General features: G+C 46.7%; 2 protein-coding genes across 4 annotated transcripts; one reads left to right on the top strand and one right to left on the bottom strand.

Annotated features, from left to right (window-relative positions):
• The first annotated feature begins 9,455 nt into the window (after positions 1-9,455).
• GASK1A (golgi associated kinase 1A) lies at positions 9,456-16,998 on the top strand. The gene is made up of 4 exons (XM_058031781.1): positions 9,456-10,039; positions 13,480-13,602; positions 13,880-13,983; positions 14,517-16,998. The coding sequence occupies exons 1-4, from the start codon at positions 9,530-9,532 to the stop codon at positions 14,725-14,727; spliced, it is 948 nt and encodes a 315-aa protein (XP_057887764.1). The 5' UTR covers positions 9,456-9,529; the 3' UTR covers positions 14,728-16,998.
• A 17,371-nt stretch (positions 16,999-34,369) lies between these two features.
• On the bottom strand, positions 34,370-66,097 carry POMGNT2 (protein O-linked mannose N-acetylglucosaminyltransferase 2 (beta 1,4-)). 3 transcript variants are annotated; one of them, XM_058027817.1, is made up of 2 exons: positions 66,037-66,097; positions 34,370-36,684 (listed from the first exon to the last, which is right to left on the bottom strand). In XM_058027817.1, exon 2 carries the CDS (start codon positions 36,590-36,592, stop codon positions 34,856-34,858), a length of 1,737 nt encoding a protein of 578 aa, XP_057883800.1. In that variant the 5' UTR covers positions 36,593-36,684; positions 66,037-66,097; the 3' UTR covers positions 34,370-34,855. The 3 variants fall into 3 exon arrangements, with proteins under 3 accessions (XP_057883800.1, XP_057883811.1, XP_057883789.1); XM_058027828.1 differs by lacking the exon at positions 66,037-66,097 and adding an exon at positions 44,950-45,043; XM_058027806.1 differs by lacking the exon at positions 66,037-66,097 and adding an exon at positions 44,680-44,907.
• Positions 66,098-70,957: the final 4,860 nt, after the last annotated feature.

Raw genomic sequence — 70,957 nt, 5'->3', positions numbered from 1 at the left:
GTTTGTGTACAGGGAACACTAGTGCCGTGCTTTACACTTTCCATCCTACAGTTTGCATAGGCTGCTTTGGGTTTCTTAAATAATGAACTTCAGCAGCAGGAAAAAATAACAAGGCTGGGGCTCACGTCACCTATTTTGGGTTTGGAGATAACTCCTCCCTGTGAAAGGGAAAAGCAAGGCAACTCTCTCCATGCCAGCTTTTTGTCTGTGCTAACATTTTTCCGTACAAGCCTTCACTATGAAGCCTTTCAAAGCCTGCACAGCCTTTCACAAAGCAAGTACCTGGTGTGGTCTCCCATGTCAGAGTGGGGTATTCACTTTTTGCCAGGATTTCCATTTTGCCTTGGCAAAGGAAGGTCTGCTTCTGCAGTCCTTTCCCCTTTGTGAGCCCCTGCGTTGACTGCTGTGATTTTACCTGTAATCTGGGTTTGCTCTGGGCACCTGTAGGTAGGGCAGTGGGGGTCATGAGGAATAAATCCAGGCTATGCCCCCAGCTGATCTTCTCGTTGCTTCATTTGCAGCAAAACCCCAAACAAAATGCTCGAGATGGTTTTTGATTCCTTTCAAAATCGCCAGGAGGGTGCCCCCTTGCAGAAAGCCGGAGGGATGGCAGCTGTGAGCTCTGTGTTGGTATGGAGAGCACGCCTGCTCTTGTTGGATCTCACACCCGACCTGCCGCAGAGAGAGGGCTGGGGGATGACTGCACTACAGAAACATCTTCTTTCTTCTGCCTTCAAAGTCTGCCAGAGAGTAGTTTCCACTTGCTGTCGTTTGCCTAGTATGAGGCACTCTAAATACAAGGCGCTGATTACACTGTGTTAATCCTCTGGCATAGATTCCAAATGCCTCAATTACCCCTTCTTTTCCAATGCTCAGTAACTCCACTCCACCTGCAGCTACTTGCCCTGAAGGAAAAGCCCCTTTTCTGTGAGCCTGGCTGCACCAACACTTCTACTACATTTGCTCTGCTTGCTCAGCCCATGGGTTTTGCTAGAGGAAGAAGCAGGCTGGGGGTGGCTGCCAGCAGCCTTTGCCCAGGATGGGGTCTGCAGGACACAGGAGCATTCAGAGCCAAGTGACAAGCAGTTTTCTTCCCCCCTTTTTTTTTTTTCTCTTTTAACTGTAATGGCTTAACAGGAGGAAAATAGGGTTGCCTTTCTGCAGCTGAGGCCAGGGCTGGTGTGAACAATTCTGTTTTGAAGAAAGCCCACAGGGCTGAAAGGCCCCGCTGTCCTCCTCCTTCTCCCTCCCCTTTGGAATCCCACGAATGCACTCTCCTGCTCTCCAGGAAGGGAAAAACCTGACAGTCAGCTCAGGGAAACCCAACTGTCTGACTTGGGCAACCTCCACTGAAACTCCAACAGGGGAATCCAGTGCTTCTCCTTGCCAACACCCCAAAGAGGGTTTTGTGAGCCCCACTGGGCACCAAGCAGGCATTCCCCGGTACTGGTCCACCAGTTAGAAACGAAAACTGAAAATAAGTGGATCAAAATCCCTCCTCCCCAAAATATAGAAAAAACATGACCCCTGATAAAATAAATAAAACTGAACCAAATGCCAAAATGTGTGAGTTTTAGCAGCATTCCAGGCAGTCACAAGCAGGATTGGCAAGCTCATCATGAGCAGGAGGAAATAAAATGTGATTTTATTGTAATGTATTACTCCCCATATTAAATACAGCCCAGACCACGTTACAAGAGGGACGTGGCTTTCCAGCACCTCTGCTCTTTGCCTCTGTTATGTGTGGAGGAGCTGCAGCAGCACAGCCCCTCTGGGGATGCCAAACCAGAGCTGGTGAGCAGCCCAGAGGTGCAGCAAGAGAAGGTACTGGGGTGAGGGGAGTTGTGAGGAAGGGGGTCCATGGCTCCTAGATTCCAGTTCTTATGTCCCTGGGTTTGGACATGCCAAAGGAGTCAGCTCCTAAGCTGTGGTCTGTGGCTGAACCTGCAGAGGAGCAGGACTGTCAGCTCCAGAATAGGAACAAAGCACATTCTTCCTGTCCAGAAGAAACTCAGGGCTGGAGGCAGTTTGTGCGTGGGACTTGCAGGGAAGGAGTCCAGCCCACGGGCCAGGGGCTGCTGCCCTCCTCCAGAGCATCCCCATGCAAGCCCTCAGAAACAAAGGCAAGACTGTTCGAAATGAGCGGGGCATGAGGCACAGATGTTGCACAAAGGCAAGCCACATCTGTTTCACTGGGGAAGGGGCCCCCTGCTTGCTGCTTCAGCAGGCAGATGGGAAAGCTGCTCTGAAAACTTACAGAGCTGAGTGCAGCAGGCTGTCCGGGAAACTGGGACGAGGGGAGGGGGAAAAGGGAAACCTGGCAGGAGCCTGCTCCACGGCTGTGGTGGAGGGAGGGAGCAACAGCCTCCCAAAACTGCTGCTTTCCCTCCTTGACGTCCCTGCCAGGAATTTCTAGGTTGTGCTGCTCTCATGTAAGTGTGAGGGTTAGAGGAATGAGCAGAGGGAGAGGAGGGAAGATGAGGAGGACCTGCCTTGTCCCCCAAGGATAGTAGGGCAGTCGTGCATGCAGGGCTGCCCAGGCCCTCACTGTCCCCTGTGAACACGGGATGCTGTTTCAGGTCCTCAGTGATCTGCATGACTTGGGTGCAGGTTGATGTCACTTTTAGTGGTGAAAAGGGAGATATTTGCACATGCAAATGACAGCAGACCTGTGCATCTCAGTGACATGTTCTGAAGGACTTCCATCAATCTCCTGGGAGATGTGTCTCCAAGAAGTAGAAGATCCAGCTAGGTGCAAGAGTCTGCAGTAAAAGCCATGACTCTGAACTTCAATAGGAGAAAGATAAGGCATCTGAAATCTTTTAGTTTGCTTACTTTAACCAGAAGTGTGGCATCCTGGAGACTGTTTATTTCTGTGGTGCTTTGTGGTGACTTCTGGGATTAAACCAGAGTGGTCCTGAGCTGCACTGGACATAACACCAGGATGTCAAACTCCCCATCCATCCCACACAGAGCTGAGTATTAACTGTCTGCAAGCTGAGATTTACACAGTGGGAGTGAGGAGAATTATGAATCTTTCCTTTTGCTCAGTGAAAATTACATGATTTGGGGATAAGGACAGTGTCATCACAGGTCAAGCAAGTCCCTGCTGCTACCCTGCAGAGCTTTAGTCCACACTAGGCACAGGACAAGGTGTGTGTCCCCCTGGGGTCCCCCCAAGCAGCAGCCCTGACCTTCAGTGTATCAGCTGCAGCCCATGGCGTGGTGTCCTCCAGCCAGGTGCTGGCCATGTTGCCTTCAAGATGTGTCCTTTGTCTTCTGCTTCAGGTCTTCCTTCTTCAGAGATACTGAGCAGGACATTTGGGATGCTGGGAGTCTTGCCACTCTTGTAAGCTTCTCCTGGAGAGGGCAAGGAGTTTACAAGCCTGTGTTTCTGCTGTACTTTGGTGCTTAACTCAACTGGGAGCAGACAGTGCAATGGGAGCACTGTTAAACAGAGCAGTTTGCAGCTATGACTGAAGATTTTGTTCAAAATGGTGCTTTGGATGATGGATCTGTGAGAGGGGGCTGCTCTTAGCCTATGGCTGTGCAGAGAAAAACCCCCAGGGCAAGAAGCCTCCCAAAAACTGGAGTCACTCTGGGTGGGAGGTTTAGAGCAGGAAACAGGACATTTCATCCTGGGAAGCAAAAAGCTCGAGGAGCTGATGCAGGGCCTGGAGCCAAGGACATACCAGGTTATTACTAGAGAGAGGCTGTGGAGCTTGAAGGTTTCTGGGTTTTTGTAATTTGCTGCTCCAAGCCCATAGTGATAACTGGGAAGAGCTGTGAAGGCAAAATTATTTGAGATGTTAAAGGTGGTGTGTTGGCACCATCCCTTTGAAGTCAGTGCTCAGACTGAACAGGGCCAACACTGTTTGATCCATTTAAGCTGTTGCCATAGCTGCCCTCTGCCAGTGCAAAGCACGCTTGTCTTGCACTTAGGCTATAAATGATCCCAGAAACTTTGCAGGCTGTCCAAAATTTAGCAAAGTACAGCATGCTTTAAGGTTTCATCCCAGGTCATTTAACTCGGTCATTTTCTGGTTTGGTTTTGGACATGTTGGTGGGGAGGTTTGTGTGTCAGCTCTGAGGACTTTGCTGACTCTGCAGGGAGGGAAGGACCCAGCACCATGTGGTGATGTGTCACATTTCCATCTCCCCAGCTTCAGCTGACCCAGTGTTTGCTGTGACAGTTTCACAGGCTTTATGGGAGCAGTTCCCTTTCCCACCCTCTCAGTGCCTAGCTTGAGCTTGCCAAGCCACCTGTGTGGAAGTGGGGCTGGAGGAGCACCTTGAGCAGACAGGCATGGCCCACCTGCCACATCCCTGTTCTGGAGCCAAGCAGGATGGTCTTCAGGGTTTCTGCAGAAATGCAGTGGGGTCATGGTTCTCCCCCCTGGAAGGGCATTTTTGAGGGAAAAAACCTTCATCTCTGGGGGAAAAAACCCCAGACACAAAGCTGGTGTGGATCTGCTAGGAATTGCAGCCACTTTGATGGATCAAGAGGCCAGATGAAGGGCTGTCTTATTTTTCATGCCCCATGGCCATGTGTGTGCAGGCGAGTGTTGGTGGTGGAGCTGTCCCCATGTGCTGGGGGAGCACAGCAGACCTGCCCTCCTGGGGAGCCACTCTGAGCCAGAGCTGCCTTTGGGACTGGCAATCATCATTTAATAGCAGTCTTTAAATTCCCACTCTGCCAGCCATCCATCTTCCCTGAGCAGGATAATATAGGAAGGCATTTATGCACTAGAATGATGGGCCACGTACGCTGCCAAGCATTTCCTTCTGCTCAGACTTGCCTGGAGTCACTCTGGGGATGAAGAGGTTTTGTCTCCTTCCATGTCCTCTGCATGCTTATAGGTCTCCATCCCACATGCCATGCCCCTAACAAACAAACCAAAACCTCCTGCACAATGTGCAGAGGAAGAGGCTGATCCAATCCCAGGTCTGATTGACGTGCCTGCTCTCCCATTGCACCGGGAGCTGCAGCGAGCCCCATGTGTGGGTGCAAGGCTCTGGAGACGTTCCCAGAGGTGGGGGGCAGGCAGAGGAGGTTTCCCACTTGTTTTTCAGGCAGTCTTTGTTAAGGCTGGTCACGGCAGGCTGCACCTCCTGCTGCCCGGGCGGTTTTGCGGTTCATTGGGCGGGCAGCGAGTGGGGCTGGGAGGGCGAGCAGAGCCCTGTGTGCTGCACCCCCTGCGCAGGGTGCACCCCAGAGAAATGCACGGGCCTGCCTTCAACCTGCTCATCAGCAAGGTCCTCTGAGCTTGGGAGTCTAGGGCAGGCAGGTGGCCAAGGGTGACGTGGCCATGGCTGAGCCTCCCTGGCTCCTTTGGGCACCCCTTTGGGACAGTGGGATTTACTGCTGGAGGCGTCTCGCAGTGCCAGTGCAGGGGCAGGAGGACTCTTTTGAATGCCAGAGGAAAGCAGGAATCAATCCAGTTTTCAACAGCCACGTATTTCCGTGTCGTCTTTCTGGTCTCAGGGCTGTTTCTTACATTCTTGGATAATGAAGTTTGGGGTTTGTTTTTCTTTTCTTTCGAGCTCAACAAAGCCAATTTGATGCACTTTGAAAAGAAATTGAAAACAGGCTTCTCTGCTTCAAATTCTGCCAAGGTTCAAGCGTCCTGGGAATACAATGTCAAGGATAACCCTCCCCCACCTCACCCCCAACTAGACTTAGAAAGTTTTATCTCCTAGCATCAAAGCTGCACAGCTCTCCACTGTGCCTTCAGAGCCTGGGCTGTGCTGTGTGTCCCTCTGATGAGTGAGAATATATATTATTTACTTATTGGCATCCTGGAACAAGTAGTACCTCTCTTAAGCCTTTTTATGGATTTTGCCTGCTGGGAAAAGGACCTAATTTCTGGCAAAGACATGCTGTACTGTCAGTATGTCAGCCTGGCAAAGCAGAGCTGTACGTATGGTTTGCATTTCGGGCTGAATCGAAGCCACAGCTTAAACTGCAGCATTTTTTTACAGCATGGGCTCAGAGAAAGACTCTTTGGAAAAGTATTTACCCAGGGCTTGTAAATACAGTATTATTTCTGCAATGTTTTATCACCCAGGTTATTATGAAATTTGCAGTATCAACTACCAGAAATAACAGAGCGACTGTACTTGCACCTTTTTTGTTTCTTTTTGTTGTTGATGTGGCAGGGAAACCCTGAACAGCACTGGGGAAGGGAGCTTGTGCTGGACCTTGCCCAACTTCACAGCCCAGGGTTTTGAGTTCAGGGTGGGAAAACAGTGGGGCTCTAACTTGTGATGCCCAAACCCGAGCTCACTGACAAGGAAGACAAAGTGGGTTTGGACAATAATGATTCCTCAACCACTTGGACTGTAAACTGACTTGACATTAAAAACCCAGCAATTGCTGCCATCCATTTGGCATACTCTGTTCTCTGGCTGTGGGTTAAAAAGGGTTTTTCCTGCAGTGCTTTGAAGGTTCTCCATGTGGCTCCCACATGCATTCCTCCCCCAGGATACTGGAAGTTTTGGCAGACAGGCTTTTTAGATATCCAGAGATGGTATAAGCAACCAGAGGGTTATTATCAGCTGCATAACAAAAACAATCCCCCTGAAATAAATAATCCCCCTGAAAATCCTCTGTGCTGAAGAAAAGGGTTACGGGGGTTTTGGTGAGAGTGGGATGGGCTGTGTCTCTCCAGAAGGGTGGGACAGGGGAGGTGCTGGGAAAACATGCCCAAGAAAGCACAGATTGGGAAAGGACTTGGCTCGATGCAGATGGGAATACTGAGATTTACAGTTAGCCATATCCTTGGGAATGATGCCATAGATATCACTGCTGTTAATTCAGCATACTTTGAGGCCAGAGGAACAGACTGTGAGGCACTTACACTGATGATTAGAAAGGAGTGTGGATATCAGGATACCAGCATCAGCCCTTTATATGCCACAGAGTTATTTTACTATGCTTAAACTAGGATTTAGACATTGCACCTCCCCTAAACTCTTGCTCAGGAGATCAGACATGGATTGCAGGTGTTTGGGAAAGAATGTGTGTCTGCACTCTGCAGAATTTGCTTGAAATCCAGGGCATGAAGGTTTTGAGTAGCTGAGCTTGGGTGTTGCCTGTGTCACTTGGCATTGGCTGTGGTTCCACAGCAAATCATTATCCCATCCAAGTGGGAGAGAGCTGGGATCACAACCAGCCTCTTGACAGAAGTCCTGCTGCCCCTCAGGGTGCTTAGGGGTGCTCACACTCATCCCCTCCCCAGAGAGGCACCTAGGACAATGATTTAGCCATCTAGTTTGATGCCTGGGACAGTTAATGCCAGCCTTGAATAACCCTGCTGGTGATCTAGGACAGGACATCCCTCTCTGGACACTCTCACCCTGGACTAGGTCCTTTCCACTCTGGGAAGAGATAAAGCAGAGGCCCAAGCCTGGCAGGTCCCAAGCCAGGCAGCCCCTGGTTCCTGGCAGAGGCTGCTGTAAACCCTGTCTGAAAAAGAGCATTCAGCCCAGCAGATATATTTTGCTGCACTACATTGTGTTTCTGGGAGAGAAGCAATTAAGTAGGAGCTATAAAGCTGAATCACTCCAAGTGCACCATCAATAGCTCTTATAAACTGCATTAAATCTGCTCAGTCCTTGAAAGGGAGGCATGGAAGGAACTGGGGCTGAAGCCAGGGAGTCGGTGGCTCCTCTTACCCACCTCAGCTGATGCAGTGTCTTTGCAAGGGATGTGGCTCCTCACCAGGGGCTGCCTGAAGCACTCTCCCCAAGCTGAGGACATGAAACCTGATGGATTTTAGGACACTGCTGTGTCAGCTCATAAGCTCATGCAATGGGGTTGCCTGGGGCAGCTGCTCATGGGGCAGGAGCTGTGCAGGTGGTGGGTCCCTGTGGTCAGTGGGAGCCTGTGGTCCTAAAAGCCCCGCAGCTGGAAATGCTGTTGCTTGCCCAGCTGCTTTCTGGAAGTAATTCTGGCTGCTGGCTCTCACCTCCCCAGCTTTTTAGCTCTTTTTTTCAAGCTTTTCCTCTTATAAACAGTCTCTTATCCCTTCTTTGGCAATACATTGTCCTGCTGTGTCTGCCATGGATATGCTTGTGCTTCCAAAATAAATAATTGGAAAAAAACGTATCCACTTGACCATTGCCTTTACTTCCAATGTGGGTTTGAGCTGCTTGGAAATGCCTGTTGAAAGCAGAGAAATGGTGCCAAGGTGTTTTTTGTGGCTCCTGCCTCCTGAAGTGTGTGACGCTGCCCAAACCCAAGTGAATGAGGCACGGGTGCAGCGTGGTCCAGGGACTGGATTGGCTTGGAGAATGTCTGCCATCTGCCAGGGATGGGGCCTCCACAGCTTATCTGAGCAACCTGTTCCAATGCCTCAACACTCTCATAGTTAAGAATTTTTTCCTAATATCTAATCTAAACCTCTCTTTCAGTTTAAAGTCCTTTTCCCTTGTCCTGTTACTCACTTGTAAAAAATTCCTCTCCAGCTCTCTTGTAGGCCCCTTTAGGCATAGGAAGGTGCTGTAAATTCTCCCCAGAGCCTTCTCTTCTCTAATCTGAATAATCCCAGTTCTCTCAGCCTGTCTTCATGGAGGGATGTTCCAAACTCCTCCAGGAGTTTGCACCCTTTTGTTTAAAACAAAGCCAGTCACAGGTCCTGACTGACACTTGGAGCTGCCTTGCTTTTGCCAGATACAGTGATAGGCAGAGCTCCAGAGGACTTGTCTCAGCACACATCGAGATATCCAAGTTATGGGTTCAATGTGCAACCAGAATAGGAATCAGTGCCCAGAGTAAGGTCTGAAAAATAAAACCTCTTAGGAACTGGAAAATGTTCACATATAGACAGGAATTTGCTCTAGTCTGGTCTTTTTTTTTTTTTTTTTTTTTTTTTCTTTTCTTTCTTTTAATTTCTTGATTCTTTAAAGCGAAATATTTGACCATGAACAATTCATTGCCCTTAAGGTCATCCTGTACCTCAGAGCTGCAGATATGGCAACCTCTGGGTGAGGAGTGAGCCCTTGCTCTGATTTGCTTCTGAAGGGACTGCAGCTAATTTCTGGCACAAATCACAGCACCAGCCATAACCCTGCTGCACAGCGGAATACCTCTTGCAGGGACCACACAAGCAGAGCGGCTGCTTCCCTAGAGCAAGCCCTGCTGAGGGCTCAGCCTGCAGTGACACTCCAGCATCATTCCGTCCCCTTTGTGTCCCCGCAGGCCCAGCGACCCTGGCGAAGGACGGCGATGAAGCCCCCGGCCCCGGCAGCTGTCGGGGCGCTGCTGGCCCTGGCCCTGCTGGCTCTCACGCACCTGCCGCCGGCCCCGGAGCACTCCCTGCTCCCGCTGCCGGCCTCGGCCCCCCCAGCGCCCCCGAGGGAGGCGGCCGCCCCCATGTCTGCAGGACGGGCCCACAGAAGAGGGCTCCCCGTGCCCCGCACTCGCCGGCAGCAGGAGCAGGCCCCCGGCAGGGGCAGGAGGCGGCGGGGGCTGGAGAGGGACATTCCCCACATTCCCCCTTGGCTCTCTGCCGACGACCTCCAGAAGATGTGGCTGCTGTCCAGCGGGCAGGTGGTCTCCAAATCCCGCGTTCCTGCCCACGGGCAAATCATGCGAGTGAGGCTGCGTGCCGCGGGGGATGATGCCAAGGGAGATGCCGAGGGGGATGTCTCGCCAGCCAGCCCGGAAGGAGACTGCCAGGATGGGCGCTGTGGGCTCATCAAGCGCCCCGGGGACCTGTACGAGGTGCTGGCCTTCCACCTGGACAGGGTGCTGGGGCTGAACCGCAGCCTGCCCGCCGTGGCCCGACGCTTCAGCAGCCGCCTCCTGCCCTACAGCTACACCGACGGCGCCCTGCGGCCCATCATCTGGTGGGCTCCTGACCTGCAGCACCTGCAGGATGCCAACAATGACCAGAACTCCTGTGCCCTGGGATGGCTGCAGTACCAGGAGATGCTGCAGCCCCACAGACCGATGCCGGTGGACAGGGACACTCCCTGCTCCAGCATCCCATGCAGCGAGTGGAGCCGCCTGGCCCTCTTTGACTTTCTTCTCCAGGTAGGGCTGTGGTGGTTGAGGCCACCTGTCCCATCAGCTGTGGCAGCCAGGTTCCCCTGCAGCTGCACCTCTGTTGTCTGACCATGGTCTCCTGCTCTGTGGGGTCACATCAGGTGTGGTTTCTTGGGATGTATTTTCACTCTTGGGGAGCAGCAGAACTTTGTGCAGAAGCACTTTGGCCTGAGTATGGCCCAAGTTTGGCACTTTCCAGGAAGGTTGTGGTGAGTCTGTCCTCGTGTGGGTGAACTTTCTGCTATTCGTTCTGTGCTGGCAGAGGCTTGGAACATGCCTAGAGACATCCCTAGGGCATCCCTAGGGATGAGCTGCACGTCTGTCACCCGCCCCATCACATCCAAACTCAGGGATGTGCTGCTGGCATTGGAAATAAGGAGCCATGCCTTGGACAGCACTCGGAAGCCATGCCTTCCTCCTCCTCGGCATTAATAGCACTTAATCTTCTGTCTGGAAAATCATACCCTGCCGCTACGAGGGATTACAACAGTATCCCAGAGAGTTATCAGGTCTTGGAGGGCAGCTGTGAGGAGGCAAAAGTGATTTCTGTGGAGAAAAAGAAAGCCTGTTTTGACACCTGGGGGCTATTTATCAGACAAGAGAAAACTGCCTGAAAGGACAAGTATTAATACAAATAAAAAAGGGAAGAAAGAAAAAACCCTCAAACTACTAAAATATGTTTTTCTTACTCTCTCTTTTTTTACAACTATGCTGGCAGAGGTGGAGCTGTTCTGGCTGGGCTTGAAAATATTTCAGCTGAAACAACCAGAGAAATGAGAAGATTAACCAACCCTCTTCCCTTCCAAAATACCGCTGAGTGCAGTGGAAAGGCTGAGACTGCAGGAGAAAGTAGCTAGTTCTAAGGAGGGTTCCTCCTCAAGGGCTGAAGCAGTGCAATGATAAATTCAAGGGCAGTCCACAGGTTCTCCTCAATAATTCTAAAGGAATCCTCCCATGCAGAACAAGTCACATAAAAGTAAAGAGGATATTATAGAAGGGGAGTAGCATCTTTCAGAAATGGCATTAGCAACTCCCACCCTTGCTGGGGAAGGAGAAGTTGGGTGAGTTTTGAGTCCCGTTGTACATTGGCATTGAAATCTTGGTAGTTTTCTTCGATTTCTCTTAAATTTTGGCTTCTTCTATGTTAATTTCTCTTGGTATTTGCCATAAGGGAACCGCCCATTTTGTGCAAAGTTTTAGAGGGGTCAAAATGCCAGACCTGGTGGAAAAGGGGCAGCTGCCGATGGCTTTGTCCTGCACTTAAAGATGGCCAAAACCAAATCAACTCTGCAGCCACATCCCTGCCCTGGGACACCCACTTCCCAGCCAGGTGGAGAGCAATAAAATTTTCCCTAGGGGAAGCCATCCCAGGCTGAATCATAACTGGAAAAACCTGTCAGATGCAAGGGGATGCCCCAGGATGGGCATAAGAGGGGCTAAAGGTGAGCTTCTGGTAATGTTTGAGCTTGGATGGGGGAAGGTGTGGCTCCTGTATTTGTGTACTAGCAATAAAACCAAAATTCCCAAGAATTCGAGCTGTTTAGGCTTCAGAAAGAAGAAATTAATACCAGAAAATTAGGGGAGGGCAGGGGAGGGAGGGCTTGTCAGCATGTCAGGGCACTCTCAGCATCTCCACAGCCATCTGATCCCTCTCCTGGGGCTCCACTTGGACACCAGATCTGGCTCCACATCGGACTCCTGCGGGTTCAGCACCCACCCACCCTGGTTTCACAGGTGCTCGTGGGTGGGTGAGGGGAGTGCTGAGCCTATTTAATGTCTAAGTTCTCTCTGGTTGTCTTCACCTTCTGTGCAGCCTGCAAAACAACATAGCAGGTGAGAGAAGCTGGCATGCTGAGCTCTCTAGCAGGCAGACTGAGGAGATGCGAGGAGGAAATGTGATATTTCTTCTGTTTCCATGTGTTTTGTGACAAGAGGCTCGAGCACTTTTTCACTGGAGTGTCTCCCAATGGAGGAATACTGACCTGAGTTCCTCATTAAACCTCAGAAAACAGAGAGGTTTAAGAGGCTCCAGTGTGGGACTAATCCTTCTTCTCAAAGAATTATGAATGGAATGGCCACGGAGATCAAATTTGTGTTTCCCTGCAGCATCTTCTCCAGTGCTTGGTCAGCGTTTGGGTTCAGACTGAGCTCTGTGGCAAAGCACAGCCTGTAACTGGTAACTTGTGCTAATTACCAGGGCAAAGGGAATAGGCAGCCTCTGTGGCTTCTGTCTCGTTGTCACCTGCAGATCCCTTCTGGATCACCTGAGACCTGCTCCAGCCCTCCCCATGGCTCCAGGAGCCTCTCTGCACCCCGAGCCCTGCCTCCTGGGCTGGCACCAGCAATGCCGAGCAAACCAGTGAGTCGGGCATTTCCATGCTGCAACCAGAAAATAGATTTATTTTGTACTTTATACATATTTTCATGTATTTCATATATATTTCATATATATACATGGGGTTTTTTTGTAAACAGGCCTTGAGATCAGGAGGAGGTGAGGCAGCTCCCCTACAGGGTCATGTCAACACACAGCTGTGGGGAGGTCTGTTGACAGCCAAGGTCCTGTCTGCCCCACAAATCACCACAGAGGATTTGTGATTGGAAGCAGCAGAGGAAATACCAGCTGCTCCTGACAAAGCTGAGGAAGCTCCATAAATACTGAGGCCAGGTCTGGCAGAGATTTATGTCTTTTAAAAGCCCTTCGTTCCTCCAAGGGTGTGGTTAAACATTGGAAGTTGTCAAGCAGCTCCACGGTTTCTGCAGGGAACTGGGATGGGAAGCAGGAGGTTTGACAGCCTGGACAACATGGAGCCTTAGCAGCACCTGCAAATGATTAAACACAAGTGTATCTGAAACAAGTCTCTGTGGCCCAACTTAAATGTCAGGTATGCTCTGCATATTCACAGACTGCTTTTTCCCTTGCCAATACTTTTCCATTCATCTTGCCATTGAGAGCTGCTCAGGTTACCGTAGGGATGGATGAAAGGTTGCATATGTGACAGGAACCAGATGAAACCTTCATACAGAGCACCAGTACTGGGAAAAATAAATTATTTTTGAGGTTTCAGACTCTAGGTTTCCTCGGGTGCTTTGTTGTTTTTTTTATTCATTCATCATCATGTGTGTCTTCATTTCAGCTGGAAGCACAACCCCTTCAGTCTGTGCAGTGCAGAATGTGGAGGTAGCAGGTGTCTGCGCTCCATCAGAAAAGCCTGTCACCATCCCTTTTGTCATCCCCTTCTTCATGCCAAAGGGGTTTTGCCTGTGTGCTTCTACTCCTCTCACTCACCACTGTGTGCAGCTTTTGCATTGAACGTCTCCTGAGGATCCCTAGAAATGTTTCATTTTCCTCTCTACAAGAACAGCTCACAACAGGACCTCTCCATCCCAGGCACGTCCCTGTTAAGGTCCCCCAATGTCTCCTGCAGGTCCATGACCGCCTGGACCGCTACTGCTGTGGCTTTCAGCCTGATCCCTCTGAGCCCTGCGTGGAGGAGATGCTCCATGAGAAGTGCCGGAATCCAGCAGAGCTGGTCCTGGTCCACATCCTGGTATGTCTCCCTGTTGTCCAAGGGCTGCTCTGGGGCTAACACCTCTAGGGAAGTGCCTGGGAGGCACTTGCAGGGCTGAGGTGGTAGCAGAGGGAGTGTAGGTCCCATGGTGATGCTGAGTCCCTGTTGGGAGGTATGCAGAGGTATGGAGCGACATAGACATTGGCATTTGCATTCCCCCAAATACTCTCAGGCTTTCTTACTGCATTAAAAAGCAGCCTAAGCCCTCACACTGGTGACTCTGCACTGGGTGAACTCCTTGCCATCCTGCTGGCAGGTCCGGAGGAGCGCGCCATCCCGCCTGGTGTTCATCGACAACGCGGGCAGGCCGCAGCACCCTGAGGAGAAGCTCAACTTCAGGCTCCTGCAAGGCATAGGCAGGTAGGAATGTGCACGAGCTGAGCAAGGGCTGAGCTGGCACACAGGGGATGTCAAGCAGCCCTGTGTGTGCTCACCTCCTTGCTGCTTCTGGCCTCCCTAATGGGGCATCCCTCTGAATGGGGATGGATGTTCTGGTTGTCCCCAGAACAGAGTGGGTGGCTGGGCTCTCAAAAACATCCCACGTGCCCCTGCCCTGAAACTAACTCTTTATTCTGCTCTGGATGGCTGATGGCAGGCTCCAAAGCCTATTTCCCCTCTATAATTGGCAGCTGCACAAAAATAATGAATAATCAGGTATTTCAGCATTTCTTGCGCCATTGCCCATGAGGCATTTTGGCATGCTGGAGGCCTCTTGATTTGGAATTTGTTTGGGTCTGTGTCTGATGGAGCTATCCTGCATGCTCACCAGTTTTAAGCAGAAAGCTCCTCATCCTGTGTAAGCATTTCCTGTTGAAGCATCATTACTCCAGTGCCCCGCTGCTCAGCCTTCCCTGGATAACCCCTTCCCTCTCTGTCTCTGCTCCTCCCTGCAGCTTCCCAGCGGCGGCGGTGGCCAGGCTGCGGTCGGGCAGGTTGCAGAGCCTGCTGCTGCAGTCCCTGCGCCTGGACCGGGAGCTCTGGGAGAGCCAGGGGGGCGCCGAGGGGCTCAGACCCCTGCTCCACACCATCGACAGGCGGGCACAGATCCTGCTGCGCCACATCCAGGAGCACAACCTGACGGTGTTCGAGGACTCGCCGCGCTGAGCCGCCCCCCGGCCGGCTCACGGTGTGCCTGTACATCCCAGCAGCCATGGATGTCCCTCTTGCCCTCGGCATGGACGTTATGAGGCTCCACACTGGTGCTTGGCTCTCCACAAGGTGTTTTCCCTCACCTTATAGGATGACCTGGAGAAGCAGATGGAACTACAGGGAGTAGGAAAGATGCGGAGGAGATGCCTCTTAAGACAAGCCACGACTTGAGAAAGACAACAGTCATCAAGTTATGGTCTCAGCATGGATTTTCAAAGGAAGGGCACATCCATGGGGTTTTTTGGGTGCCTTTACTCACACACAAAGAAACACACAAACAGCAGCTGTGAAAATGGGAGTCTTGGACAGTTGAACAGCTGACAGGGACCCTGGAAAGAGTTAAAGAAGCTGTGGAGGAAGTCACTGGCAGCCTTTCCATGGCTTTTTGATGATGCCTTCGCTATTTCCAAAACATCCTGGACAGAGAGGCAGGGGGAAAGCAGAGGGGAGCTTTCTAAGTGGATTAAACAAAGACAAGACACAAGAGCTGAGCTCTGCCTTTTCTCCTGCACAAGAGGTAATATGTGCCTGGGAAACTGTGAGCCGCTGCCTGGAGCTGAGATTAGGCAGGACCTTGAAGCTCAGCAGCACTGGGCAGCAGCTGCCCTCACACAGCCCATGGTACCATCCCCAGTGAGAGCCACATGCTGTGTGCCATGTGCCACGGTCCATGCACGTGCCCTGGTGGGCCTGGGCTGCTGCCAATGCTCTCAGTGTTGGATTTGAAGATTTAAATCTCTCCTTTACTCTTTGCCTTAATCCCTGTCAGGGGATTAAAGGCAAAACTACCCCACTTCTGAAAAGCACTCCTGGCTGCTCTCCTGGGCACGACTGCATGTAACTCTTCCCCAGGCTTGCAGAAATATGTTTTAACAAAAACGCCAAGCTATTTTAGCACGAGGCAGTCAAGTGCAAAATGGTTTCTGAGCGTGCTGGCACCTCTGGCAGAGCCCATCCTGTTCCTGTCACCCCTCAGGCTCTTTCCCAGCATCCCATTCTGATGAAGCACAGCAGCATCCCAGCTAGGCAGGTCCTCAAGTGTCAGGGCTGAGAGATAATTCAAAACAAAATGAACAGGAGGAAAAGAGATGCAGGGATGGGCTCCACCATTCCCCGCAGTGTGTTTCCCAGCTGAGGCATGCAGTCAGTGTTTGCCTGGAGCAGTCAGTTCCTGGCCTGTGGGTTTATGGTTTGCCACCTGAAGGCTTTTTAAAGGCCTCCATTTCTCCAGTGTAACAAGCAGAGCATCCATTGCTTCAGGCACTCCCAATTCACTTGTGCCTTTGGCAAGTCTCAGTGAGACTGGAATAGGCACCCAGCTGCACCATGGTACAGCTGCCCCATTGCAATAGCTTTGGAGAACATGGCCACCATGCAGTGGGAGAGGAAAAGCTGGCTGTGGATACCTTCCCTGCTCCATCCTTCTCAGCACTATGTCAGTTTTAGAGTTTGCTTTAACACTCATGCTGATAAGCACAGGCAATTGCCTTTTTTCCCCTTTTCCCTCTTGCTGAAGAGAGGGTGAAGCGAGACGTGGGTGATGTGAATCAACAAGCAAGCACAAGTGCTCTCAGGAAGCATCAGCACTCAGCATCACAGGCACAGCAGCATCCAAAGTGCCATCAGCTTGTTCCTGGAGTCCTGCCCTCCAATTAGCCAGGGAGGGCCTTTCCCCCAGCACTCTCTCCACCCCGTGAATTATCACCCTATTTGCTGTGCCATGAGATGGATGACAGTCATGGAAACCCTGCTAAAGCCTGAATCATGAGGATTTATTACTGGGAGGTGAGCTTAGCTTGTGAGCTTGAAAGAGAGCAAAATAACTCATCCTGGGTCCTATGAAAAGCCATGGCATGGCTGTATAGGAATAAAGGATTCTAAATGTAACAAAATTAAATTAAAAAATATGCTGGGAAAAAATGTGAGGTAACAAGAGCATTAGTTATGATGTACAGCATTCATCAGAGTCTTGCTTTATCTCATTGAAGTGAGAAATTTCATCAAAGGAGAGGTTTTCATCCCATGTAAACCAAGTTCTCAGCAAGAATCAAGAGACAGGTGGGGCTCTGTGCAGTGGCCAAAGCTGTGGACATTGCTGAACTGGACCAGCAGCTTTTGCCTTGCCTCTGGTTGCATCTGCTCTACCTTAACATTGCACAAAGTACTGGGGTTTTTTTGCATTTCTTTAGTTGTAATGTGAGTTTGCTAGCTAAACACATGTGAGAACATCTGTAAGCAGTTATACATGTGAATAAAAATCCCTTGTGATTTAACAAAGAGCCATGTATGGATAAATGAGAGAAGCAAAAGCCAAGATCTTGCTGAGACTGATCATTAATCTTCTTTAATTAGTCCATTTTTCCATGGGCTTGCCTATGTAACCAGCACAGGCTCTGAACTGCAGTCATGGCTGTTCAGAGGGATCCTGTGCCCTGCTTGTGCCAGCCTTTACCCTGTGGTGTTGGGTTCTGTTTGCTCCAGCTATCAGTGTGTTGCATTTCCTATGACAAACTTACTGTTATGGTTGTAACTACTTTATAGTTGGAAATATTCCTGTGGGGCCATGCTTGACAAACTAGATTTCATCTGAACAGGGATGCTGTTTTACCAAATGTTACTGCACGCCATCACAGATCGTGTTGGGGTGCAGTCACAAAAACGGTGGTCCAAGCTGGCTGCAGGTTGGCTTTGTCTTTAAGGAGGCAGCAGCAGCTAAGCAAGGGAAAAACCAGTGGAGAGACAAGAGCTCCTTGACAGGGAGTATCCCTGCAGCACCCTCCTGCTCACCCTTGGCACCTTGGAATGTGCTTGGAACAGCATTTGGGAGCATGGGCACGCACCTCCACGGGGCTCCAGTGGGAGGGAACTGCTTCATCCCACAGTGATCCGAGCGACACGAGCCTGTTTCACAGCTCTCTGCTGGGCACAGCCTTTCAGCTGGCAGGAAACAGGGCTGGGGCTGGGAAGGCAGGGCCAGATTGGCTCCAGCCTGCCGAGCACACTCACTCCCATGTGCAAACACCCACTGTGTCACTGCTCCTGTGCAGCCCGATCTTCACCCCCAGAGCTGGTGATCCCTGGCACCCCCAGCAGCCTGATCCAGTGCTTTGCTGGCCTCACCCTCCATAAACGAAACGCCATTTGCTGCACTTAAGGGCCACTTCTTGAGCTGGACACTAAGTAGTCTTTTCTGAGCCCCACGTGGACCTCGCAGAACAGCCCCAGCACTCACTGAGCCCAGCCAGTGGCAGGGGTGACACCAGTGGGGTGGCACTTGGGGGTGAGATGATGAACCACCCTTGTGCTTCCTTCCCCTTGAGGGTGGGTTGTCTCAGGCGACACTCAGAGACCCCACAGGGATGTTCTGCAAAACCCACCCAAGCATCCCCGTGCTGCACAGGGGAAGCGTGGGCTGACTGCTGCCTGAAAGGCACAAGCTAGCAAGTAAATCCAAATTCATGGTTAAATCTCTGTATATAAAAACAATCTGGCGTTTAGAAAGCAATTTATTTATTCTTTCAGTACTTACTTAAATATTTATGCGAAAAAGGAGGAAAAAAGTCTGCTCTGACATAGGATTATTGTTGTAGCCATGGTCTTTGAGATTAATGGAAGTAAATTAGCCTGATGTTTTATTTACATCCAGAAAAGCAATAGATAAACTCTCCTTGTGATGGATTTTCTTCATTAGCTGGGCGAACGCCTAAGGTACAGCTCTTGACATTGTTTCTTCCACACAGTTAGACAAACAGTTTATCAAAAGAGTATAAAATTGTCAGGAAAAGGAGCAGATTAATGGCCAGTAAAGTGAAGATCATTGAATTTATGATATAAGTAACAGTATCACTGGAGCTCAAGAAATGGCTTATTAGATAAGCACCATGTACACACACAGGGAAGTGCTGAGCCCCCTGGATCTGCCACATTGTCGGCAGCTGCTTCCCAAATCCCAGTGGGGTGGTGTCCACACTGAAGCTTCACCTCCCTCCTCCTTCCCTCCCTGCAGGTTTGGGTTTATTCTGTAGCTCTCTCACACAATATCCTCTCAATTAAAACCTAACATTTCAGAAATGATAGCTTTTTCTTCATGTCTGTGCTGATGCAACCATTTCTGCAACTTATTTTGGCAATTTTGGCTGCTTTTTACAGCAGGGATAATCGTGCCAATATCAGCAACAATGATGTACAGGTCTCATGATTATTTGTAAAAAATCCCCCAGCATTAGCAGCTTATGGATCCCATATGGCTCCTGCAGCAATTACCGCTGCAAGGATAATTACCTGCCAGATAAGGCAAATGGAAGAAAGGAGACAGGGAATGTGGGAGAAACTAAACATTCCCAGGGATGGCAGAGGGGCTGTGCTTGTGGGTTCCTGAGGTCTCTCTGCCCTGCCAAACATGGGCTCAGGTTTCCAAGCATCAGAAGAGGGGTTTTGGGTACACTGACGACTAAAAACCATGAATTTAGCTGGTGCCATGAATCTTGGTGTCCGAGTGCTGTCTCCAGCAGGTGGCATTGGCTCGACAGGCTGTCTTTTCCCAGGGCTTGCCAAGAGCGTCTTACAAGTTTCATCTCTGGAATGGCAGATTTCAGGCTGCTAAAGCATCATTAAATCCCTAATTCCTTTGCAGCCTAATCTGCCCAGCTGTACTTTATATCTCTTCACCAGCACCACCTTTTCTCCCCCCATTTCTCTCTTTCCTACAAAAATCTAGATTTAGGGAAGCAGAGTGTTATGTTGCAAGCAAGACAGAGCAAGTGGCTGCTTGAAGAACGAAATGCTACAGCAGCCAGGGCTCTTCCCAGCCTAGTGTGCACCCAAGTGTGGACTCAGGTGCACAGCAGTCACTGGATTTTTGGATTGAAGGTCTCAAATGGCAGTCAAGTCCAGGAGTTTTTCCCTAGAACTATGTTGGATAGCTGCTGCTTTGGTAGGATTGTCTCTGTTCCAGAGAACTTGTAAAGTTCAGGGCATTTTGAATGGGCCCTGCAGCTGCCCCTGGGATGGATTTTAACGGGATACATCTCCTAGAGCTGTGTGCATCCAACTGGCAGACAACACAAATCCAGCCATGCTCTGGGGCTTTGGAATCCACTGGTTTGTAAGCAAGGCAAGCCAAAGATGGGAACAGCCTTTCCCAATAGGAGTAGTTTTCTACCCCCAGACTATCACCATGGCATCCTTGGGAATTTCCCTGAGTTTTTGCTTCACTCCTGACTGAAGGACCTGCCTCACATTTCCTCCTCTTCTGAGCCGAGCCAGTTTTTATTCCCTTGGGCCCCACCCAGCATCCCTAGAGATGCTGACTCCATGGTGCTGCTGGCCAGGCTCTCTGCCTGAGCAGGTGTGGCACCACCTCTTCCAGTCCAGCTTTTTCAGTGAATTTTGCTCCCTTGGATTTAATGTTTGGCTGTCTCTAAGCAGGAATGTTGTTTTTATTGAGGGTGAGGTGAGTGGATAGAGTGGTACAGGCTGCACTGTAAATGTTGCTGTATTTTTGCATGTATTTGTTTTTAATTTCCCATTCTGGGCATCTGGGAAAGCTTGGAGTAAGCAAAGCGTGTTACATCCCAGGGCTCTTTATGTACATAAACAATTGGAGGTTTATTGCCTTGACCTTCCCTGAAACAAGTTCTTGGCTCCTCTGAGTTAAGTCTTGGGCAAAAAAAAGAGATCTAATAAGCTGAGCTGCAGATTTGGGCTTCTAGGAAGCACATCTAGGTGCCAACAAGATACCAGGAGGCTGAGATTTGCCACAAACAGGACAAATCTTTTTAATGGCTTTTGTTCAGTTCACCAGGGTCTGCCAGCTCTGCTCCTTGACAACAGTAAATAGTCTGGAAGCAGGGAATTGGTGATTATATTAAATTTAAGGCAATTCAGCATGGTTTTACTCGATTTGGTGTGGGGGAGAGGTGGCACAACATCTATGCACAGAATGGACAGGTTAGGTCAGACACTTTATTGTCTGAGCATGAAACATTGCATCACATGGAAAGAGCCTTAATTAGGTGTTCAGGAAGAGTTCATCCTGCCCATTTGAGAAAAGGTGTGAGCTAAGAGGGCAGAGATCAAAGGCTTCCACCGAAGGCCAGAGCAATTTGCTGAGGAGCTTAACTGGAGGGCTAAGCGCCTGTGCAGGGGCATCAAATCAGCTGCAGCTCTTCCTTGCCTTTAGTTTTACTCCTCTTCCAGAAACAGGAAACAACCAATGTGTGGGAGGCATCTCTACTTTAGCAGGGCATGGCCTTTTCAAACCTGATCACAGTTCAAGAGGTGTGGGAAAAAAGCTCCAAAAAGGCACAGCCGTGCTTCTGTGGGGACAGCCCCTGGGTGGGCAATGTGGCTTCACATCCTGGGGCTCAGCTCCAGCCTGGCCCCAGGCTGTGCACAGGGAAAACCTGCTCAGTCCTTCCCCGCCTCTCCCTCCTGGTGATGCTTTTGCATCACTCACCCTTCTAAAAGATCTCATCTTCCTGAGGCATTTTGATTGCTCTAGGTAGGCACTGCCTTCTTTGCCTGCAGCGTTATCCCTTCCCTGCCCCTGCCTGCTGGAGCTGCCTCTTGCACGCTCCACAAAGCAGCCAGGCACTGCCCTCTCTTTTAATTGCTTTTGCCCACCTCCTTACAGTAGCTTTAGGGGAGGTGGGGCAGGGGAAGGGCTTGGAAATAAGGAACATTTGGATGCAGAGAGGCAGGGGAAGGAGGGTAAGCAGGTACCTTGCTGACTTGGTGGGAGCAGATGTCAGTGCAGGCACCTGCATGGATATGGACAATAATTTCTCTGTCTTTGCAGAGCTATGGCCTTGAAGTTTGCCTCTTTTATTCTGTAGGGACCACTGACTGCAGAAAACAGATGCCATCTGTCCACCGTGCCTTGTAAATCAGATTTTAATCATCTCAGGGAGAGCTCTGTCTCCAGCTGAGTGCTGCAAACCAGGTCTGCAGGAGTTACTCTGCAAAATTTACATTTCTGAGATAGGTTAGTGATTAGGGCTCCAGCTCCATACCAGGGAGGCAGAAATCCAATTTCTTCCCCTCTCACAGATTTCCTGGCTGTGGGTGGAAAATAGCTTAGGCCATGGCTGAATTGATCAGGAAAGTGCAGGTCTGTTTCTCACCTCCCAGCTGACCTCCCTCCCCAGCACGCTGACTCTGCAGCATATCTGCATCCACAGTGGGCACAGAGGCTCCCACAATGAAGGACACCCCTGAGCCAGGACCAAGAGAGGCACCTCCAAGATCCAGTTTTGCTCCATGAAAACTGAAGGCACAGACTGCAGAGGTGCTGGTGTTGGAGTCACTGTCTCGTCCAGCAGTGCCTGATTCCCAGCTTGTCTTGTGGATAACATGTTTGTTCCAAGGGCTGCTGCCCTAGGTTCCAGTGGGCAGTGGGGGAGAGAGCCAGGGAGGGAAAAGGCACAAGATCTGACTCTGTCTGGTCTTGTACAGCCCTTACACAGGTCTGTAAGGCAAACTGTGTGTTCCTACAACAATAAAAGTGCACTGCTGAGGATGGCCACAAGCACAGGTGAACTGTCCTTGTCCCTTTTTTCAAATCATTATATATTGCAAAATCATTGCAGGTATTACAGGGAGGCTGCAAAGCAACCTCTTTGTGAGTAAAGAATCAATAATTTGTTTTCTTCTTCCTTATATGAAAACAATACCATAAAATCATGTTGGTTTATTAAAAAGGCAATAATCTCTGAGCACAAATGGCAAGGCTGATCACAGCCTGTCCTTGGGGAGATACAGCTCTTTTGTGCACGGCCTCTGGGGACTTATTTTACAAAAAAGAGCTTAGCAAAGCCTCTAAAAACATGGTTATTTATTGGTTGGCATTGCCAAGTTCTGACCCTGAGGAACTCGCAGGGGCAGAGCAAACAGAGCCCATTGTTACCTGCTGGAAGCTTTGAAAGAAATCTCTGCCACTTCTCCTCCATCCTCAAAAAGGAGATTTGCCAGGCAGGATGGCTCCTCACAGCTGTCCCAGGTCACTCACCTCTGCCATTTTACACAGAAGAAGTGCATCCCCCCAGGCTGTGTATCACCACATCACAAGAGGGTGGTTACAGCAGTCCGAGCCTGGGACGAGTCAAGTCCTGTCAGTTCAGCAAACCCCAAATCTAATGGTTATAATGATGCCACTGTTAATTTTTGAATGTGGTGCCATTAGAGTTTAAGCTCTTGCAAGGGTGCAGGAGAAGAAGGGTGCCTCCTGTCAGCATTTTCTGACATGGGGCAGAAGCAAACCTGCATCCTTGCTTCACACGAGTTGGGGCAGCCATCATTCATTTTGCACAAAATCTCTTTTCCCCCCACCTCTGCAGTGCAGTGGAGATTGCAGCTGGGCCACACATTGATGAACTGGATGGGGTGAGGGCACAAAGGCAGCATGGCTTGTGTGGAAGTCATTTAATGGGGAATCAGTAAAGGAAATGCCCCGTTGTCCCCCACCTTCCTGCCCCTTACACACCCTCAGGGACTTGTTCTGTATGAAATCTCCATGGAGGAGCTTTGGCTGGAGCTCTCTAAAGGTTTGGCCATGAGGCTGGTGTGAGGTGTCTGATGAGCAAATTCTGGAACTAAGGGCATCCAAGCTTATTTGTAAAAATGGGCTAATAAGGGGAAGTGTGGTACCCAGCTAATGGGGAGAGCCCAGGCTCCACTCCATAAGCCCCCCCACAGTGCTGGGATTCATTTTAATCAGCACTTAGAGAGGAAGAGAAAATATTCCCCATCTTTTTTCATTAAAGATTAAATAATTCATTCAGCCAACACCCTAATGAGGCACCAACAGACATGTAATGAATAAATATTTTAAAAACAGTTAACTTAAACATTAAAAACCACCCCCATCTCTGTTGTGTAGGTAGTGTTTGGGGAACTAGGCTGGAATGGGAAGGAGGTGGAACAGCCCCTTTCCAGAAGAGCAAAGGAGACTGCAGATTAAACCAATTCTTGAGCTGTTTTCTAATAAGCCTGCTGCAGCTTTTCCAGGTGAATCAAATAAATGAAAATCCTTGGGCAAAACAAATATTTCCATTCAAGTCCTGTCGTCTTCCTATTCCCTAATCTTCCCTCCAGATCCTTATTCCTGACCCAGATGTTCAGCCCAGTCTCAGTTATGAGGATGCTGGGACTGAGGGGTCACACCTATTTCCAGGTGAGACTGTGTTGTCTGGAGCATGTTGGAACCATCACCTTACTGGTGGTTCATCACCTCCCTGGAGCCCAGGGAGCCCTCACCAAGGCTGGCTTTGTGCTACATCCCCCCAAGAGATCCTGCACTTGTGGTCCTTCTCACAAGCACCATGATTTCTGCTTTCTTTCTTCCTCTGCAAAGGAAGAGAATTTAAATATTAAATCCCACTGAGAAATTAAAAAATCATAGGTCCGTTGAGACACAAATACAGCTAAACCCAACTGCACGAGCAGGGAAACAGATTTTCTACATGTTGGGGGAAGCTTGGCAGGTAGGAAAATATTTCTCAGCTGAACACTCTCCCTCTGGTTTGGATTAATAGCTGGGGTCCAACTTCACTACTCCCATAACAAATAAATCTTAAACAGTAACTAGCCCGAGAGAAGAAGTAACTGCTGGATGTCTTTCCAATGCTGTATTTTGTTCCTCTGACTCCTCTTCTAAAAGCTCTCTGGCTCTTCACTGCTTATTTTCCTTGGATTTTATAGAGATGTTGGCACCAAACACATGCACACAACTAAACTTCCAGGTGGCAACATACACAGAATACATGTAGCAAAAAGTCCAAGGCAAGACGTTCCCAGCAAAACAATGTTTGATTTACTGCTTCTGAATTATCCATGAGGAGATCCAGACTTTTTTTTTTAACCTATTCAGCTACCAGCCAAAATTATTTGACACTCTGCAAGATCCCTCCACCAGTGTCCACAGCCCCTCTGCAACGTCTCTGTCACAGGCTTCTCCTGCCCAAGGGGATGGAGGTTTGCATGGTGTTTTCCCCATGGTTTTGGAATCTTCTCCAGCTGCAGAGAGCACCCTGCACTGAGATTAAGTTGCCATTGTGCTGGAGCACTGGGGGAAGTTATTAAACAAGAGCTCAATGTATCATTTGTACTTCTCTTAAACTAATAAACCATAGATGTTCCCTTCATAGGTAAGGGAACAGCTAATAAAACACTCACAAGCTCTGTCTTTCGACCCCAATAAAATCCCAGCCAGATGCCAAAGAAATCCTTAAACCCAAGCATTGAACTCGACGTTGAAATATCAGCCCCAAACGTGAGAGGAATATGTGCATTTCCTCAATGTGCCTGGGAAGAGCCAGGGTTTGAAGGGCTTAACCTTTCACTTTTGCTATCAGGTAGAACAAAACATTTCCCCTAAAACCTGGTAGTCATAAATCAGGTCTTTGAATGCCTGCAGAGAAGTCCTCGAGCAGTTCTCAGCTCCAGGTGTGGAATGAGTTTGGACAGACTTTTATCTCCATTTTAGCAAAACAGAGCAAAACCGGTTATACTCCACAAATTTTTTTTGCAGTCTCCTCAAAGAAAACCCTTAATCAGGTGTCTTTTTTTATTCATTGCACTATCTCTGAGAATGGGAGGAAAGAAGGATAATAAAGGGGAACATAAGTGGCAGCACTGAGACAACCATCTTGTGTGGCAGAGGTCCTCTCTCTGGGTAGAGAGCTTGAAACAACTCTGATAAATGAAGGAAAGCAAGGCCAGGAGACCTGGTTCTCCATGGTCCTTTGACTTGGCCAAGAAACAGTGGAAGAGGACAGGGAAGCTGCCATCAATGCAGAGAGGCTTTAATCCCACTTTTGCAAAGAGTGCAAGAGCAAACTCCTGAGGTGGGAGGTGACACACCAGTCCCATCCAGACCTGGCAAAGCCTGGCCTTGCACCATTGGTGCAAGCCCACTTGGTCCTTTCTCTGGCTTGCTGCTGCTCTGCTGGCACCAGGGGAGTGGCTGATGGGAGCTGGCAGGAGCCTGGGCACGTGTTTGAAAGCCAGAGAGAAACGGGAAAGATGTGGCATTAATTAGGATGGCTTGGGACCAGCTGGAACTGTCAGAGTGAGTTAACTGAGGAGAAAATGGCCCACAGCTCAGGGACGGGGCGACCTGGTGGGCTTGGCAGGGGACACCAGATGAAAACCACCACCATGTGCCAACCCCCTGCTCTTTCCCAGCCTCAGCCCTGGAGCATCGCCCTGGTGTCACCACGGATGCAGCTTGGATATTGGGAAAACAGAGTGAGCCCACTGTCAGCAGCATTCTCTTTTGAAGCCTGCCATCACATGTGGGATCCCACTCTGGCAGAGTTTGAGCTGCCCTGTTAGCTAAACTGGGAAATTATTTACCCCGTGCCACACCTCCAGGTGAACAATGGCAATGCCTGGTCTTAAGTAACTAAATCAAGGTCAGTGAAGTAGTCTGGAGCCTCATTGCTTGGTGTGCTGTAGGACCATGGCTTACAGCAGGCAGCATGTTGAAATTAACACTTTACATTGAGGTCTGAAATATTTGGAGCTCTTGGCAGCTGGAGAGCTGGGCTGAGGTAGCAGCAGGTGCACAGCAAGTGGGTGTAGAGGTACCAGTGTGGTTATTTAGATGCTTTAAATGGAAACAGACAAAACATTTTAAAATAAATTGCACTGGGATTATGCTTACTGTTGCCTCTGCTTCAAGCTGCAGGTTTGCAATCAGTTTGCATTTATGGGTAGTTTACATTTTTAAAGCGTTTCAAAACACTCCAGCCTAAAAACATGCATTTCCAGCCTGTTTGGATTCCGTGCGAGGAACAGGTTTCCCTGTGAGTCAGGCAGCTTCAGAGTTCAACAATAAATGGGTCCCTTTTACAGTGACAGTCAGACTTCCCCTGCTGCTGTATCTCCGTGCAAAGGCAGGCAGGCTCCCAGGGCAGTGCAGGTGGCTGCAGCCCCCACTGGGGCAGAGCCCAGCAAAGGTGGCTGTGCCTGCAGTGCTGCACATGGAGCTCCGTGTTGGTCCCTTTCCTGGGAAGCCGTGACATTCAAGGGCCTGATTTTTGTTTATTCTGCTGCAGCCTGTGTGGTTGTTTACATGAAGGCAAAGGGTATGAAGAAAGCTATCAGAGCAGAACAGGGATAAAAAGGGAAAAGCTCCATGCACTGACGGCACCTGGCTGTGTTCAGGCATGTTTGCTTGCTCCTGAAGCTGTTGATCACCTAATGGTGTCGGGACCCAGGACATTCCTCTGGCTGCCCTGGGTGATTCGAGACCCTGGCAGGGGGCTCAGAGACCTTGGCATGGAGTCAAAGACACCTGTGCCTTCTATCTCAGCCCATGGAAACAATTACCAACTTTGTGAGAAGATTTACAAGCCACAAGAGTTTGAGTAGAATGGTAGTTAATTTGTCACAGGGTGAAAAAGTAGAATTTTGGGGTTTTAGAATGGGGGTTCAAGAAGCAAGATGGAGGAATCTGGGTGTGTCCTGTCCTTCCTCTTGCTTCTTCTTGCCCTCCATCTTCTGCTGTGATGGTGGCACTTTTGGATTGGTTTAGAGCAGAGGCAAACTGTCTAACGTAGGTGATAGGTATTGGAAAATTATTGTAAATAAAGCACACATAGTTTGTAGTATAAAAAGTTAACACCACCCCAAGGGCAGTCACTGTGCCCCAACCCAACCTGCTGGACAGATCTCAGCAGGTCGGAGAATGAATGTAATAGATAAGAAGAAATAAACAACCTTGAAAAGCAGAACCAACGAATCTTGACTTCTTCTCTGGTTGCAGAGCTGGGGAAGAAAAGACTTTCTAATACCTCAGGGATCATCTCAACCACAGAAACCTGAGATAATGGTGTTCTGACCTTCCTACAAATCATGGGGATTTGCTGTAAGATACTCTTTAATTCCACCAAGCAGAGAGGGTTTCCAGGCAAATGGCTTGTCTGGCCTGGATGTGCTGGCTTGTCTGGCCAGCACAAACCAAGGTGCACTACTGCTCCACATGGGTCATCTTGTGGGTCTTGGTTTCCCCTGAAATGTTACTGACTTGAAACAAAACTGAGAAAGCAGAGCCAAAACTCTTGCCTGGAACTGTGCAGCTTATTTGTGTGCAGCTTATCAGGCCCTCACCTGAGCTACTGGTGAGGATGCATCAAACTGGATAAGGTGTACTCTGCTGGTCAGAGTTTTCCCAAACACGGGCTGTAAGAAATACGGGTTGTTTTGGTTTTTTTCCTGAGGAGAACACTCAGATTAGGTCCTTGCTCAGAAAGGTGATGACATCTAAAAGGGAAATGTGTAATGTAGAGAATGAAGCTAATTGCTCTTTGGTAGTTTTCTTCCTGCCTACCAGCTTTCCAGGACAGTTTTTGGGAGGAAATGGCTGCCCTGAGACTTCCACTGCAAATTCTGCACTGCAGAAAGGCACTATCAGGTCAGCCCCACCAATTTCTCAGCCCTTCCTCTAGCCTGAGAAAAGGAAAATGGCATAAATAAACCACTGTCTAATCATAACCTCCTCTCTAGACCCTAATCAATTGTTGAAAATTGTGTCAAAACCAGTTTTGAGTGGAAAGATAGCTCTGGAATTTATGTACTTCATCAAAAATTCTCCCTAATAGAATTTTGTTCTTTTGTTTTGCTTGGTTTGGTTTTGTCTGTTTGGTTTTGGGGTGGTTTTTTTTTTTGTGGGTTTTTTTTTTTGTTTGTTTGTTTGTTTTGTTTTTTTTTTTGTTTTTGTTTGGTTTTTTTGTTTTTTTTTTTTTTTTTTTTTGTGGAGGAAGGAGAAGTTGTCAGAGAAACAAAATGTTTCTCACAAAAGCAGTTGGGACATGCAACTGTGGTGTTTGGCCCTTTGGAGCTGCAGCAGCAATGTGTCTTTGTCCTCTTTCTCCAAGGACAAGCATCTTCCAGGCATCAGCAATAACCAGAGGATGTTCTACAGAGTCACCCCCTGCCCAAAATTTAGCAAGTGACAGGTGGGAAAAGAGCAAGAAGCCAAAGCATCTGAAGCTCTCACTCCCAGACAACTGAATCCCATTCTTCCCCCTAAGCAAACATTTCTAATCGCTCCTCTGAAGCACTATCACCATCCTGAGGAAGGAATTTGGAGGAAGAAGAAAGGAAAGAGATTTTTCACAGCTGTCTGGCTCTGAAACTGACAAGAATTAATGTGTGGAGGAAAGCACCTTTCTCTGTCAGAGGGAAAGAGATGAAAAAGAATGCTTATGAAAGATGGAGGGCAGCACTCATCTTCCATTGTCCTGTGGAAGCACTGCTGCCAGGGGCTTCCTGGCCACAGCTGGAGACACACAGGTGTTTGCTCATGGAGCTCTGCCCCTGCTCCCCTCTGCATAAAGCCCAGCTCAAATTTTTCATCTTCCAATGGCAAAACAGAAGATGGAATCTAGAGAAGAGCAAATAAAAAAGACAAAGTAATGGAGAATTATATAAATCCTTGAAACAGAGGAGCAGGATGAGGATGAGGACTTGTACAAACAGCAAATCTTGGAGTCCCATGCTAAAACAAAAGGCTTTGATCTACAGTCCTCCGCTGATGTCTCACCTATAAAATAGAGGAGATCTTCCAGTAATTCACTCCAGATTGCTCCCCCACATGCCACCCCCCTCACCTCCATGTTTCTTGGTGTGAGAATCCCATGAAAAGCCAGACACATTTCATGAAAACCTCGGCCAGATGGCCACCAGTGCCTGTACCCCTCTGGGCAGCTTGAGCAGCAGCCTGAGGCGGTGTCTCCTCACCCAGGTCTGTCTGTCACACCTTGCCACCCACACAAGCAAACCTGCCCCTGGGGCTGGCAGGCGGGGAAAGGCAGTACCCAGCTCTGGCTGGGGTGAAATCACCCCAAATCAGGAGATCCATGGGAGCCCAGAGAGCAGCTGCTGCCCCAGTACCTACTTGTGGACAGCCACAGGGCCCTGGCAGGTTTTTGTCAGGCAGACTGAAGAAGCAGGAGGAATTGACTCATCACAAAAGCATCACACTGCTAGCAACATCCACAGGATAACACTGCTGGAAACCCACAGTGGGAAAACAGCAATGCTGCTGGGCTTGGAATGCCTGCAGACTGTCCCACCTCCATCCACACGCTGGCTGGCTATTGCCAGAGGCCAGGATAACACTAAAGCAAGGAGAGACAAAGGAGCAGGGAGTCCCTAGGGCAGGGAACAGAGATGTTACCCTGAGTGGATCTGTTGTGGATGCTGCATTATGCATCCAGGGACACCAGAAGGGAAATCAGGCAATTGGAGCGAGCTGTTTGAATGCACACCCAGCAAAGGGAAACTCAATGAAATTTTAAAGGCAGCACGTTTGAAAATGGCAGGACTAAGCAGCATTTAAAGGTGGAGACCGTTGCCAAGTTATTTCGAGCAAACAGGAGGCTATTCCATGCATCTGTCTGAACGTGCCAACAATTAATTTAGTAATCAGCATGTTCTGAAGGGATGACTTGAGAAGGTGACAAGCAGGGCTAGGCCCTCAATCAGAGTAAATTCAGCATGGCTCTCTGTGCTGCAGCTAGCCCCATGCCAGCAGAGGGGTTGGCTGAAAGCCCCTCGGGAGGGACACGCTGGGGGAGGTGACTGCTCTTACATAAGGACGGTGATGTGCCTCACACACGTGCAGATGGTGATGCTTCTCATAACCACCCACAGCACAGATGGACTGTCAGTCATCACACTGAAAGCCATTCCAAGAGTGTGCCTACCCCAAGTCCAGCAGGGGAAAATTAAGTGCTCTTTTATCCACTAAACCAATCCTACCTTACACCAGCATAGACAGCAGAAGCAAAAATATGACAGAAATAAGTCTGCTATTTATACAGCTCAGCAGAGGAGATACAGCAATAAAGATGCTGAAGTCACCGTTTTGTTCAATGCAAATTAAATGATGGTGTGCTTATAGAGCTCCTTTCACCCAGGGGTCCCAGAGAGCAGCAACCTCCTTGCTGTGGAGTTGGACCAATCCCTGCACTGAGGAGGCTAAATCTTGTGTCAGGGCCCTTGCCAGTCCCCCTGCAGCAAATGTGCCTCTGCCTCAGAGCCATCTACACCAACAGCCTAAAGGGTGTTGAAATTAATCATATCCTGAGTGTCTTCACTTAATTTGGGTCCTGTGAGGTGTTGGTGTCTTGGGACAAGAGACATCCACAGATCCCAGAGCGCTGGACATGCAAAGCCCTAAGAGATGGAGGCAAAAAAGTGGCTTAAAATGGAAGAAAGAATAAAAATTTTAAAAATCAACAGACAGCTTTGACAAACAATCCTGTCATACATTTACCTTGAGTAATGTATTTAGCTCTTAGAGATTGAGGTGATAAAGCCAAAAAAGGAACTTTGCAAAGTCCCAAGTTACTCTTAGGAGTTATCATTTCCTTAAGAAAAGGATCTGTCAGAAAGGAATCAGGGGAGGGGAGAGGAAGAAGACAGAAACATCTCAATTTGAACTCTGCAGATCCAAGTATTTTAACTACCTCCAGTCACCTTCTGGAGCTGTAAAACCCACCCTGGGTGACCAACCTGGGCTGCAACCAGCCCATGGAGGCATTACCAGCAACCTGCAGCTCCTGCTGCAACACCTCACGGGTCCAAGCCCTCCATTCAGCTCCTCTCCATGCTCACACATGCCAGTAAGAGCCTCCCACAGCTGCTGGCAGGTGCTTGCACTCGGGCTATTTAGAAGAAGATATGAAAGTGCATCCAGAGGAAACCCTCCTGGATGATCCATCTCTGCAAGCACAGACAAGGCCAGCAGCAGCGAGTTCGAGACCAGCATCCTGCACTGCCCCCAAAGGATTCTGGATTTAATCTCAGCTACAATTTAATTTTAATCTACTATTTAATCCCAGCTCTTCTTCCAGGACAGCATGGACAGACAGCACCGGAGAGCATAATGTATTCCCTTTGGGAGCAGAACCAAATGATGCAGCAGTAGAAGTTCCAAGTCTCTTGCACAAAGCAACTTGTCAAAAGGAGCCCCACAAGCTCACCCAATGAGAAAAACACACTAATCCAGCTTCAGTCCTGCCTTCCTGCACACGAGAGAGATGCAGCCTCAGCCCCTGTGCACAAAGAGCCTGCATTCACCACAGGACAGAACTTTAAATGATGCCAGGCAAACATTCCTTCTGATCCATCAAGAAATGGCATTGACAGAGAGGAGCAAGGGAAACAAAGAGCCCATGGGACAGGGGAGGCCTGGGCCTAAGAAATGGAATGGGCCTGCAAAGCGCTGATGGCAAACTTATTAAAAAGAAAGAAAATTTACTCTGGAAAACTGCCAGCACTCCAGAGCAGTTCTTGAGGTAGTATAAATCAGCATAACATTACAGTGCCCAATTTATGACAGCCACAGGCTGCACCAGGGGCTCTCACTGCTGTGTGCTCTGGCAGAGGAGAAATTCAGGTACAGCAGTGAGGTGCCAGCACAGCCACCTTTACACTGGGCAGGTGGTGGAGGCAAATGGCCACATCACCAGCACAACTTCAGCTATTTGAGAATTTGAAAAGGAAAAAGCCCTTTTTTTTTTCACCTCATAAAGTACTCTCAGCACTGATGAGGAAGACAGAACCTGAATGCACATTTTTGGAAAGCGCATTTAATTATCTTCTGGAAAAAATGAGTCTCTCTCTGAACACGAGAGATTGTTTCATGCCAGAGTAAAGAGCACAGAAACCCACATATATGATACTTCATTGCTCTGTAGCCAATTTTGTTGATTAGTCATTAGGATACGAGAAGAAAATAGTTAATGTGCTGTAACCAATCTGCAAATGTTATAAAATCTGCAATCATATGGAACTAATTTTAAGTGAAATGGGATGATCTACAAATTACAGGCATAGGATTACTACAAAAGGCACAGAGAAAAGCAGGCAGGAAGGCAACAAGCAGATCAATATCCTGCTGAGGATGAACAATGGTTAGGAGAACACACACTCAAGGAAAATTATTTTGAGAGCTGATACAAAATGAATGCTGCCTAAATTTCAGATGTCTGCAGACTCATTCACTACCAAATAGGATACCAACAATACCACCTTTGCAAGAGCCAGCAGGATGGCCACTGGCCACAGTTTGAATGGATGTGGGGATGCAGGACTGCTGCAAAACCCTTTTGTGAGCAGGAGCTCATCTGCCAGCAAGCTCCTGGGGAGCCACAGGTCCTGGAGGCTTCCCTGAACAGCTTGCTTTCACTGCCAGCTTTTAGGAAATTTTTCTCACCTCAGCTCTGACATATATGGTATGGAATGTGCAGCCACATGGAGACTTTGGGGCACAGCTTGAATACTCTCTTCAGCAAGAAGCCCATTTTCTCCCAAGGAAAAAACAATGGGAATATTCCTGTGCCCCTTTAAAATATCAAGGCAAAAACCATTAGTTGGCAAGGTTACAACTGCAAAGCAAATGCAGACTTTGGGACTCATGTTCTGTTTCTTCCCCTCCATTAAATCATAAACATGTTTGAAAACAAAGCAAGACATAATGAAAATGAATTTACAGAAGCAGCACTTGCCCAAAGGTCCAATGTTGTGCTGTGTTTTGCTCATTTTTCAATCCTTCTGTTTCTTGTCCAAATTCATACATCCATTTGTACTCCCCCTCTCCTTAGAACCCATATTTATAATCCTGCCTTGAGACGCTCATCTATCAATCCAGAAAGCAAGACATTTATCCCATTCTTCAAATGTTCATCCAGACCTTGGGAAGAAGGTGTGGACTGGGAGGGAAAGGAGCACTTCTCCTTTTGCTTCAACACTGGTTATAAACTATAGAGGATGCTAATATTTGTCAGGGAAACATCTCACACTCCTGCCCCTTTCCTTTTCCCCTCCTCAAGAACTGCACTTGTGACTCAGAGCCATTTTTCAAAGACAGTGCCATTTAGGGTCTCCAGCTAAAGCAGATGTGAACAGGATCAGGTCCAAAGTAGTCAGTGTGTTACCCTGGCAAAGAAGCCAGATTCTGATCTCAGGGAAAACGAATTTAAATCTAAACTAAACTACTCACCCCCCGGAGTAACAGAGGTGTGTCATCAGCCTGATCCCTGCCACGTTCTGTGGCCAGCCCAATTCCCTGGCACACCTACCTGTTTCCTGCCTGACTCTGCTTCCTTCCACCAACATCCAGGAACACCTGTGCACAGGAAGATTCCCTTTGCCACCACCTGCCTATTCCCCAGCAAAGCATGTACCTACTAGTAGCTATTATCAACTGATTATTCTGATTAAACACACACACACACAAAAAAAAAATTCTTGAGCAGATTGCTGTAAACGCAATCTCTTCCCCATCAGCTCTCCCAAATCACCCCACTCCTTTCTCACACACCTGTATGTAACTTACAAAATGAAAGCTCCTAAAACACAGTAAATTATTTCATCTACTCCATCCCTTCTACCTCTTACCTGTTACTACAACGTTTTGCAATAGGGGTGCATTAAAATCTGATTTTAAGCACGAAGCTTTAGTTTGTAGTCATTCTCTTCAATCAAATATAAACAGAGGAAGCTACAGATACACATTTTATCACAGCAATGGACAAATCTATCACAGTAATGCTTGTGACAAATAATAAAAGGCAAAAAAGCATTGAGGAGGTTTACAGCAGTTTAATGAAGGCTCTCGTACAAAATCTTGAACTCAAAGTTACAGTCAAGAGTTACAGAAAAATAAAACTCACAGTGAAAAAGCAGATGAGAATTGCCCACTTAGCCATGGAATTAACTGCGCTTTAACGCTGTGCTTAAATAGTCACCACACAATAGGAACAAATTTAAATCACGACCAAGGTACACACAATTCACTTCCATTCTGTTTTCAATTACATGTATTCAGCATGTAATTTAACCGCTGGAAGTTACTCTGAAGAACACAGAGGTTTATCTTTTTTTTTTTTTCCCAAACACTCACTGGAAATAAATACCATTGTAAGAATACATGTGGAGTGCAATAAAATGGACACTTAGGCACTGGTACAGTCAGTCCTCTTCAGCCCTCTACAAACTACAAGACGAGAAGTTTTAAACCACAGATGGAGTGGAGAGCAGGTTAGAGCTGTACAGGTAGTGCAGTGGGTTATGTACTACACAAGAGCACATCTGCAAAAGGTCCCAGAAGGTTTTTGTTGAAGATGCAGCGTATCCACACCAGGTATATCGTGAAGGGCTTAATGTTTTCTGAGAAGGTGTGATTCTGATGGGACAATATATAAGGCATGTAAGTGTTTTCCCCTTGCTCTTGTATCCACACTTCGTATTTTACTTCTCTGACCTTGAGATACCTCAGATTCCAGGGGATCTGCCAGGACACAGCAAGTTTAGCTTCACTCGTGCCCTGCACAGAGGCCTGGCACTTGGCATCCCTCACTTTGCCAGGGTAGAGGCTACCAGACCACTTCTGCTTCCTGGGTCCGGGCTTGGACTTCACAGTCTGCCTAATGACGTGTATGAGGGACGGGATGTTGACCTTGGTGTCCTGGTAGGCACGGAACAGCCACTCGGGGTTGCGGCAGCAGAGGTGCCGCGGCACCTCCGTGCTCTTAATGATGCGCTCCTGCTCGGCCTTGTCCAGGTGAGCGATCCCGCCCTGATCCCAGGGCCTGTCCGGGTAGGTCACCGTGTCCTCCCTGGCGGTGTTCTGCCAGGCAATGTAGTGCAGGTCCATGCCAGGAAGGGTTGCCAGGGTTTTGTAGGGGGTGTAGTGCTCGGGGTTGATGGCATATGGGAAGAGCTCCACCACGGTGGCCCCTCTTGGCAGGAAGAGCGACATGACTAATTGGGCCCCGTGCATGCTGACCAGCATGGATGCATTGCTGATCAGCCGCACGATGTCAGAAAACGAATGCTCCTCCAGAGAGACGGAAATGGTTTTCATCTGAAACTCCTGAGCAAGAGCCAGGATTAGTTCTGCCTCATTTAGGATAAGTCTGTTGATTGTCCGACTGAACACTACGATGTACTCCTCACTGGAGCTTTCCTCCAAGCTGATGTTCAGTTTCTGCATCATGAATTTGGTGAACTGCCTGATCTCGTTACCAGAAACCAAGATGTTAGCCTTTGGCCCTTGTGGCTGGACAAATCCGTACTGGTACCAGGTGGTGATTTTGGATAGTCCCACGTAGGATTTGGTAAAGCAGAGGAGCCTGCCCAGAGTTTTAAGCTCCTCTCTGAGGAGCGGCTGCTTGTTACTCAGTAACTTGTAGAGGTCAAAGTGAACACCTTCACTCCACCCCTCCATGAAGAAGAGTCGTGCCTCCAGATCTAAGTCGGAGAACTGCTGCATGGTGTAATAGATGGGGAGGAGGTCGTCATGAAAGACGTGCATCAGGTTGTCCGGGTTGAACCTGTTGGCAATCAGCGCCACGTCAGGCACGAAGACCGGCTTTGGCATAAACTTCAGCGCAGCAGCTGGCAGCTCCACAAAGTTGAAGTACTGGGTGTTGTGATCTTCCACAGAGGAGAGGTCGAGCAGAGCCGGCTGGAACCTCCGGGAGCCCAGGTTGGGCAGCATGACGGAGGAGTTGCTGTGGAAGTAGACGAACTCCTCAGCCTCGGTGGAGTAGCAGAGGGACTCGAAGCGGCAGATGCGGTCGGTGTGCATCCTGCCAGTGCACACCATCCTGGTACCGTTCTCCACCAGGGCCTGCAGAGCTGCATGGTAGTCAACCTGAGCCTCAGAGAGCTCCTGAGACTGGCGCATGAGGAGCAGCTCCTCCTCCACCATGGCGGCATGATCGCACAGTTTGATGTACTTCCACAGCACGGCAGCGAGGATGCACACGAGCAGGGCATTGAACACAGCTGCTATGTTCATTCTGTACTCAGATCCTAGCAGGATGGCAGGTGGGGAATGCAATGGAGAGGGAACACATCATTAACACTCTTGGACATGGTGAGGGCAAAGACCTGTGGAAAATAAAACAAGAGAGGAACCTTTAAACATCAGGTTTACAGCTCCACCATAAATCATATTTTATGGACTATTCAAGAGAGTTTAAGCTTCTTTCAGTAATTTCTCCCTTTCCAGGGAATGAGGGAAAAAAAAAAGTGACAAAGCTCTCCCCAAAACTGTAAAAAAATATAACGCAAACAGAACTGTGAGCTGCTCTACAGGAAGGCTCCTCTCTCATTTTCATTTCTATGCTTTTGAAGAAGAAAATGTACAAGACTTTAAGGATGAGCTCTATGAAGATCTACTAGAAAGAAAAGTACGTTCTCTGTGACTCTGGATCACTCTGCCTTTTGCAGACCACTCCCACAGTGAGAGGAAACAGAGCAGTGCAATCACCTGCAGAGGACTCAGCCCCAGCTCCTCCTCCCGCTCTGCGTGGCTGAGAGCACTCCGGGTGCCCTCACCTGCACTGCAGCAGTAGCTCAAGGGGTATTGCCAGCACAGATTTCGCTACACTCCAGTGTGCAATGTGAACTAGTGAACATCACATTCAATTTCATTTTATATAGGGCTGGGGGAAGGACTTGCAGCTCTATGGACTGCCCTGAGGGAGAATCCCAAGTCACTGGGGTGTTGCTCTGGCTGCAGTCCAGGATCAAAGGCTAGGAACTGCCATCGTCTTCCAAAAGAAATATTGGCATGGAAGAGAGGAGAGCTCTGCTCTTTATGAGAGGAACTGATGTGTCATTAAAGCAATCAGACCTTCATTTAGTGAGAGTCTGGCTTGCACAGCACAGTCAGCCCTTATACAAATGATAAGCTAATGCATTTGAAGGGTTTCACTGTTGGCATTTCCCCATTCCAACCTGAGAACCTTTTCTGTGCTGCTCCAAAGCCTCCCTGATTCTTTTTCTGTTAGAGCTTGCCACTGTTTTCCTTCTATGCAGAAACACTACTGGCTTATACCAGAGTATTGATTATAACTTCAACTGTGAACTTCAATTGAGGTATTGATTCACCTACAGAATTTATGGGCTTCAATTTTCATTATGCATCAAGATTCACTGCTAGTCAGGCTGTAAATAATTGCATCCATGACTCATGGGGAACTTCAGGAAGGGAAATTTCTGATTAGTATTTACCTCACTAGATTGTTTCTAGCTGCCATTTTTAAAGGTAGCAATTTTAAATTTCCTTTGGTGCAAGATTGCTGTGGGGGAAAAAAAGAAATGTCTTAAGCACATGTTCTGATATCCCAAGCATCCTTTAGCATTTTAACTAAGAGAGACTTCTTACATGGCAATGTGGAGGAAGGTAGTCAGGCATACTTGGGACCAAAGCAAACACCTCCTCTACTGCCAAAGGAGTCCCTTTGAAAAGAGCTTGATCCTGCAACTTGGAATTGAATGGAGAATCATGGAACTCAATGAAGTCAGAAGGGATTCCTATATCTCATGAGATCCCAACAGCCTGGAGGATCCATCTTAGGAAGAACTGAAGGTACTGAGAGTCTGAATAATGCCAAAGAAACGAGTGCTAGCTGTAAGCCACACAAACTCAAGAGGTCATCTCTGGGGATCTGAGCAACAAATTCACTTCCATTTCCAGCTACTCAAATGGAAGTGAAATGAAGTCCACCTCCTTTGGCAAGTGATCTGAAAACCCACTTCATTCAGAAACTCCCTAAAAGCAAGCAGCAAATTAAAGATGTGTTGTTTTGATTTCAAACATGGAAAAAAAGGGACCTAGAGTGATCATCTGATTATCAGGGCAGGATCAATTCTCCATAAACCATGCCCCAAAGACACTTCTCTATCTCATTCTTAGTACTCATCTCTTCAGCCAGCCTCTGTTGAGAGAGGCATGAAGGACTGTGATAAACTCTTTTCTAACACTTAGCCTTTGTTTCCACCACAGCAATTTTATCTGGGTCTCGTCCCAGGTGCCACAGATAGCCTGCACAGAAAAATGATGGCTGTCACATCACATCTCAATCTGTCCACCCCATCAGGGGTGACTGCTGCTCCTCATGGCTGTGCAACTCTCAATCATGGCTATTCCATGGACAGCCTGGAATAGAAACCCACTGGGGACAGCAGTACATCACTCAGGTTCTGCTAATGCAATCAAATCAGTTTTCAGGAAGAGAAAATTTTGATGCGGACAGATTCTGATGTATTTTATTGGTACTAACTTTCAAAGCTTTATTTTGTTTCTTCACTGTCTTTGAAAAATGTCTAATGGTATCACCCAATTCTGTACATAACCTCTCCAGTACAAACCTCTCATTTTGTGAGCACAGTTTGATAATCAGTTCATGGAGGAGACCTTTAACAAGCAAGCACTCTCCTGTAAGGACACCCTTAAAGGAAGGCCAGCCTGCAGGCATTATGAAATTTAACTTCTGTGGGTCAGAAGAACAAAGCACATACAAAGCTCAAGGGAGTCAATGCAAGTTGCAACAACTTGGCAGAGGAGGGAAAACCACATGGCTTCTTTATTACTCCATTATGGCAAGATGAGTGTGTACGTGTTGATGTTTCAGAGCCATGAGAAGCCCACAGTCCACAAAAACACCACTGATGCCACCTGCATTTTATGGGCATTTTGCTGGTGGGGAGCTCTGCTGACCATTACAAACCCTTGAGCCAAACAGGTCTCCTTGAAAACAGCCTTGAAAACAGTTCAAAATTCACCCCTCACTGATTTGTTCGCTCCCCTCCAGCCCCAAAGGAAGGGCATAAGAGGCACTTCATAGATGTGGCCTAATGGATGCAGCCAGTGTTCAGAGGTTAGCAATTTTCATTTCAGACTCTGCCACAGCCATACCTGCTAAATGGCTAGGAATGAACAACTCAGATTTTTAGCAAAAAATCACCTGCAAGGATCTCTTCTACCTCTTCCCTCTTGCAGCTCTTTCACTCCCCTGCACTTAGCTAAAGAGAGTGTATGTGCTTTAGCTAACCAGGTGTCAGGAATATATGTTAAATGTTAGCAGTGCTAAAGTAATCCATCTTCATTTCTGGTCCTCGTTGCCAGTTCCTAAATCCTGGTTCATGCTGTTTGGGAGAAAGCTGCTTTTGATGGAAGTGAACAACGGGACGTGGACACGAAGGGGTGTTGCAGGCAGAAATGAAAGGAGAATTTCACAGGTACTCAGAGAACTGTCTTAATTCTTTGCCTGTTTTCCCACATTTTATCATGCACTTTTTTTTCAATCTGACACCTTCAGTGAAAACAGACCCTCAGGAACTATAATTTTGGTCCCTCAGGGAACGATAGAGCATAAATAGTAACAAACACTGCTTGCTTTTACATACCCAAGAGAGGCTGCACCGAGGGAGTAAAGGCAAGCAACCACTCTGCATGTCCTCTGGTTCCCCAGACCCCCAAGCTGAGATCAGTCATAAAGTGCTGTCAGCAGCAATAGACCTGGGCTAAGAAACTTTCCCAGGAGGCAGAAGGTAACACTGAAAAAGGTGAAAGCATTTAGTTTTCCACCTGAAGAGAGCTGCTTCACAATAAAATAAACTTCCATTACTAAATCTCCCTCACTAAATGGGTCTAGAGCTGCCACTCCCACGGTGTCATCGGAGAACATCCTAAGAACTGAAAGGCACTTGCAGAAGTGGCAGGCCAGACACACTGCTACTTTTCTTAAGAGCAGAGTGCTCTGTGCTGCTTCTTTGTACATAAAGGGCAGCTCATAGGCCAGTCACCCCCCAAGCTGCCCACAGACTCCCTCCTCCCCATCCCTCTCACATTCATCCACCCTCTTGCTTCCCAGTGACACTGGGATACCAGGGCTCTGCTCCACGTGAGGAATATGCCCCAGTTACCAAAGAAACAGATTGGACTGACATTTTTTCACTCTCTGCTTTGAAATGCTGAAGCACCATCCTTCAGCACCAGGAGACACAGCAAGTGACAGAGCAGAGCCAAGGCACAAGAGACGTGCATGTAAAAGCTGCACAGAGCTTCTCACTGCCAAGCTGCCACAGGGCAACGGTGTCCCACAGGAGGGCATGGGACGTGCCACTGAGGATGCTGAGAGGAGTGGGCTGCAGGGGGGCAGCAGGAGTGAGACAGGAGGTAGAAGAGGCAGATTTCCCTGGCAGTGATGCTCACAGGGCAGGAGGCAGCAGTCTTAGAGCCAGACAAGGAAAGTTCAACAAAAGCACCCTTGTGGGGGCAGCTCCAGACTGTGGAATTAAGAGCATATCCTGAGGCCTGCAGCTCAGCCACAATGGATGCTGCTCCAGCAGCTAAGAGCCTGTGGGAGGCACTCTATTTTTGGTCAGATCATCTTTACTCTTTTCCCAAGAGTTCACAGGCATGAAGAGCTTACCCCATTTTCTTCCTCCACCCCCATTCACTTAGCAAAAGCATCACAGTTTCATTCTCACAGCTCAGCTACTTCTCCTCTAACTAGCACTGGCTGCTGGTGAGCAGGTAAAGTCTTCAGGAATATTCATCTGGTTTGTTCAGCAGGCACTTTTGGCAGAGCCCTCCAGTGTCTTGCAGATCCATAACAGTCTCATGCAAGTTTGGACACAGCAGCACCTTCTGCCTGTTAGCTACAGGTTCTCTGATGTATTAAACATCCTCAGGAAGTGGTAAGGACACAGGAAGCATAGATGGAGACACTGTTCTCCATCTCCTGTGAACATGCCTAGGAGATCAGAGTGGGTGGGATGAGAGAGGAATTTCCACTAATAGGCAGTTGGCATGAAGAACTGTTTGGATTCATTTAGGAGATGAGCTCTGTTGTTCTTTTTTTAATTGTGAAGCTACAGTAGGATGAATCACTAAAGCTATTAATATGATGGACAGTGTTCCAAATCTGCTCTCCATTTTAAAAACTGCAATCTAGGTAAGAAATAGGGAGAAAAGCTACAAAATCCATATAAAAAAATCCCAGCTACAAAAAAGACAAGCATACCCTACTAAGACTCCCAAAGAGAAAAAACCAAGAGCTTGATTGGGAGAACAAGGGTGAATAGGGTGACCAGCACACCTAAGGAGGGGTCACCAATTCCTGCAGGTGTTAACAAAATGAGAAGCGCTAGGTTTGTCTGTTTAGGCCTTGATGAACTTTTGTTACCAACTGCCCAACATTTTCCAGGCCAATGTTGAGCTTCCCATAGCTACAGCAGGCTAAAAAGCCTCATCAAATGGAAAACCAAAAAGCATGAAGGAGAGACATTTCCAGAGAGCACCACCCCTCTGTGCACAGAGGAAATGCCTCCTCATGGAGGCCAACTTGGCTTTGGCCCAGCTCCTGTGCACAGCCTGCCAGTGGTGGCAGGGTGTCCAAACAGAACCATCTCCATGGTTCCCAGAAATGCAGCATAACTGGAAGTGGAGACAGGGGCTGCTCTTGCCACAGGACAGCAAAGGAGTCAGGGCAGAGTTGCAGGAAATGGGCTTCTTGTCAGGGGGGAAGACCATGGGAGGGATAGGAGCAGATATTCCCTCCCCAAGGACATTTTCCCCATCAGCACTCCCGACCCCTGGATCCATCTCTTGCTAGACTGGCTTTCCAGGACCAGTACAGGAAAAGAAAAGCATGCAAACATGGCATTTTGCACTCGCCCTACAAAATGTCTTCTGTCCTTTCTCCCATCCCTGATGCAAGAGGCTTAGCTAAGGATTCAGTGTATGCAACACATGCAGTTTTAAATACCTACTTCATTCATCCTCAGAGCAGAAGTTGCTAGAAGGCAACTTTCCCAATTGGAAAGAGGGGGAGTTGGGATTTGGCAGCCAAGAATTTGCCTTTATTCTCATCTCTGTCACAGATTCCCACAGAACTACAAGCAAGTCAATCCCCACAGCCCAAAAAGCTGTTATCATCTTATTCACTCTATTTATTTAATGAGATACATATATCTTTCACAGTACATAGCACATTAGAGAAAGGATGGTACACTGAATGATTGATATACTGGAACATTTTCTTTGTAAAAAGCAGCCAACTGTAGAAGTGCTGACTTTTTAAACAGGAAAAGAGCAGATTCTTGTAGAGGGAGTAAGCCCAGCAGTTAAAGATAAAAATATCATTATTGAAGCCTGATACAAAGAGGGGACATGAAAAACAAGAATATCTTGACTATGTAGTCTCAAGAAGAATTTTAAAAATAGAGCTTTATTTAGGGGAAAAAAATCAAAATATAACAATATATTTTAAAAACCTTATCTATAGATAGTCTTGATCAAAATTAGGTCCATCTTCAGTTTTTATGGTTCAGCATAAGTGAAGAATAGAAAGCAAAACTGTATATCTTTCATACAAGACTACAACCAAGGAGACAGGCTCTATGCAATGGTCCCTACAGCAAAAGTACCTTCCATATGAACAGCCTGGTGGCTACAGGACACCTCCCAGCTGCACTTATGGGTAGAAAACCTAAGTTTTCTTCCCTTTAAATTCCAAGTCTGTGAGAGCTGGGACAGGAAGAGATCCAACCTGACTTTCACAATGATTAGCAGCCATTGATTTAATATTTGTTGATACTCCTGTCTTGATCTACAAAATAACAGGTTAAAAAAAATTCCAACACTAAGCAGTCAATGCATAGAAGCAAGCCACAAAGCTGAGCTAAAAGTATTAATCTAAAAAAAATACTTCTCGGGCTTTTAAGATCTGCATTTCCAAGTTCTCCATCCATAATGGACTATGAAATTCTTTCCCCATACAAATACCCAGATCTCAAGAAAATTCCCTTAAAAAAGATGCACTTTTGATAAGCAAGCTGGAGGCGAGAGATGTAAGGAAAATGAGCTAAAAAGGTGAAGAAAAAGGAAAAAGAAAAAGGTATTTCTCTCAGTCCTTCAAGTCTTGTTCACCTTCTGAGAGCCCCAAGCCCAAGTTACTCAGAATAACCATGGCTAGACAGAGGTGAAAGCTTAACAGGCAGAGTTCACTCCAGTTGATCTCTGTTGACCCGAGTATCCCACTGAAACCTATCTGGTTACACTGTCATTAACAGCCAGGTCACTTGAGTAAAAACATCTCTCCTTTGGCCTGGTCTCTTGCTTTTAGTCTGTAAACAAGATACCTGTGTCAGAACAAAAAGTGCCAAGAGAGCAGCAGGTTTATCTTACTTCAGTGGTCTGCTAAAGCAAAGACGGAGCGGGGGTGGCTGAAGGGAAAATTTACTAATGCTGCAAAACTGAATGAGAAAGAATATGATGTGAAATCCCAAAGTACCGAACAAGACGATCTTCAGGCGCTCCAGCTGTGCCTCTGGGCTTTAGCTGCCATTTGTAACTCTCTGTATTTTATGTGTCCTTTCCTTCTGTGCTCTCCAGCAGGCAGAGTACCTGTGTTATTCGGGTACTGGGACTGTGCTTAGCAGCACCCAGAGTCTGAGCTCTCCCTGCTCTCCATCAGCACGGTGCCCAGGACTGCTCCTGGAGGCTGCAAATCCTAAGCGGGAGCCAAAATTGTTCGGGGCACAACACAGCCAATAAGAACAGTGGCAACCCCTCCTTGGTTACCACAAGCTCCACATTAGCATGTTTTAGGGGAAGGTAAAAAAAAAAAGTAATCCCATAGCAGCACGTGTCAGGCAAGAAATACATTTCTGCAAACCTACAGGATTTAGTCCATATCAGATGTTTTCCCCATGAGACTTTTGTTTAAAATGATAAAGCAAACCACTAGTCAAACAAAGAGGGACTACAAAGACGTGGGATTACAAATGAACTACTGACTGCCTTCCCACATGTGCACAGACACAGAGGAGGGATTCAGTGTGAACTTGCATGGAAGGGGGGAGCGAGGAGATGCCATGGAAAACACGCCAACCTCCCCCCTCCTCAGCACACTGCAACAGGACTGCCAACAAAACTGAATTCAGAGCCGTATGTGATCAGCACAGCAAACACAGCACAGTTACAATGACACCCAGCAAAGAAATACAGGAATTCAGAGCATCTGCAGCCTTTTTAGTCTTGGAAGTACTGTCACTGGTAGATCAGTGTTTCAGCACATGCACGCATACCTGGTGATGCTAAATAACAGGAAATGCTATCCGGTGCCTCTCTTTCACAGGAGAAAGAAAAAAGAAGACACCTTAAAGCTATGCTTTGCAGGGGAACGAGCACTCTCCAGTCCTCTTCTTTGCTCACCACCACAAAGAAAAAGCAAAAATCCCACCTAGGAGCTGTCGGCACCGTAACCCGCACACCATCGGCAGCCCGAGGTACCTTTCCCCGGCAGGTCTGAGCATGCTCGCTGTGCCGGCAGCGTCCTATCGCTCCAGCTGGCTCACCTCAATTTGTTAGCCTCCCAGAGGTCAGCCTTGCATGCAGGATGATTTGCTGCAGTATTCCTGCAAATCCCCGACGGGCGGCCACACTGACACAAACACCAGCGTGCTGCTCCACGGAGCTGAGCGGGTCTGGGGAGACGGGCGGGGAGCTGCTCTGCGAGGGGGGACACACCACACGCATTTTAGAAATGCTGCTTTTGAGCATCATTAACGCCACTGCCACTCCGAACACTTCACACAAAAGAAGAAAACAATAGGAGAGAAAGGAAAAAATGCCCCTTGCTTGAAGACGTGAAAGCCTTTTGTCGTGCTTTCTAGTAATTCCCTTGGCACCAGGAAAGCAATTTCCCAGATGTGACGGTCAGCAAATGGCTTAGAATTGAACAGGGCTGTGATTGCCCTCCTTCAGAGAGCCAGGAAACAGTATTTTCATACTAAAGTTATTTTTTATGGTAGAACCAAGTGATTCTTAAGCACAAAGGCAAAGAAATTATCCAGGAGCTTGTAAGAGAATCTCCTAGTGCACACAAGCTCACGGAGGTGAGTGCCTTACACAAACCACATTGAACCTGTGGGGGCTGAGCAGCTTCATGGAGATGGCAAACCAGATAGAACTGACTGGGAACACTTCCAGCTCTTATCCCACAATGGGATCCACATGCAGATCATAGGCTCCTGGCATGCAGTCACACCATTAAACACAGGAGGGAGACCCCAGCCCTGCAGGCAGATCACAAGCAAACACAGGAGGCTCTGCAAACCTGTTGACAGCATACTTGCAGGACACATCTTGTTAAATATCTGTCTATGAGGATTTTCCCTTAGGACCTAACAGGTAAAATAAGAAGGATGAAAAAGAAGCAAAGTTCTCCAACACCTCCTCCCACATGCTCAAGGTGCACTTCAAACTACAGCATGAACCTCTGCCTGTCCTGAGAGGATCTCAGAGAGACACTGCTCAGTCACATCTGCCTGGGGGAAATAAATAACAGAAAAGAGCAAAGCGAAGCGAGCCCATCCAGTGCCCTCAGCCTGTCCTATTGGGACTAAGGAAATCTAAAGTCACCCTTCTCTTTTTAAGACCATCTCATTGTCCCATTGCGCCTCTGAAAACAAAGATGCTGCCTTGTGCAGAACAAGTCTGATATTTTTCCTCTGAATTTTGTAACTCTAGGAGTGGAGTTAGATTTGGAGCTGACTTCACTTGAGAAAACACATTCTGACTTTGTGCTTTCTGCACTTCAGAAAGCTCCACAGCCTGACCTACCTCCCACTGATGCTAACAGGAGCCTTTCCACTGACCCCACAGATCTTGGCTAGTGACTTTATCTGTAGGAACCCTGATAACCCAGACACACCATGTTGGTATCTTTCTCTTAGAAAAGCTTTTATTTTACTGGAGAAAAAAGGACAACATATACAGACTAGTGGTCTTCTATTTATGAATAAGCTTCTTCTCTACCCCTGGAATGAATTATATTAATGGATTTCTTAGGTACAATTTATCACAATGCATAGGGTTAGAGAGTTTAACCCCAGTTCTGAAGAGGGTCCTGTTTGTCAATCTGCCACACCACAAAGTACAAAACTCCATCATTAAGGGGTGGGGGAGGAACCATAATCAAATAATTCCAGCAACTGTGAAATAATAACTGTCCATTTCTATTGCACCATAAGGCACTAAGAGTGGCAGTCCCAAGCTCTTCACAGTCAGCACCTACTACAAGCTGGTAAGGTTTGAATAGGAGATCTTGGCTCAGAACTAAGATTTTGATGAATATTTAATACCCCTCATAAAGTTGCAGCCTTCAAAAACAGCACCACATTTTAGAACTCCCAAAAAGCAGTACAGCACAAACAAAACTCATCAAGCTAGCAAGAAAGTCTGAATAGATCCCTCTTGGTTTAGGGCTGACAAAGAGCAGGTAAATCATTATTTACTGAATCTTTTCAGTGCACATGTATGTTGCAAGGGTGCCTGCATCACTCTGAGTCACAGCATTTATTATTTATAGTCCCAGAAGGACTCTCTATAAGAAATTATTCCTCTTGCAGTGCTTTTGAACCAAAAGTGCATTTCAGTTTGAGAGCACACAAAAAAAAATTATGCCTGAACTAACAAAAAAAGTCTTTGTACTGACAAATACAAAAAGGACACAAAGGAAGCATTTGGTTTCTGGACAGCAAGATTGGGACTTCACACAGAGAGGATATTTTGATTCTATAGAAGCTAAAATTAAAACTCATGCCAAAAGGACCAGGACTTCAGCCAAATATTGAAAATTCCTAAGAGAGAATATACTTTGACATGGTAAAAGGTATTTTTCAGAAGAATATCTCAGAGGCCAAACCACCCTTTGCTCAAGTGCTTCAAGATGACATGATCCCAGGCTTAAGAGATGTAGGATGCAGTTTTACATAAACATTAGGTTTAAAAAGGTTGAAGTATGATCAAACATATTTTACATGCACGCACACACACAGAGGTTACATGTCTTGACATCAACCAGACAAATTCATAGACATTGATTCTCCTCTGCAGATGTAAGCATGTTTTGTACATATAAAACATATACTTGCCTGCTATCTGAACTTGTCATGTGCTAAGCTACTCAGTCTAATAAACCCCTCCATCCCCATTAGGAACCACCCTGGCAGCATTGCAGGGACACACTGGCCTGCTCCTGCAGCTGCATGCAGTGTGTGGGGGGAAGAAGGGTGTGGGAGAGTCACCTGCCAGATCCCAAGGCAGGAGATGGCTTTGGTAGCTGTTCTGATTCAAGTTAGGTGCCACTTGTGCTCTTCCAAGTTCCCATCTGGCCATCAGTAATGACAGGCCAGCAGGGTGACAGAGATAAATCAATTCCCTCTCCTACAGCTTTGCCAACTGTGCACCTGCAAATGTAATTAGTGCCAGTGTGTGCAAGGGAATCTGAGATAATTCATGCTCATAAGAGCAGTTTGGTAAGTCAGTGATGTTCAGCAAGACTGACATGAGAAACCAAGGGTGAAACGTTGCCTGTGAGATCCCTGGGTACAACCTCACCCTGGTGCTTCCCACAGTTGCTATTTGTTAACTGGTTTTGCTCAGGCAGCAGGAAGATCATCCGCCCTCTCTCAGATGACACTTCAATATTCAGCCACAACCTCACCTGAAGACACACATCTCCCATTTTACAGACAAAAAGACTGAGCCTGTCAATGGGATCTGGGTGGGATGCACCACACCAGCATCCATTAATATGGGAGCAGCTTCCTGTCAAAAATCCGCCATCCATTAATATGGGAGCAGCTTCCTGTCAAAAATCTACCAACAATCAAAACCTCTTGTGTGTTCCAAGGTTGTATTCATGGGGTCCAGGGCTCAAGACAGAAGCTGGGGCCTGTTAGACCACAGGTGACAGAGTAAACATGGTAAAGGACAGAGAGGAATAAGTTACCAACTCTGTCACTGCTGCTCTCAAGGAGCTGCTGGTGGAGTAGCCACAAGCTTGACACACTCTGCTCCTCACACACCTTCCTCCCATCTTCTTTTCCCACTGCACTTGCTGTGCACAAGGTCCAGGGGCTTCCTGCACACCTGGGAAACCCTTCCTGGACCCACAACTTAGCTTTAAGTTGGAGGCCATGTCGGCATGACTTGTCCTGGGAATTTTGGAGGAAAAGGAAGAGAGCCTCTTCTCCTGTCTATTGAGGCAAACAGGGTAGTCATAACCAGCAAGTCTCACAGATGTCTTAGGAAATTAAGATGTTAATATCACATCAATTGAAAGAAAAAACACCCCTGAATGTGAACATAATAGGGTGCCAAGTTATGGAAGACACATAATAGAAATACAAAACAACAACAGGCACTTAGATCTATAGGGATGAACAGATAACAACTGTGTGGAAGTATTCAAAGGACAGGGCTTAAGATGTCCAAGAATTTAATCCACTGCCTTCACTGGATTATGCACCTGCTTTGCAAGTGGGCTGCAGCTGTTCCAGAACTGATGAGGACATCTTAGTTCACAATCAGGACTACAGGAGGGCTTCAAGGATCAAGGCCCAGGACTTGGATGGTCTTCATGGGTGCCTTCCAACTCAGAATATTCTATGATAGGACTGTTGCCTGAAGCTGCCTTTGTTTTAACCTTCCACTTTTTCTATGTTCAGAGACTTTGTGCTTTCTTAAAAACCTTGATAATCCAAACCTACAAACCAAAGTCCTAGTAGTTCATGGAAAGAACTCCACAAGGAAGCAGTAACAGCATCTACAGTGTGGATCAAAACAGCAGTTTCGATCCAAGCTGGAGCATGTGCTTCAATTAGCCAGTCTCTGACAAATGCCTGGAAGTAGCTAGAACAGCAGCATGACAGGAAAATAGTTCAGAGCCAAGCTAAAGGAGAATCTAAATCAAATCAGGGGAAATAAAAAGGTTTACTGCCATTTTGAGTCCCACAATTGCAAACTGATTGTTTTGCCTCCAACGCCCCCTTCAGCCACACCTGTACAACACATCCTCCTCACATTTTAAAGGATGCAGCCAGCATACAACCCACCCCTACTCCTAGGTCAGCAGTGGAATATTAACAACAGGTAGGAGCATGTATCACAGGATACCCTCCCTGTAGTGTAACCTGTTGGACTCATGCTAAGGGAGCACAAAACATCCATGTTTTGAGTGGGGGGCATATCCCAGGGGTGCTGACAGTCACATGAAATTTCAGAACAGAGCATTAGGTCTCACAAATTAGAAAATAACCTATACAGGAGATAAAGAAATCACACCTCTGTTTCCTGACACCATAAGCCATACAAATGAAAAATATCTGCTGGCCAATTAAAAAATATCCCAACAACTGGGTTTTGATAAAAATCTCAGTCTGATTTTCCCCATGGAAAAGAATTCTTACCTTGTCCCTCTTCTGATTACAGTATCATCAGAAGGCCCAGAAGTGAGGTAGTAACACATGGCTGCAGGCCAGGCATTTACTGCTGGTCTGAGGGCTACTGCTGCTACTGACAGGAGGGAGAAGAAAGCAAATGAATCATCTTTCTCAGCTTCAACATGAACCGCTGCACACAACAGGGGAAGTGTGATGAATACACTGAATTAATTGTAAAAGCCCATTTCAACTCCTCCAGGTGCCATATGCATCCATTTACAGTTCAATACCTAAGAAGAGCTTCTTCATGCCCTCAGCAGCTGGAAAATTCATGGAAAGACTATTGAATTTAGGCATATTTATCAAGGGCACAGCAGCAAGACAAAGAAGTCCAAGCTTGACATGATGGGAAATTTTTGTATTAGACTTGTTGTATTTTTCTGAATAGCAATAAAAACCAAGGTGGTTAATGTTTTCCCCCATTTTTTTCCACCAATAAATCAAAGCATTATTTCTCTACAATGAAAAGTGGGTCTCCTTGTGACTCACTTGTGTGGAGTTTTTAACACTCCCATAAATAAACAATATGACATTCAATGCACACGAGAAGGTGAAAGTTTCAGAGAAAACGCAGGAAGTATCTGTTGAAAGAGGAGCACCTGCAAAACCACTGACACAGTTGCTGTTCACCTGTGGCCCTTCCATGATGGGAGATTCCTTACCCAACCCTGCCACAGCAGCTCATTTCTGTTCCCTTCCTTCCTACCAGCAATATCTGCTGCCTCTGTTGCATCAAATGCTGAGTCAAGTCTTTGGCAATGAGAATCTCTTCAAGTAACTGAAGTGTAACCTGACTGTTGCTGAGAGAGAAGCAACATCAGCCCAATAAAGCAACTGCTGTTCAAGGCAGCTCCAGTTCCAAACATCTGCCCTCATTCATTTTGTGCAGCTCTGGATCCATGTGCTGGTATTTGCAAAGCCAAGAATAGAGTGGTCTTTCAGCTACTTTACAGAGTATTTCAAGACATCAAGGGCTCTCCAGACAGCTTCCTACATCAGGATGTGCTTTTCCATCCCCAGGCTCCTGCTGGCATTGATGCAGCCGTCCCCAGAGAAGCCAGCAAGCACAGGGAGGGCTGGAGCAGGGCTGAGCCCTCTCAGCAGTGAAGCATCCCCAGGATGAGCCACAGTAAGGACATAAGCACTGCCACACCCTGCAGCCTCAAAGAGGAAGGTCTGGTGACCTTGAAGCCAAGACTAAAATACACATACATATTGGCCATAGCCAGTGAATCCTATCCCAAGTGAGGCGAGGTCAGAGATAGAGGACATTTAGACCCTTCCTGCCTTGGTTCATCCTGCTTCACTCCTTCTGTGGCAGAATGATGTGCTTATAATCTAACCTGGAGGCTGACAGGAACAATCTGCTGAGGTAGCCGACCCTTCCTTCCAGGCAAAGGGATTAAAGCTACAGCACAAAAAGCTTCTCTTGCAACTATGAAGACCCAAATCTGCACCTGTGTTACTGCAGTAAGTATGTAAAATGAGAAAGCACAGAAGTCAGGGACTGAGGACTGACTAGGAAACAACCATTGTGCTGAGTGACTTACAGTTACACAAAATAACCACCATTTCTTTACCATCCAGGTGATGAACCAAACTAAACCCCAAAATACGCTGAAATAAAACCCCTCTTGTCTCATTTAATATACTTAAAGCTTAAAAATAAGCATGCACACAAGAGTCCTGTGTTCCAGTGGGACAATACATGCACATAAATTAAGCAAGGACTAGAGAACTTTGTGTATAATAGCTTGCCTTGTGACCTCTGTGCTAAGTATATATATATAATTTGTATATAATACATATGTATGACTATTGCAAAATTCATATAAAAGATTACAATTAAGACAGAGACTACGTATTTCTTCTATGTTTATACCCACATTAAAAGATGATTAATCAATGATTTTATAAATCCAAAGAAGTAATTTCAATGAGCTGCTGGCTTCCTAGCTTTAGCTTTATACTTTGACACAACCATAGCAGAGTCAGAAGCCAAGATGCTGCAAAGCCTTATATAAATGTCTGTGGAGCTGTCCCAGGCAACCTTACAGGAGAAGGGAAGGTGAGAGCAACTCCAATCTTCATTTTCTATTAACTCTCAGGTCTCTACATGAACATGAATAACAACCTAAGTAGTAAAGAACAAACAGCCAGAAGCAAGGAGCAGAGGTAAGAACAAATCATTAAAAAGTGATAAGCACCAAGGGTCCTAACTTAGCTAAAGGCAGTAAAAATGCAGACACACAGAGAAAACCACATCATGCCTCCTCAAAATGAATCTGGTCGTATAGTTTTAGTGCTGAGTAAGTGAACTGCCTCAGTGCAACACCACAGAGTCTGCTAGAAAGGGCAGTATTTCATCTGTGTGCTTAGAGGTCTGATAGCCTATTTTCCCAGGTGTGTCTCTCCCTCCTTCTAAAGGAGAAAATTACACAGCAAATTAATCTTTGTGAACCTTTTTATTTTTCACTGCTCCTCCTCTTCCCTCCCGCCACTCTTCCTAGCTGTTGTGAAAGGTAAGCAGGAATACACTGAAATTAAAATTGAAATAAATGACAACAGCAGGAACAGCCTGAGTCTGGTCTGGCTCACAAAAGTGAGTTTATGATACGGTCGAGTCAGGGCAAAAAAAGAGGTCATGAAAGTGCTGTCACACACCTTTCTGGAGAGAGCTTTTTGTCCACATAACTACACATGAAAGCCTCATGTGCTCAGGGAAACTAATTTTCCAGTGTGAAGGGATTTCAATTCACAATCCACCACCATCCCACTCAATTTACATTACATGTGGCCAGCTGGGAGAGGGGAAAACAACAGCAAAGTAAGACACAAAGCAATTCACAAATCACTCATTTCCAATGCATCAAAGGCGTAGCAGTGAGCGTCTGTGTCACGGACTGTGGTCACTCAGTGACTACATCTGCCTGCCTGCCTGCCAGAAGCTCATGCAAAACCCACCAAATCCAGGGAATCACTGACTGCACAGGGGGAGTGCAGTCCCTACACACAAACTCAGAAGGGTTGTTCCCCTGGGAGAGAGGAAGGGACAGAGGCAGTTGATTTCAAATTCTTTCAAGGCATTTCCAAGGTATGTTACATTGACTGTGCTTAAGTATTTCATTGGTCACCTGTGATTCAAAAGTCACATCCAGCTTAAAACTGCAGATGAGTCTCTGAGCTTAAAGAAACCAAGGTCTAAACTCTCAGCTGAGTACCACTCCTAGAACAAAACATTCACATTAGTACACCAGTGAAGAGAACTGAACTGCCAAGAGTGTTGTTATTCAGTGAAGAGTATACAAAATTGATCCCTAAAATAGAATGGGTGAATTTTTAGTACCAAAAGACATTAAAAACTCCCAGCATAGCTTTGAGAAGAATTTAGCAGAAACATCCCATTCTGGTTTAGAAGTTCTGAAGCTCTGAGAAGGGAGAACAAAGATTACTTTTCAGTATTGTCTATAAGACTTCACAAGAAGGACCTTTAAAAGCCTGTATGGTTTATTATCAGAGAACATAACTAGATGCCTAAGAAAGATCTGTGTGCAAGCCTTCTTCATACAAGGGGTACATAAAGCATAACCAGGAAACCCATCACAATTTCTTGATGTCATTAAAGCATGGTCCTAATACACAACTCTGAGCAGAAGAAAGAGTTAGTTCTCTGAAACAGAAGCAGCCTATGCCAAATTTACACAACAAGGACTTCCAGTCAAGGGCTCAAATCCCATAATTCAGCTGCTCTTTGCTTCTTGAGCAGCAAAGAAGCCAGCAGATCAGACTTTAGAGATATCTTTCCCTGCTAATTACATGGTAACAGTTTAAAACAGAGATTGTATCACACCCACTGTCTCTCGAGAGCAAAAACACATGTATAATCAAATTGTTAAGGTAAAACAGTAAAAATATGGAAAGGCAATTAACACCATACACAAAGAAATCTTTGCAACTGAAAACACATGATCTGTTTTCACTGAGAACAACATTTTCTCAGCTGAACTTTGGCAAGTAAGCTGCGTGGTACAAAAACCATTTTTTCATAAATATGAGAAACCTCTTCTGCTACCAAACAAACTCTTATTCCTTTCATCTTTAATCCCAAGCCACCTCCACACTAGAACCAAGAAATCCTTATTTAATATCAAAATGAGCCCTTGTCCCCTTTTTATACACATGTGGCCTTCAGAACATCTAGCAGCTGAAGAAAGAGCTCCTGGATGCAACTGAGCAGAGAAGTCCAGCTGCCTAGTGAGTACCCAGATCTCTGCTGCAGTTTCATAAGGCAGAGTCAAAGGGCAGAGGAGAGGAGAACACTTGCATTGTGTGTTTTCAAAGGAAGAGGTGAAACACTTTACAATGGAAAAGGGAAACATCAGTTGGTTAGGATGTGAGAACTGTGAAGCACAGCCTCTCACAGGTATGACAAAGCAAGCTTTGGAGCACAAGATGGTCAAAGGGCAGTGAAAGCTGGAGGCAGAATGGCAAAAGTTTGTGAAACTTTTCAGTTGACGCTGGAAAAAGCTTGGAGAGATGAAGGGGAAAATTGCTGAGCTCTTTGCTTACATGGCAGTTGTAAGGAAGACTTCCAAGTTAACTCCAAATAGCCAACCGTACTTAAACTCAGGTGTGTCTCTTCTCAAACCTAAACAAAACAACCCAAAAGAAGAAAGAAGACCTAGAACTAAAAAAAAGGGAAGGAAGAGAAGAAACAAGTAGGAGGGGAATAGACAAAAAAAAAGACACACTTGGACAAAGGATGTACAACAGAAGGTGCAGCCTTCAAAGACTGCCCTAGGGAAAAAAAAAAAAAGACCAGACAGGAAGATTATCTTTTTTATCTGTATTTACCAATAGAACACCAAGAAATGTCCAGTCATGAGCTTGAGACCTCATTGCACTGTATGAAGTAAACAAAATCACTTAAAACACAGGAGAAGAATGTGAGAATGTCAGTGCCAGCCACAATGCTGTTGGATCAGCTGGTGTTAATTCAGTGAAACTGATGCTGTAAAATCAGTGCATCAGGAAAACTCAGCCTCCATCTCTCTTTTAGAGTCTCAAGGATGCAAGAGGGATGACATCTAATTCAGTACAAAAAAAAAACCAAATAAAACATTTCCACCTGTACACAAAAATGATATATCACCTCCCAGTTAGAAAACCAGCTCAAATCCATGAGGAAAGACATAGATGACTTCACACTACCAGGAATATGTGGACAGCCATGAGAGCAGAGAATACACTGCATCCTCAGAAAGCACACATGACATCAAATAAAAAGAAGCAAGAAACATGGCAGGAAAATTAACTACAGGGGAGGAAAGAAAACAGAGACAAAGAGAGTATTTCCACTAAAGGACAACCAGAAAAAGAACCAGATAGAGAAAAGATCTTAGAATATGCTAAGGGAAGGGACTCATCAGGATCAAGTCCAACTCCTGGTCCCATGTAGAACATCTCAAGAATCACCATATGTCCCAGAGCATAGTCCAAACATTTCTTGAACTCTGTCAGGTTTGGTGCTGTGACCATTTCCCTGGGGAGCCTCTTCCAGTGTTCAGCCACTGTTTGGGTGAAAAACTTTTTCCTGATATCCAAATTAAACATTCTCTGACTCAGCTTCATGCCATTTCCTTGGGTCTTGTCACTGGTCATGAGAGTTAAGAGATCAGTACCTGCCCCTCCTTTCCCCTCATGAGGATAATGAAGACCACAATGAGGTCTCCCTTCAGCCTCCTCCAGGTTCCAGTGACCTCAGCCACTCCTCACCAGGCTTCCCCTCCAGACCCTTCACCATCCTTGTTGCCCTCCTCTGACACTCTCTAACAGTTAAATGTCTTCTTTACATTGTGGCTCCCAAAACTGCCTCCAGCACTGGAGGTGAGGCCACCCCAGTGCAGAGCAGAGCAGAGCAGAGCAGAGCAGAGCAGGACAATCTCCTCCCTTGCCCAGCTGATGATGCTGTCCCTGATGCCCCGCAGGAAGTCATTGGCCTTCTTGGCTAAGTTGGGAATTGTTGAAGATTTCTACATATTTCCCTGTTTGCTAGGGAGGAAAAGTCCTGCACTCCCATGTAACATCCTCAGTCCCTTGTAGCGCTTCCACCTTGTAAGCTGAGGAGCTGTGGTGCTGTATTGCCTGCTACAAACAAGGCTCTCTGCTCATGGTTAGCAGACACGGGCAGAGGGTGAAAAGTGAGAAGTGGAGGGAGGGATGCACTGTAAGGTACCAAACAATCAGCATCTCCTTTACATCAGTTCACACTGTTGTGTGACAGTAACACAGAACAGCTAAACCTGCACTATCCTCAGACTGCTCTTCAAGGGGACAGGAAAAGGCTCATCTTCTTATCCCACTTCAAGCCACTAGAACAAGTCAGATCTCCTTTCACAGACTGAGCTTTGCTTACCCCACACAGCGTGGTGCCAGATATGTACACCCAATGGAAGCAACGCTTCTGCTTAGATTTAAGGATGTGCTTAACTCCTGGCTGGATCTGCACTTTCAAACACATCTCCTTGTGGGCCAAGGATTTGCATTCTTACACATCTTTAAGCTTTCCAGGACATGGCATTTATCATTCTGACTGTGATAAAGGATGGCAACACCCTGCTCGTTTATCTTGCTCTCAATACACTGCAGAAAACAAAAATATAGATTTTTTTACTACAAGGTGGAGGACACTGATATCACTCTCCCTCTCTGATAATTTAACTATAGCATAACATCATCAGGTTTAAATCAGAAGAAGGAAGAAAAGGCTTGAAGAAGCAAAAAAAAGAAAACAAAAAGTGGGTGAAGCAAGATTTACCACAAAAGAAACAAAATCTGTTTACAGATCCCATCTGAAAAGAACATCTCTATTAAACATGATTTCAGAAGAATTGACAAGGATAAATCCATGTGCAGCTCCAGGTATTTCAGCTTAAATGTGGAAAATACACATTATTCTAAGATTATGAAGAGCTTAGTTTTTGTACACATTTTCTTGGTTCATTTTAGACGTAGTTCAAGATTTTAAACCAACAGACTTGGGTGCTCACTGATTTTTAAAGACAGCAGCTCTCTACTTTTTAACATGTTTCTGAATTATATATGGGCTGTGTACTCCTCCAGACAAAGGAACTCTGAAAAATTATGTTCTGCCTCTATCCAGGTGCTTCAAGAAATCTCCACCCTCCCACCTCTTCATCCCATGAAGTAAAGATGAAGGCTGCACAATGTCAGTCACACTGCAAACCTGTTCAGATGCTGCCTCTACCTGAAAGTACACAATCCATGTGTTGAGATTCTCATCTCAATTTTCAGAAGCTGAAATCTTTTCTACAGTGGGCTAGGCAGGTCCTGAGAGGGTGCTGACTGGAACACATCCTCCACAAGCCAGCATTATGCCAGACTGCATCCAGCTCCTCTCACAAGTTTCTCCTGATGGGATTGCTCTCCCTCCTGCCTTTTTCTCTTTGATGCCTGGCTAAGTGATTTTGGCTGCACCTGTGGTCTGCAATACATTTAACAAACAGCCCAGTGTGCCCCTGACCTGCCTGCTCCAGAGCCACGTGCCTGTGGCAGTGCTGCCTGGAGCATTCAGCCCAGTGCATGTGCTTGAGCGCACACGGCCCATTTCGGACCCGCTTCATTACCCTTTCCTCAGCAAGCCTGCCTGGAGTTAATTTAATGCATTTAAGGACTGAAGACCAGCTTTGCCACCCTGCAGTGCCATCAAACATGTTACAGGCAGAGGATTTGGCCATATTCCATCTATGGGGTTTCCTTCGAAGTCCACTTGTGAAAACAGCTGAGCTGATGCTTGAACAGAACTCCATCCAACAGAGGTCACCACCACCATGGAGAGCTGCTGCATCTTTACACTGACCCTTGCATATTCAATCCCTCCCCTATCACAGGAGTGGGTTCACTTCCAAGTCTCCTTATCTGATACTTTAAAAGTATGGAACAAGACTGGAGTTCACAACAGTGGTCCCCATATTCAGGTTCTACTGGCCTGGCCAGCTTAATATGATCCCTCTCTCGACTGCCACAGAAGGGCACTCGCAGTCCCCAGTCCGGGAAGTAGCATCAAGGACTCACAGGAGTGACCAGAGGCAAGTAAATGCCTTCCAGCTTCTTCCTCAGCAAGAGTCCCCTGAGCCTGGGGACTGTCATCTTGAGATCCAGATTCCCATGGAAGAAAGCTTTTTCCTTCTCAAGAGTGACTTCCAGCTTCGAGGCCCAGTATAACCAGGACAGCTTTGAGAGAGAAGGGGTGAGTCTGAGTTCAGAGCCACACCTGGATGTGCCTTTGCAGGGCAATCCCACCTCTGGCTATAAACAGGCTTCCTCCCAACCCACTCAGAAATGCCGGTACCACGCTTTCTACCAGTCTATATAAACTAAAAACCTTTAAAGTTCAAACACAAATCACTTATTTTCTGATCTAGCCAATTGAAAAATGATGAATGACAACAGGTTGTGAAATTTATCTTGTCACCAGCCTATAATTGCTACTTGGAGCTTCAAATTATGGCAGAAAAAAATGAAGAACAAAACTGAAGTGCTTATGGCTTATTTGGATTCTGGTTTACAAAGTGTAGAGCATTATCTTTGTCAGTGTGTGAGGAAATGCAATTGCACTGTGGATCTCTACATCAAAAACCATCTACTTAATTAATTATTTGAGTATTATATCAGCAAGAAAATAATTACTGTAGTTATTTCAGAGATGCTTATTGATTTTATACATGTGATCTGTCTGCAAAGGTTAATATGAATTTGCCAAAAATCTAAGTTCATTTTACTACAGAATTATTATGGTATTAGGATTTAGGATTAGCATACTATGATTATTAGGATTCTTAATGGTATCCTAGCAAATACAAAAATATTTTGAGGTCTTTCTAAAAAGGGACTGGATAAGGACTGAGGAGTAAAGGAGGAAGAAAAGGCTGCAATTTAAGTAGGTGTGAGATTGTCTACAGATGGAGAGTTAAGGATAGAGAACAACTAAGGAGAAAGAAAGAAATAAAATCAACAACAAACTATAGGCAGACTTCCAAGACCTTACAAGTAAAATTACAGTAGTTTAGGTGTACTTGGTTTAAAGTTCACTCATTCACATTTCTTCACGAAAAAAGTCACCCATAAATACCAGAAATAAAAGCTCACCAATCAAAAGCGATCAAAGCTACATTTTAAAAGCTAACTCTGCCCCTCTGTTCTTCCCCCCAGGCTTCCAACTTCCCATCTCAGGACTGTCAGTAGCTGTCAGCAGATCATATGAGAAATTCATCTGAACATACAACATAACTTGACAGGCAATACATCAGAAAACCTAGATGTGACAACAGCAAATTCCACCAGATGGTCCTGGATCATATCTATCTATTAAAAAAATTCTGACAGAAAAAAAAAAAATAATTCTAACCACACATAAGCAGAGCTTCTGAGGAATGGGAAAAAAAAAATCTGTTTCACCCTTTGTCCTAACCATGCCAGAAAAGGAGATACACAACAGCTCCAGCTTGTTCTCAACAGTTTGTCCTCTCATTAATATCTATATGTATATTTCATCCTCCTCTCCAAAGAAAAGACTTCTAAATAAAGATGGCTCTCCCTTAAAGGCAGTATGTACTACCAACAATGCTGCTTTTCAATTGAGAAAATTCTGTCAATGACTCTGGAGCCTGGTCTTGCTCCAGCACCCGCCTGGTCTCCAGGAACACCAAAACCATGTGGTTAGCCCTGGGAGTAGCTGCAAACTGAAGCACATTCAAGACTCCCTGTTTGCCACCTTTCCCATCTCCCTGTTGCTCTTGCAAGCAGCAGATTCTGTTTGGGTTCAGGATGCCTACAAACCTCATCAGCCTCTCTAGCAACTCCTTTAGGAGAGACATTGGACTGCCTTGTCCACTGCTGGTCACGAAGGTCTGTCCTGTCCAAACCTACCCTCAATCCAGGCAAAACTGCCTTTGATACATGTGGAGTACAAATGACATTCCAGCAGGCACAGCCTGCTCCAGCCTCAGGCCCACAGGAAACAGAGCTGTGGCAGGCACAGGGCCAGGGTCAGGACACTGTGCCACCCTCTGAGAGATGAGCACAGTCCCACGGCAGGAAACTGCAGGTTCAGAAGCAGCTCCATGGCTATTTCACTGATGCTGTCACTGTTCTTCAGGTGAGCACCACCAGCCTGGCCACAGCAGCAGCTCAGCTGTGACAAAAGTGAGAGGCCTATGAAACACAAATCAAACTGGAGCAGGCTGTCACTGCTCCAGTGAGACCCTCAGGGACACCATTCCTTGCTCCTGTTCTGCCCCTGCCTTCTAAGCTGTGTGCAGATACAAGTTTTGCTCTGTGAGATGAAGTTGTGTGTAACTGCAAACTGCAACTACCACGTGTCCTTGTCCTCCCAATTACCCACGCTTGGAAGTAAAAGGTATTTAGTCAAATATATTTTAATTGGTAAAGCAAACAGACATGAATCTGAATGCACAGAGGGAAGGAAGACAGTGAAGGATGTGGTGTTACTTTATCATTGTTTAATAGGGCAGGATGGTGCTCCAAGTGCTTTGGAAATCTGACAGTTGCTTTGAATACAAAGCTGTGACTGTGGAAGAAAACAGATCTACTCCCTGTCAGTGCACAAGCTGCACTCCACAGCTCAGGGCTGAGGCAATCTCTCTTCAGGCCAGTGTGGCACAATCACTTTCCACCAAGAAACCAGACTGATCCTTTAACCAAGGAGTAGTTCTGTATATCACACAAACCTTTTTTCCTTCCCCTAAGGACAGCTCCTTCCATTAGAGACTCTCCTTTGCTGTTAATCAAATTGCACCCATTTCCTGAGTGAGAAACACCTGAGTGTGGGATTACTCCAGTGCGCTGTTTATTGTCTCCATCCAATCCATTTTACAATTATCACCTTCAGCACAGAGAGAAAGCTACTTTTACATCATAGCCCTGAGAACAAAAAGCTTATGAAAAAGCCAATTCTGCCCTCCTCCTCGAACTTCAATGAGGAATGTATGATTTTTCACTGTGCCTTTGTCATTTTGACATAAAAGAAAAAGTCGGTGACATTTTCAAGTTTTGTTGTTGTGCACCAGTGGGGTTTCAAATACTGCAGAAGAACATAATTACATTTATAGACACTTTTGACTGGAACTTTAATGTTGCAACAGCTCTAATAGTCTCTTAGAGATAAGAAAAATAGGCATTTAGCTCAAAATGTATGTTCTGATTAAACTGAAAATGGACATCATCTTTTTACTGGACTGCTTTTTGGCATTTAAAAGTTTTTTCTATAAATACTAGACTATGATTTTTCAAATCATCAACTTCCTACAGAGAGAAAAATACAGATCTTACTATTTTACTGTTCTCAGCTGAAATACTGTAAAAGAGAAGGCATAACATGTATTTAGTAAAATTAATAGAAAGTCACTTCCTCCCCTTCTGATATTTAATATCTCATTAGAAAAGCAAAAAATAGTGCAAATCAAAGTCCATGAATCAGCTGTTTACTTTATTTATTTATAGGCATTTATATAGTGCTCATCACCATAGCAACCAGGAACCTTTTCTTCTTCTTGTTCAAAGGAAAAGTTGTAATTTCAAGATGTGATCCTTTGATGTCACAGTGCAAATAGGTACTTAGGTCCTTTGCTGCAAACACTTTAGGCAGGTGCCTGAAGTACACCAACCAAGTCAAAGGTGTAATGAAAGAGACAGAAACAGAGAAAGGAAAAATAAAAGGAAAGGAACCATGAAACAAGTGAGAAAAAGGGAAAGAGAGAAAGAGTAAAGGGCTTTCTTATGAAAATCCACAAGGCACCGTGTCCCACAGTAAGTCCCACATGATCACCCCAGTATGCTTTACCTGTAGTAACAAGTGTCTGGTTCATGGAGAAGAGTCCAATTAATGGAGACTAATCAGCAAGTTCCAAATCTATGCTGAGGGCACTGGTGAATATTCTTAAGCAAGGATTTCTAAAAGGACAGTACCTTAAAAATGAGGCTGCAGAGGGCTGTCTCCCTTTTGAGAGCAGAGAAGTCAGGAGCTTCACTTTGACTCCTACTCTATTCTGATTCCCCAGCAATTAGGCATTACCAAATTCCCACAGAATTAACAGACCTTTTTAAAAATGCCATCTGCTCACAAAACATCAAAGGAAATGTGTAAATTAAAACACTGCTCCTGCATACACCATTATAGAATGAATTACTAGGTATGTCCTGCAATTGCAGTTTCCTCATGATACTGCTGGGAACTTCTTTTCAGACCCCCAAAAGAGACTGAAATTGATTTTAAGCCAACTAAATTGGTTTTTCATCTGGTTCCTTCCCACCACTGTATAGATTATACACATACATGAACAACATAATATTTCAGATTCTTTTTAAAGCTAATGAATTTCTAATTGGGACAGAAAGGGAAAAAAAAAAGATATCTTTGGCCTGTTGTCATTTTGTTACGTAAGAGACATTATCATGAAGATTTGCTCAAGACACTGGTATGTGAAATTGTTATCTTCTGCATTTAGATTGATCCTAACTTCCTCATAAACCAATACTGTCCAAAGCAGTTAAACAAGGAGTGTTCAGTTGTTACTAAACTAAACACATAAATCTTTACTCAAGACTGGTGGTTATTTTGTAGTCTTTTTTTATACTGTATTCTAAATAGGGCAGAAGCTGCATGTATGACAGCAGGAAAAGTGACAAGTTCCTTATCTGGAAAAGCACCAGCAGGCACTGTTATCAGAGCAGACCAGCTCTTTTAAAGTGGATTGATGAAGCTATTTTTAAAAACACCTAATAACATCACAGAGGAGACTCTGATCTCTGCAAAGGTGAGCCGCACAGCTCGATACTCCTGGGAGGCAGCTAATGAAACTGAAGCTTGTCATACACAGACTGCGTCCAGTAATTGGCTCTGAACACTCCCAGCTGAGCCTCCCCCGTGCCGAGCTCAATGCCTGCTCACAGCTTGTGCCAAACGCAGCCAGAGCCGGGCACTGCCTGGCACCACCAGGGGTGAGTGGCCCTCCCTCCCCTGCCCTGCCAGCAGGCAGAACCTGGGCAGTAATCCGTGGCAATACAACAAACCTGCACGCTTGGAAGGCAAAGAAAGAAAGCCGCTTTCTTCCAGCCCCTCACACCTACCAGCTGGCTCCCAGGACAGGGAGAGACAGCTGTATGGGGAAGGTGGCAGAGTGGTGTCGGAGCAGGTGGTGTGCTGATGGAGAAGGGAACACGTTCTACCACAGAAGGTGAAGGAAAGGGGGGGAGACCTAACCCTTTAGAAGGAAGAGGGTCCATGTCATGCCTTCATCCAGCACAGCAGAACCACCAACAAATGCTAACATCTGGGAACCCAGGAAATTCCTCTGGCTGCCCTGGAGGGCTCAAGCCCCTGCCCAGGGGACTCAGAGACCTTGGCACAGAGCCCAAGACCCCTGTGCCTTTGATTTAGCTCTTGGAAAAAACAATTACCAGCCTTATATGAAGAATTACAAGCCACGAAATTTAAGAATGATAGTGAATTGATCACAGGGTGAAAAAAAGTTTTTTGAGGTTTTTAGAATGGGGGTTCAGGGGAGAAGATGGAGGAATTGGGGTGTGTCCTGTCTTTCTCCTTCTTGGCCTCCATGTGCTGTGATGTTGGTACTTTCAGATTGGTTTAGAGTAGAAGCTCACTGTCTAACATTAGATGATAGGTATTGGAAAGTAATTGTAACTATTGTATATGTAGTTTTTAGTATAAAAAGATAACACAGCCCGGAGGCTGGCAGAGTGCCTCGGACTGTCTTGCTGAGCGGACCTTGGCAGGCCAGGAGAAGGAATTCTATAGATAAGATACAATAAACAACCTTGAGACCGAGAAATGAAGAGCTCTGACTCCTTCTTTGAGTGCCAGGCTGGGAAAAGAGACTCTCTAACATATCTTGGGGTCACTCTGACCAGCTGAGACCCTGAGACTAACCCTCAGTGCTGTGTCATTGGTGCAAAGTCCCTTAGGGACAGCTGCTGCTTCCCCAGGAGGGCAGCCAGAAAAAGAGAGGAGCATCACTCATGTTCCCCAAAACTGCACTGACTCTTCCCAGCCCGCTCTTCCCTGGCCTTTGTGGACCCACAGATCTACTCTACCTCTCAATGTAAACTTCAACACTGAATTCTGCAACCACCCTGGAGCACAACCTAAGAAAATACTGTCCCACAGTGTGAGATCTTTGCCCTTTTGAAGAAATTTTATCTGCATAGCTGAGGATCTGTGATCTGGCTCTGGCTCTGTGGTTTAATGCTCTCCTTTGCGCCACCTCCTTTTTCATGATTCTTCCTGCCTCCCACTACTTCCTAGAAAAATCCACTCCCTCATAGCCTAGATACACCCTGACTGGAAAAGCCATTTTAAAAAGAAAGCAGTTTCTTCTGCTGAGAAAAGTCATCTATGGCTCTGATCATTTGACAGTTTTACTCGTGGAAGATCTCTCTAGGTCCCTATGTTTTAAAACACCTCCTAAAGACCTTGCTATGTTAGAGCACAGGCCAGACACATTAAAAACACTGGGGAGCAGCAACTGAATGTGGGTTAATGTCATAGGGAACTATTTAAACCCACAGCACTTATGGAACACTTTAAAGCAACAACTTTTAAGAGAAAGGGGGTGAGAAAAAGGGGAATGAGAATATTCAATTTCCAGATGATTAAAGCAAACCTCAGTAAGTTCACAATGAGATGCGACTGAGGAGATTGGAAATTTAGCTGGAAAGAGATTTCCATATAGTCAATCCATTGCTGAATAGAGAGTGGGCTCTAAGTAACTAGTTCCAAAACATTACCCAGGCATCTAGAGTGCATGTTCATGGCACACTTCACAAGTGTTGGAAGCTGAACTCCAGCTTTGATGACAGCTAATTAAAACACAAAAATGAGACTCCAAGTAAAACTGCCACCTTGCAATCATAAACCGTTCAAAATGCACTCTGGCAGAAAAGCAGACTGCAAGGCAGCTTTCCTGTATCTACTTCACACATTTGGTATCTACCACGGTTTTGAAAATGACATTGCAAAATAAACACCCTGTCTTACAGCTGATGTGTTTAGCATAAGTCAGATTTGTTTCAGGGAGAACGTCCTTGCAGAGAATAAGAGCTCTTCTGGTTCCCAGCTAAGTCAAGGCTTGATCTAACAAGCCAATCAATCAGTTCAAGCGTTTTGAGATTGCTCTTAAAAGGAGCCGTTTCTGTTTTATTACCAAAGTCAGCAGTCACCATTTAACAGTCAGCATTTGTCAATAGTTACCCAACTATGGCACTGGTGTGAAAACACTGATACGTTCCCTTGGCTTGAGCAGTTGTTCAGATACAGTCCTTATTCTCATCACTAGAGGAGAGTGTGCCTCTCCAATTGATTTATTTTTCTAAACATGAAGCCTTTATCTTCATAGCCCATTTAAACACGGGGTTAACTGAGGGGGGCTGGAAGGGAGCAAGGGGACCCAGCAGACACACAGAGCCCACCCTCGGAACATGCATGTGCAATGCATCCAGAGCTGACACAGCCAAGAGAAACTTTTCCACCATGCTTAGTCAGCACGCAATAATTAAAAAGGTGCAGGGTGTGATAAACCGGCATCCCTATCCATCGGGGCCAAACTCGCAAATTCATTGCTAAGCTTTCAAAGCCGAAGACAGCTGTCGGCGGGCTAGGGGGGTGGTGTCCCAAGGCACTCAGCCATCAAGGAAAACTGTCAGGAGAGCATAATTACATCTTCACCTTTCCCAGTAGGCTTTAAACCTGCAGCGCCTTTGACCTCTGGGGAGGTTATCAGAGTTGGGATGGAACAGCTGCCTGCTCCGCTGCCCTCACCGCGGGCTGCCCTGCCGGCCCGGAACGCTCTCGCTGCCCGTCCGTGCGGAGGTGCCCGCGGCCGCGGCGCCAGCCCCGCTCCGGGAGGGCTCATCGCATCCGCCTCCCCGCCGCGGGGTCGCCGCCGACCACGAGGGACATGGCCCCGCTCCCCCCGCTTCCTCATCACCTCCTCTCCTCTCATTCCCCCCCTTCGGGAAGAAGGCGACAGGGGCCACCGCCACCCCCCACGAACCGCCCCCTGCGGGAGCCCGGGCCGGCCCCCGCCCGCGCCGCCTCACCTGCCGCCCGCGGCAGCGACCGCCCCTCGGCCCGGCCCGGCCCGGCCCCGCCGCCCCGGCCGCCTCCTCGCTCACGGTGTCCCCGCCCGGCGGCGGGCGGGAACGGGGCGGGCGGGCCTGGCAGGCCGCGCATGCCCGGTGCGGGCCAAGGGCATTGTGGAGGCTGCAGTTCGCGGGCCCTGAGGGCGGCCGTCCTGCTTGGGCGCTCAGTGCACACGCTGTCCCCGCTCCTGTCCCCGCTTCTGTCCCCGCGGTCAGTGCACACGCTGTCCCCGGCCCTGCTCGGGGCAGTTCCGCGCACACCCTGCAGCCGGTGCCAGCTCCCACCCCTGCTCCCACCGCAGCCCGGCGGGTTCCCTTCCCGGCTCTCTTCCCGGCCCGCCCTGCCCTTGCCTCCTCGGCTGATCGTTTTTCTGGAACCCTCTGCTTTTCCCAGCCCTCTGCATTGCCCAACTGCAGCTCCTCATCTTCCTCCCAAATCTTCTTCAGCTTCCACAGAGTCATCGAATCATCAAGGCTGGGAGAGACCTTTCAGATCATTCAGTCCAAGTGTCCACCCAGCACTACCGCTGTCATGTCTAAACCACTTCACCCAGCACCAGGTCCAAGTGTCTGTTGAACTCCTCCAGAGATGGTGATTTCAACACACCCTTGGGCAACCTGTTCCAATGCTTGACCACCCTAACAGGGAAAAAATTGTTTATAATAGCTTATATGACTCTCCCTGGCCATTTCCTTTAGTCCTCTCATGCTAGGCATGGCAGAAGAGACCTGCCCCCACCTCACTGCAACCTCCCTTCCGGTGGTTGCAGAGGTCAATGAGGTCTCCCCTCTTTTGCTGTACCTCCCCTTATGCTGTACCTCCTTACACTGTCCTACCTCCGTTCCTCTGGCTTCCTTTCTCACCCTCTGCTCCCCCTGCCCAACAGGCTTCTTCCTTGCTGCCCACACTCTTTGCCCCCTTCCACTCAGAAGGAGGTGGTAAAGCAGAGGGCAGCCATCCTTACAATGAGTACACTCCTCCAAATCCACCAGGAAAACCTGACAGATCACAGGCACCTGTATGCTTAGAAGGTTCCTTCTCACCAGGGAAGTTGTGACAGCAGTGGCAGGTCACATTCACATGGTGGTGTTTGCTCCAGTCAGGCTTCACCAGAGCAACCCAGAGACCATTACAGCTTGAAAAAACCACCGAGAGCATGCTGAGCCTGCAACAAGAGGCTGGATCACCTGAGCAGGTGGACACTCCTGGGTAAAACACCGCTGCTCCCAGCCTCTCCCAAAGTCACTGGGGCTTTTGTCATCCACTTCACTGAGGCTCACGGGAGCTCCCATTTCCAAACCCGTACAGAGCTCTCAATGGGAAGGACTGATAGAGGTTTGGTAGCATCTTTCACATTAGCTGGTGTTTGTATGCATAGCTAAATGCTCCCAGAGTGACAGGACTGCTAAACATGCATGCAGGAATTTAATAAAAAAGTTTAACAATTGAAAAGTTTGCTCCTGAAAAGCTGATAATCATGTGGGGGAAATCAAATCTAAAAGCTTAGTGCTCCTTCCTCCAGCCTCTTTTTTCTGCTTTACAGATTTTGTAGCTAATAATCTGAAGAAATAACTTGTGTTACAAGAGATGCACACAAGAACTGAGGGTTTTCAGGAATGCTTGTTGCTACTTAAAATTTAATTTTGTTACAGTGTCTGTGAATTCTAGTGTTGAGCTCCTGTGGCAAATGTCAGGCTTCTGAGATTTGTTTTTCAGCTTGTTCAAGAACTACTCCACTAGTGAGCTCCATTGCAAGAGATACCATCTACTCTGCTTCTCATTAAGTTCCTTAGTTATAGTCCTGTCTTGGATAGGCTTCAGAATGCTGAACCCACATCTCTTTAACTAGAGCAACAGTACCAAATAATCATTATCATCATAATTTTCATTATTTCATTGGAATTTTCACTGGAATAAAAAGTCCCTATTTCAACAATGTTTAGAGATATCTATTAATCTTCCCGAAACATTTGTGAGTAGAAATCCTGACTAAGATTTCACAAACACCTGCTTGTATATTCACGTAAATGCAGTGCTACTTTTCCTCCTTGTTATGAAATATTTAATGAACCAGTCAAAAGCCAGACACTACAGTAATTTGAATCAAGTGGCCAGTCACGTACCGCAGACGATGAATGGCTAAAGACACAGACATAATCGTTCAAGAAAAAAGAACACCCATAAGCTGAGATGTGTTTCTATGAAATATTCATAGGGTTCTGGTGATTTATTGTCATGTCTGCTTCAGAATAACCTGCAATGGGAAAAAGAGGATAATCTGATAAACTTTTCATGCAGAACAGTTCATTGGTTATTCCTGGAGTAAGAACTTTGTGGACCCACATCTGTTTAAGCACATCGTCTGTACCGGGGTAGGGATGGGTTTTCCTTAATGCAAGGTTTTACAGGGGATGCCTACTGGAAGCAGTCTGCTAATGGCAGAGACAGCCCCTTCAGGTGCCCAGGCACAGGTACTTAGTGCAATTTTGACAATTTAGGTTGCCCAAGACATCTGCACAAGGCTGGTAGATGCAACATGGGATCTATAAGAAGACACTGCCTGGCCTGAATTTGAGCTTCAACATAGTGTCACACAGTTATAGTGCCAAAATCATTTCTGATGTGACCATTCAGGGAATAAATCAGTTTTTACAGACACAGACAGAGGACGGGCTCACAACTGGGAGCTAGAACAGCTAAGTCACCCTTTACAGTTCAATAGGCAGAACTATATCTCCGGCCTGAAGCAAACATTGGGATGTTTCCAACTCATACATCCTCTCCTCACATCACCTTCTATACCTGTGCTATAGCTCTCATGTACACTCTCTTTGAATGATAAAATACCAGAGGGTTGGGTCCTGGAAGCTGACTCCACCCAGCAGAGTCACTGATGTGCCTGCTCATGAGCATCAACACGTGGGACTGCAGCACTCCAAGCCTTGCTCAGCTGAAGTCAACCAGATCCACTGGCTTCTTTATTGTGTGTGTCTGTGTGAGGCTGCCTCAGCTTTTTTTGGCCATTTGCCTAATGCCTCTGCTCTCCCTTGCTTTTCACTGCCTCTGTGTGCTGCACAAATTGCGGGCACTTGTGCTCTTATCCTTTCCTCAGCAGGACGGAGAGAAGGATCTACTGGGATCTTGCTGGGATTTAGCCACTCAGATTTTTGTCCATGTCAGCTTTGTGAAGTGCATTTGGAGGGGTTAGTGGGACACACAACCCCAAGGGATGTAGCAGTCTGCCTGTGGTATAATCACAGCCCAGCAGAGTCTGTGGGCCAACCAGCCGGTACATAAAACTGGATGAGTACCAGTGATTCCAGTCTTGTAAGAGGTAATAAGCAACATCCATGGAGTAAGAGGTAATAAGCAACATCCATGGAGTAGCTGCTGCCTAATCATCCTGCCAAGGAAAAGTGTTTCAGCCAAAACCATCAGTGAAGCCATTTGGGACTGAAGGCACCATGGAACTCTGTGCACATCCGCTCAGCATATGCTAAATGCGGGCAGCAGAGAGAGCTGAACGAGGGACTTTGAAAGTGCTGTATGCCTCAAACCTCTCTTGCAAATTCATGTAATTCACTAAAGAAATTTTACATATTCATGTCATTTTACCTCAGGACTATGAATTTGTTTGGAGGGGATAAATGCTTTCTTGCCTCCGAAGAGCAAGATTTCATTAAACTGTCTCTCTTTTGGAAAAAGCAAGCAGTGACCCCAATCTCTGCAGTACCTGGCAGCCAGTAATAGCTGTATCATGATCAGTATCTGCCCTCTAGTAGCAATTTTTCACACACTGATGTCGAACACATGCAGGAGTAAAAAAAGAAATAAATCTGCTGCTGAGTAATGCTGCCACTGAAATGACTTATGCCTACGAGGTGGTGAGGACACTGGGTGTTCTGAAAGCACAGCTCTGATCCCAGTGTTTCCTTAAGCCCAAGGGCTGGGTAATTGCTGCTATTGCCAAAGAAGGTTAAGGTTTTGTTTATCTTGTTGCAGGTAAAATGAGGGGAAATGAGCGCAAGCGGGGGAGCAAACATAACTATTCTATACAAAGAGAGATCAAAAAAGGACTTCTAAAGATGACAGTTAAAACTATCCACTGGTTTCATGGTGATACTAAGAGAACAAGAAGACTTCCCAGTCCCACAAGCAGGGCACCAACCCCTGCTTCTGCTGCTAGCAGTGGGATCCCATGGAACACAGAGATGAGCAGCACATGGCAATCCACACTAGCATGACAGCAAACCAATGGCAAGAATAGCTCTTTCCTAGCTCCTCCTGGAGTGGTGACAGCTTCTGCTCGTTTTTTTTGGAGTAGTCTGCTTGGTTTGGAGTCCAGGACAGTTAGATAAGCAAGCACCTGATTTGTTTAGCCATTCACTTATTTAACAACATGGTATAGGCAAACTATTAAGCAATAAGGAAGTTTTTCTTATAACAGGAAATCCATTCATTTATGGACTTGAAGTAGATGTTTCTGTTAAATATAGAAAAATACTTGCACTAATCTAAATTCAATTGATTCCACAATTCAGAAAAGGAATAGGTGGGTACTAATGACAATGAATAAAAAAGACAGGAAAATGGAGAAATCCAATGGCAGTCGGCATCAACAGATGCGCCAAAAGCTCCCTTGTATGACAAAATGACTGTCTCATGCAATATTAGCAACTATCCAAAGCTCGGAAAGTGTGAAAATCTTGTTGCTGTATAAATTATCTAAGACACTCCTGCCAATTATAGACTTGCTGTGAGGAAGAGAGACATTGGTAATCATGACAGCAACTGTTCGAGTGTCGTGTGAATATTCTTGGGCAATTATTCAAATCAATCATTTCTTGTCCGTGTGGGAAAGATTGATCACTCTTAGTA

Source organism: Melospiza georgiana, chromosome 1 (genome assembly GCF_028018845.1).
Source record: "Melospiza georgiana isolate bMelGeo1 chromosome 1, bMelGeo1.pri, whole genome shotgun sequence".
NCBI classification, from domain to species: Eukaryota; Metazoa; Chordata; class Aves; order Passeriformes; family Passerellidae; genus Melospiza; species Melospiza georgiana.
This window is presented reverse-complemented; position numbering and strand designations above follow the sequence as displayed.

Coding starts and splice junctions, on each gene's coding strand:
- GASK1A (XM_058031781.1), top strand. CDS start 9,530: ATGTGGCTGCTGTCCAGCGGGCAGGTGGTCTCCAAATCCCGCGTTCCT. Junction 13,603..13,879: donor TGGTCCTGGTCCACATCCTG/GTATGTCTCCCT, acceptor TCCTGCTGGCAG/GTCCGGAGGAGCGCGCCATC. Junction 13,984..14,516: donor CTCCTGCAAGGCATAGGCAG/GTAGGAATGTGC, acceptor TCCTCCCTGCAG/CTTCCCAGCGGCGGCGGTGG.
- POMGNT2 (XM_058027817.1), bottom strand. CDS start 36,592: ATGAACATAGCAGCTGTGTTCAATGCCCTGCTCGTGTGCATCCTCGCT.